At 41.5% G+C, this 68147-nt stretch overlaps 11 protein-coding genes across 31 annotated transcripts in view; 6 read left to right on the top strand and 5 right to left on the bottom strand.

Annotated features, from left to right (window-relative positions):
- Positions 1 to 3704, top strand: part of axo (axotactin) — a 17546-nt gene extending 13842 nt beyond the window's left edge. For 2 of the 8 annotated variants that reach the window (XM_019845183.2, XM_019845188.2), the window contains exons 26-27: positions 2515 to 2572; positions 2925 to 3704. In XM_019845183.2, the coding sequence (XP_019700742.2) occupies positions 2515 to 2572; positions 2925 to 3073 (207 nt within the window). In that variant the 3' untranslated portion in view covers positions 3074 to 3704. Of the gene's footprint in view, positions 1 to 979; positions 1485 to 2514; positions 2573 to 2924 lie in introns of those variants that run through there. The other 6 variants (XM_019845190.2, XM_025298498.1, XR_003112858.1 and 3 more) reach the window with 5 other exon arrangements.
- The window catches only part of RhoGEF64C (Rho guanine nucleotide exchange factor at 64C), a 106130-nt gene extending 101759 nt beyond the window's left edge, over positions 1 to 4371 (bottom strand). The window contains exon 1 of the mRNA XM_025298502.1: positions 4290 to 4371. The gene's annotated coding sequence lies outside the window, so the exon portion shown is untranslated. The remainder of the gene's footprint in view (positions 1 to 4289) is intronic.
- A 574-nt stretch (positions 4372 to 4945) lies between these two features.
- On the top strand, positions 4946 to 8393 carry Rnf146 (Ring finger protein 146). The gene is made up of 5 exons (XM_011155044.3): positions 4946 to 5068; positions 5152 to 5417; positions 5631 to 5882; positions 6864 to 7151; positions 7309 to 8393. Exons 2-5 carry the CDS (start codon positions 5336 to 5338, stop codon positions 7548 to 7550), a joined length of 864 nt encoding a protein of 287 aa, XP_011153346.1. The 5' UTR covers positions 4946 to 5068; positions 5152 to 5335; the 3' UTR covers positions 7551 to 8393.
- A 278-nt stretch (positions 8394 to 8671) lies between these two features.
- On the top strand, positions 8672 to 21221 carry LOC105191529 (maternal protein tudor). 7 transcript variants are annotated; one of them, XM_025298492.1, is made up of 15 exons: positions 8672 to 8925; positions 8998 to 9196; positions 9427 to 10140; positions 10251 to 11261; positions 11389 to 11808; positions 11928 to 12020; positions 12779 to 13335; positions 13420 to 13490; positions 13569 to 14474; positions 14556 to 14991; positions 15112 to 15308; positions 16325 to 16489; positions 16688 to 16845; positions 16927 to 19397; positions 19482 to 21221. In XM_025298492.1, exons 3-15 carry the CDS (start codon positions 9521 to 9523, stop codon positions 20741 to 20743), a joined length of 8367 nt encoding a protein of 2788 aa, XP_025154277.1. In that variant the 5' UTR covers positions 8672 to 8925; positions 8998 to 9196; positions 9427 to 9520; the 3' UTR covers positions 20744 to 21221. The 7 variants fall into 7 exon arrangements, with proteins under 7 accessions (XP_025154277.1, XP_025154276.1, XP_025154275.1 ...); XM_025298491.1 differs by lacking the exon at positions 8998 to 9196 and having other exon boundaries at positions 8672 to 8899; XM_025298490.1 differs by lacking the exon at positions 8998 to 9196.
- Positions 21222 to 22160: 939 nt separating this feature from the next.
- Positions 22161 to 22991, bottom strand: LOC105191636 (uncharacterized). Of its 2 annotated transcripts, none has more exons than XM_025298496.1 (2): positions 22583 to 22991; positions 22161 to 22306 (listed from the first exon to the last, which is right to left on the bottom strand). In XM_025298496.1, exons 1-2 carry the CDS (start codon positions 22989 to 22991, stop codon positions 22209 to 22211), a joined length of 507 nt encoding a protein of 168 aa, XP_025154281.1. In that variant the 3' UTR covers positions 22161 to 22208. The 2 variants fall into 2 exon arrangements, with proteins under 2 accessions (XP_025154281.1, XP_011153474.3); XM_011155172.3 differs by having other exon boundaries at positions 22167 to 22333.
- Positions 22992 to 24862: 1871 nt separating this feature from the next.
- On the top strand, positions 24863 to 30207 carry armi (probable RNA helicase armitage). 2 transcript variants are annotated; one of them, XM_025298489.1, is made up of 7 exons: positions 24863 to 25082; positions 25343 to 26179; positions 26269 to 27175; positions 27498 to 28213; positions 28355 to 28978; positions 29060 to 29305; positions 29432 to 30207. In XM_025298489.1, exons 2-7 carry the CDS (start codon positions 25373 to 25375, stop codon positions 29783 to 29785), a joined length of 3654 nt encoding a protein of 1217 aa, XP_025154274.1. In that variant the 5' UTR covers positions 24863 to 25082; positions 25343 to 25372; the 3' UTR covers positions 29786 to 30207. The 2 variants fall into 2 exon arrangements, with proteins under 2 accessions (XP_025154274.1, XP_011153288.1); XM_011154986.3 differs by having other exon boundaries at positions 27342 to 28213.
- eIF3e (eukaryotic translation initiation factor 3 subunit E) lies at positions 30130 to 32890 on the bottom strand. Of its 2 annotated transcripts, none has more exons than XM_011154973.3 (9): positions 32686 to 32890; positions 32503 to 32619; positions 32179 to 32340; positions 31843 to 31965; positions 31525 to 31757; positions 31316 to 31433; positions 30982 to 31193; positions 30645 to 30908; positions 30130 to 30291 (listed from the first exon to the last, which is right to left on the bottom strand). In XM_011154973.3, the coding sequence occupies exons 1-8, from the start codon at positions 32773 to 32775 to the stop codon at positions 30650 to 30652; spliced, it is 1314 nt and encodes a 437-aa protein (XP_011153275.1). In that variant the 5' UTR covers positions 32776 to 32890; the 3' UTR covers positions 30130 to 30291; positions 30645 to 30649. The 2 variants fall into 2 exon arrangements, with proteins under 2 accessions (XP_011153275.1, XP_011153266.1); XM_011154964.3 differs by having other exon boundaries at positions 30671 to 30908.
- Positions 32891 to 35585: 2695 nt separating this feature from the next.
- On the top strand, positions 35586 to 36604 carry SmF (small ribonucleoprotein particle protein SmF). Its single transcript, XM_011154951.3, has 2 exons — positions 35586 to 35775; positions 36248 to 36604. The coding sequence occupies exon 2, from the start codon at positions 36264 to 36266 to the stop codon at positions 36528 to 36530; it is 267 nt and encodes an 88-aa protein (XP_011153253.1). The 5' UTR covers positions 35586 to 35775; positions 36248 to 36263; the 3' UTR covers positions 36531 to 36604.
- A 40-nt stretch (positions 36605 to 36644) lies between these two features.
- On the bottom strand, positions 36645 to 37651 carry LOC105191493 (chromosome transmission fidelity protein 8 homolog). Its single transcript, XM_011154939.3, has 2 exons — positions 37457 to 37651; positions 36645 to 37004 (listed from the first exon to the last, which is right to left on the bottom strand). The coding sequence occupies exons 1-2, from the start codon at positions 37474 to 37476 to the stop codon at positions 36668 to 36670; spliced, it is 357 nt and encodes a 118-aa protein (XP_011153241.1). The 5' UTR covers positions 37477 to 37651; the 3' UTR covers positions 36645 to 36667.
- A 281-nt stretch (positions 37652 to 37932) lies between these two features.
- Positions 37933 to 42993, bottom strand: LOC105191479 (uncharacterized). Of its 4 annotated transcripts, none has more exons than XM_025298495.1 (10): positions 42871 to 42993; positions 42588 to 42669; positions 41902 to 42037; positions 41510 to 41792; positions 40177 to 41368; positions 39571 to 39787; positions 38899 to 39331; positions 38675 to 38806; positions 38266 to 38561; positions 37933 to 38167 (listed from the first exon to the last, which is right to left on the bottom strand). In XM_025298495.1, the coding sequence occupies exons 1-10, from the start codon at positions 42872 to 42874 to the stop codon at positions 38030 to 38032; spliced, it is 2913 nt and encodes a 970-aa protein (XP_025154280.1). In that variant the 5' UTR covers positions 42875 to 42993; the 3' UTR covers positions 37933 to 38029. The 4 variants fall into 4 exon arrangements, with proteins under 4 accessions (XP_025154280.1, XP_011153220.1, XP_011153210.1 ...); XM_011154918.2 differs by lacking the exon at positions 42871 to 42993 and adding an exon at positions 42190 to 42284 and having other exon boundaries at positions 42588 to 42695; XM_011154908.3 differs by lacking the exon at positions 42871 to 42993 and having other exon boundaries at positions 42588 to 42862.
- A 4086-nt stretch (positions 42994 to 47079) lies between these two features.
- On the top strand, positions 47080 to 58209 carry LOC105191470 (hormone receptor 4). 2 transcript variants are annotated; one of them, XM_011154897.2, is made up of 4 exons: positions 47080 to 47864; positions 52462 to 52786; positions 55779 to 55856; positions 56647 to 58209. In XM_011154897.2, the coding sequence occupies exons 2-4, from the start codon at positions 52628 to 52630 to the stop codon at positions 57715 to 57717; spliced, it is 1308 nt and encodes a 435-aa protein (XP_011153199.2). In that variant the 5' UTR covers positions 47080 to 47864; positions 52462 to 52627; the 3' UTR covers positions 57718 to 58209. The 2 variants fall into 2 exon arrangements, with proteins under 2 accessions (XP_011153199.2, XP_025154289.1); XM_025298504.1 differs by having other exon boundaries at positions 47080 to 47874.
- Positions 58210 to 68147: the final 9938 nt, after the last annotated feature.

The raw sequence follows: 68147 nt of genomic DNA, 5'->3' as shown, positions 1-68147 counted from the left end.
GGAATTACGTAGAAAGATTTACGAACTACTAAATGCCACAAGTAACTGATGCAAAATTTCGAATATTTCACTTAGGCTTATAAAATTGCGAATTGGGCATCTGTTGTTCTTTAGTTGATCGTATAAAAATTACATTCTTCGTCTAAAATGATAGAAATTCGTCATTAAAAAAATCGAACGGCAAAATGGCACGTTCCGTACATCCGTAACGAATCGCGAAATTATAACAATATTAATTTCAACTGTCGCGTACGATATTTTATGTACTTATACGAGTCCTTATATAGCTCGTTCGTTTACCCCAAACTTTGGCTCGCAATAGCCTCTTGGGGTCAGAGAAATATATTAGAATAGTGTATTCTTAACTGAAATTAGCACGTAATCAAGCACTCGTATTTGCCTTATTACGTAGCATGTCGTCAGTATACGTCAGTATTGATTAGCTTTAGACAAGGCTACACGTACTTAGTTCAAGTTAAGTATTATTTAAAAACTCTAGAGTGCCTATATAATAATTGAATATCCATAATTACGGAAACGATAACGAGATAAAAGTAAACTTACAACGAGCGTCCCGAGATAAGATAGCACAAAGTCATCTTCGAGATATAAGCCACATATTCTCATCCGCAAGAAATATGTTGATTTATAGCAGCAATACTGTATGTTTTAACAACACCGTTGTATCTGATACCACGCAATCGACACATCGAAAACAAATTCACTGCATAGATTTATCATCAATCATCGCGGTGTACGCTACAGACGGACTATCCAATTACCTAATTACAAAGTTATCTCTGCCAAATATATCATAAATTTCATATATATTGAAACTTTATATTTTTAATACGTAAACGCACAACAATTGTGTGGCTCGTTCTGTGTACACCTGCGAGTTGATTTAGTTTGACTTCGCTGCTTCGTGCAATTGTACAAAGCGAGTGTGGCGTTTGTATGCTTTTTGGTGGCGATCAAGGTAATCATGCGGAGAAATTCACGAAGCATTTAGGAAAATCATATCACTCGGCGAATATTGGCGCTATCACGAAAATCCAGTCGTTAATACAAGGCGCCATACTTTCAGCACAGAAACTGGTCTAAGACGAGTGTCGACGAGAGTGTTATACCGTTAGACTCCATTTTAAAACCCGATGAAACGAAAACGTCGGATATCGAACTATAGAGGTACGGGTTGTCGAATGATAGATAATAATATAAACGAACATTAAGCTCGACAATCGCATCTTGACCTGCATCTCCACAGCCTTTCGTTTCCCTTACAATCTCTTATCGTGAGACGCAATTTATATCTACGGTATAACGCATCCGAATCTGCTTCCGATGCGTTGGATGCATTGGCAATTAACAAGAAACTGCTTACGGCGATGCTATTGTGAATCAAACGCGATCAGACGAATTGAAAATTAAATAAATACAAATATAAAAAAATCATTACCAAAATACAGGAAAGATTACATTATATATATATATATATATGTATATATTTATATATTTTGCATTTCGAAGGCAAGGCATTTTGACTTTATTGTGCAAAGGCATTTTGACTTTGATGTGCACGTTAGATTAGCACGCTCACAATAGCACAGCTAGTCAAAGAGATGCGTTATATATTCGAATATACTTTTTGCACGATATAAACGCGATGGTGCATCCCGCGGAACATTACGTTTTTCTGATATGACATAACCGCTAGACATTAAATCATGAGCCTCGAAACAAATTTTATAGCATGTTATATATATACGAAAAGTGTGACAGAGGAAATATAAAAATTTTTTCCATCGATTTATGTCTGTTGCATCGTCGTGACCGTCTCACGCCTTTCCCATACTGCCAAGCTTTTTCTCGCAAGCTCACCGTCTTTCTCTCACAATGAAACCCTTTTTATCTTAACCTGGGAATGGATAAACAATTTGAAAGATTGGATTTGCACTCACAAGACACAATTCACAAATCGTTAGTGAAAATAGTGTATTTTGTGCAATAAATTATTTCTTCTCTGTCAGGCAAGCATGTGCATGATCTGCTGATAATACTTTATTATGTATGTTTAATTAACAAAAAGAATTTTATCGAATTCCTAACGGGAGATTAAAATGTTTGATTGATTCTAGGTCTATAGAAGATAAATCAAGAATTAAAATACTATTGTACATTAGTATTTTCTTGAATAAATGTCTAATATAAGTTGTTGCGGTGCAACCATTCCCAGGTTAATCGTCGATTTAAAAACATTCAACGAAGACATTGTTGATGCCATGAGAACATCGCCTCATCATATGCACGCTTTGAGCAAGCAGGGAATCTGATTTTTATAAAATAAGCCTATTCAAAGTGCCTAAGCGTACTTGCTACATATACGTACTAACCAGGAATGTAAAATAAATCTTTAGTTTCGTCTTGAAAAATGATGCCTATGCCCATCGCGATACGTCGCATGAATTACGGCGAGAGATTGAGAATTTTTAAATAATCTTTCGCTCTATTTAGGCGCCTATCAACAAAGATACTGGACGACAATCAAAGATGCAAGGAAATTCCTCCGTAGGTCAGTAATAGATATCAGAAGAAACAAAGAGAAGTATTACGGTTGTTTAATGACAGAAATTCTAATGGTATACTTGAAACGATATAATGAATATTGAAGTTAAATAATTTGCATTAATAATAATCAGTGTATTAATAATGGTATTGTATGAAGCATATTAATTTCTGTATTGACAATTAACATTAATCATGCTAATGATCGATCATAAATGCCAAGAAATCTAAATTAAAATTTGAGAAAAATTATTTCTCGATATAATAAAAGATGTAATAAAAGTTTTCCTCGTTAACATCCAAATATACGCGATTTCAATTAAAGGCTTAATTACGAACACTATTTTGTTATCTTTTAGAACGAAACAAGCCGATGATCTTCAATCTGTTTCCTATCTTTCTACCGGATGGCCAACGAACATTCGGCAATCCACTGAGTTATCTCGGAGGTCCGAGGTTACCATCGAAGAATAGATCCTCTATCGAATCGGTGCTGTCGTTAGATTGATCGTGGATCGTCCGTACTTTGCCCTAAGTGACCACGCAAGAATCCTTAGGACAACGACGAATCGTATTTCCCGATCGAGAACGAAAAGTCTCGAACGTGTTGAGTGCCAAAACAATAAATTTTTCTCAGGATAATTTCACACATACTAGAGCAGATTCCAAATGCTTTATTTATTAAAAATATTTCTAAAAAGGAAAAATATATGTTTATTTAATATTTCCCTTTGCACTTAACACATTCGAAATTTTCCGGTTTCAATTCATCTCTCATTATTACAGAGTCATCCGTTTCTCGAAAGGCTCGTGTTAATAATATTTACAATTTCATCAAGATTCGTTTGGATCAAAATCGCAATCGGCGAATTTCATCCGCAATAATGCATTATTGCTAATAAAGATGATCTTAGACGTGATAATGAGCTTAGCAAGATAATTAGTAATTATGACAAATCCGATATTTTTTTTGCAACAATAGACCTAAGAATCTGTCGTGCTCAAATGTTTCTCTTCATAGAATGAGAGTTTTTTGTAAAAATAATTATTTCTGAGTATATAAGATAATTCTTAATATCTTTCTTCTCATATTATATTATAAAATTTTTAATTTCATATGTATTTTGCATCCTTGAAGAGTATATATAATTGAGGATATATATATATATATACACATATATATATATATATATATATATACATATCCTATATATATATAAATTCTGTTTCCTTATCCCTCAAGATTTTATCAATTCCAAACAAAATTAAAGTGACGATTGAAATAATACGTGGACACGACAGTAAGTTTCAAGCTAAGTCACGACGCCTATTCTTTATCCTAGTCAAGGTTTAATCAATCTTTTGTGTAGCGTCGTGATTTTTAAGTTACTACGTATGACTGCCTTGTACATGCAATACATTAATGCTGCCTGGTATGTTTACATTCAAATTTTATAATACTTAAGAAACATATCTTCTCAGTTACACAATTAGTATAGCTCAATTCCTTTGTTGTAAGAAAACAAGGGACAACTCTTTATAAATGTCAACATACCAAACAGCCTTAATGCATGATATATAAAGATAGAATAAAAGAAGTTAATTGCTACAACAGGGAAGAGATTGCCTTGTAAGGATATTTAATAATCAGTTGTACGAATAAAGATTTCTAATAAAATTCACATGTAAAATTGCTTCTCAGTTATAATTACTGCTGAACATACCTTGTTATGCATGCGTGTGGGTGTGTTTGACTCATGGAGACGATCAGATCATATCTTCCACATTACCAACGATTTGATCCAAGATCTCGTCCAAAGCAGTCTTTCTGAGAAGCCATCGACAGATAGAACATGTTATATTCAATATGTCGTGTATTATTTTGACGAAAGAAAACAAAATAGTTAAAATAATATGTAAGATAAATGGATCGAGAAATGTACTTCGAATTCTATTATAACGTTGAAATGATCGTTGGAGGCGTTGCATTCTCCTATATGAAATAACTAATTATTTTCATCTTCAAATAGTCATTCTATACTCACATCAGTCGTCGCATAATATCTTGTTTCTTTTGTATATCAATAATTTGAAGGAGACCGAAAAATATTGATAAAAATCGGAATTATTTCTGCGAGGATACTGAATACGTGCGAACGAAATTGTATCCCGCGAACTTAGCGCTTTAACGATTCGAGAATCGCAATATTTGGTCTGTTCTTTTCAGCTGTACTACTGAACTGGTGCAATAAGCTAAAGCGAGAAAAAATATAGTTGTCTCATTCTAACTTATTGCACTAGTTCCGCAGTGCAGCTAAAAAGAGCAGACCAATTGTGTCCGATCTCGAGAGACACTGTGATAACTTCACTCAAAAAGCAGTGCATGCGAGACCAATCGCTATCGCATTCTGCAGCACGATATCTATCGATATCTAAATTATTAAAAAAACGGCAAGCAAAATAAGGTTAAAAAAAGTTAGAGAGAATATAAAGAACGATAACGGTATTATACTTTTCAATTATTCGAGACTTATCAAATTATATCAACTTAATACTGTAACCTGTTGTAAATGTCTTACCAAACAGTTAAATTATCGACGAATGCCGCGCTGTTACATGGAAACTATCGCAAGTGAGAATCGCACACACGCCACAACAAGCAACATGGTCGACTATGGCGAGTGGCGTCTATGGACAAGACGTTTGTTGCTGTTTACTAGTTAAATTGAAAACGATTTATTAATAAAGCTGCAATCAGTTTAATCGCAAAATGGCACAAGCAAAACTTAATATACCGGAGAAATCCGGTGGTACGCTTAAGGAAAAAGACAAGGATGCTGAGGAAAAGGAAGGTAAGATTTTATAATGAATCATTTGATTATATGTATATATGTGTGAGTGTAAATTATTTGATTAAGTATATGTTTGAATATACTTAATATGTAAATACTTAATACTTAATATGTAATTAATATAATGTATTTGTTTCAAGCAACAAATTTTGCTACTATTTCAGTTCCGGTCATACATATAGAAATTTGTAATTCTGTTCATTATTTCTTTAGGTCGTACTACTGTGCCAGAATGTGCAGTATGTCTACAGCCTTGCATTCATCCAGCAAGATTACCCTGTAGTCATATATATTGCTACCTGTGTGTAAAGGGTGTTGCAAATCAAAGTAAACGCTGTCCAATGTGCCGTCAAGAGATTCCACCAGATTTCCTTGAAAGGCCTCAGTTGGTAGAGATTGAAGAAACACAAAAAGAATCAGAACATTCAGAAGAAGAGTACCAATGGTTCTATGAAGGTCGAAATGGTAAAGTATTGTATTAAACAATAATTACATTTTGTAATCAACATTTAAAATTTATGAGTATTTTGTTAGATATTCTTTTTTCCATATTTATATATATTAAAATTATTAAATATTCATAAGTATTTTCTCTATATGCATATTCATATGTTTTCTATTAGCAATAACTTGCAGTGTCTTTAAAAACATTTGTATATGGACGCATATTAGTTGATATCCTACCCCTTCTTAGGTTGGTGGAAATATGATCCAAGGACAAACAAAGATCTGGAGACTATTTACAAACTAGGGGATGCACAATGCGAACTTTTGATCTGTGGCATGCTTTATGTAATTGACTTTGAGAACAAGTGTCAATATAGAAAGTATAATCCACGTTACAAACGCAATATTAAACGCGATAGTAAAGATGCTCCATGCAAGGGTATCTCGGGTGTATCATAACATTTATATAAATATGACCAACTACTACCTGATAAAATGAAAATACTGTTAAAACCAAATTAATAATTAATGGCGTAACATATTGAATATGGATATATCTATTTACAGTGTGCAAAAATTATATATTGCATCTTACATTATCATAACAATTACAATTATAATAAAGCATCCCATAAGTAAGAATATTATATATGATTTATAGATTTGTAGATATTTGTATGACACGTGAGAGAAAGATGCTTATATATTAAAGGTACCTTATAAAAAGGCTAATTGAACGAAGTCATTATTGATGGATTAATTGCTATAATATGTACTGCATAAATGATGTTTATTCTACAGAATACAGAAAAAGATGCATATATCTTCACATAATAAAATAGTATTCTACATCCAAAAGAATTTTTTCTATATTTTCCCAACAATGATTTTACTATTTATTATGTTTTAAATTTATTCATATATGCAAATGAGAGATACTTGGTTTGCTATTTTTTCCACGAAATGGAACGTGATAGATTTTTAAACGAATTCTTGCAGGTTGGTGGCAATATGATGAGCGGACGAGTATCGAGTTAGAAACGGCATATAAGCAGGGCAGAAGAAATTGTGAGCTACTAATTGCAGGATTTCTTTATATTGCCGATTTCGGCTCTATGCTACAGTTGCGTAGAAACGATCCTTCTAGACGAAGAAGAATTAAAAGGGATCTGTACAATGTTCCAAGGAAAGGTGTTGCTGGGTTACGGCTCAATGTACAAGATGAGGAAATTGTGAGAGAGATAAGAGGCGCAGAACGTCCAGCTAGTCCTGCGAGTGATAGTATGGGTACGAAGTGATAATATAAACAATAAAATTATTCTGTTATATTCTGATTATAAAAACTGTTATATGTCATTATTATTATGAAAGTTCATTGTAACCACAAATATAAGAATCGTAATTATATGTTTTTCATCAAATACAAAGACTTTTGTGCTTACAGGTACAGGAGATGGAACAAATACCCCCATACCACCTAGCAATACACCGCAAACACCTGCAGGTGGGACGGCGAGTGGCGATGCTACACCTCTAAACGATAGGATAGATCAAAGATCAGAATCTTTGCATCAAGTTCTAGAGCAAATGCGTTCACTTGTTTTAAGAGAGCATTTATCTCTAAGCAGTGATAACGAGGAAGATACGGAGGATTTGGCAATTCCGGATCATGCTGCTCTCTCATAGCTACAAATGTTAAAAGCATATTCGTCAGAGACAGTGATAAAGTCAGAGACGTGTTTAAGAATCTCCATCTTGTTTCCAAGCTCTCCATCGTGATGTTTCAAGCATTCAGCTCAACAAGATAGTATAATATACGCATATTCACGATATTACGTTTGCTATGAGCGTAACAATGTACAAACTTTATTAATCTAGCGAACAGCATTGCTCAATTACAAGACGTACGAGAAATCGTTACAATTTAGTTACAATTAAGTCTTTCAATCTCTAAATCGTTATTTTTATTCAGTGTATTAAATCAAGTAATTTTTTTTTCTTGCTTTTAAAAAAGTCTTTAATTATACTTGATGTTTGATAAATCGAAATGAATATTATTGTCGTGATAATAGTGAATGAGAATTTCCTCTATGATTAGGAAAGAAGTAGATCTATGTATATTTATAATTTATCTTATAATTTATGATATATTTCATTACTCGCTGAAATGTAATTGATGTACTTAAGACCGTGACTCGTTTTGAGAATTATTATGTTATGTAACAGTAATATATATCTCGTACATTGGAAGAAAATAATATAAAATAAGATTGAAATATACTACAGTCGTTCAGACATATTAAAGTTTCTAATAAAAATGTGTTCATGCCACAAAGGCGTATAGAGAGCGTGAAATATAACGAGAAAACGAAAAAACATTTATTCTTATGATAAGATTGAGTGCAATACGCAATAATCAATAATTGCTGATTTCAAACGAACTCTCTGACTCTCAATGTTCAGAATTCTGAAGTTATCGTCGTCTTTCTTATATTGCACATAGAAATAAAAAAAAAATATCAACCGTCATGCAGTTTATTATTATTACCCTAAAACCAGAAATTCAAAACTTACAAAGGCTCAATAAATAATATATTTATATGTAATATAGAGCGAAGCACCAAGAGTAATTAATTAACATATTTATTGATACAAAAAATAAAGATTGCGACAAATGATCGTTCAGGTAGTCTTGGCTAACATTTGAAATAAGCGCGCTTTTAATACGCGGATGAACTGGGTGCGAACACCACTCGATAAAGCTTTCGGATTTGGTTAGTTTATGCTTTTAGATCCTGATGGAATATGAAAGTATGAACCAACTAAATTTAAGAACCTACCGAGCGCTAAGTAAACGGGTGTAATACCGAATGCGCGCATCGAATGTACTCAAAGGACCTTTCCGTTGGACAAAGGATTAGCAGATCAGCACCGAAAGTGACCGAAAGTAGTGTATTTTTTGAAGCGTGTATGGTGCGGCAAATCTTTGTCATTAACGGCGGTAAACTGCGGGAGAACTTGAAAGAAAGAATAAGGTAGTGGAAAATATACTTAGTTTCAGGTATGATGATGTAGCATGAAACCTAATAAGAAAATTTACGTCCCGTTCACTCTTATGTTTTTGCGACATCAGGAATGTTTTGTATGCGTCAATGGGTATGTGTATTGTACACATTTTCGGAATAGGGGGTCAGTGCGAAGGACAAGTATTATACAACCTCAATAACTGATTAACATGATTTTCGCTGAAAAGTCCGGAACGAAACGAACGATAAGTACATTCGCGAATTAAAATATGTAAGAGAGGTTCGAATCGCGATTATTTTACAATGGTAAGTGTTGGGAAGGAATATGTGTCGGACATGGAATCACGCAAAATTGTACGATATTCGCAGCTCGTCGATTCGATCAACGTGATGATACTTAATTGATACGTTATTTTCTGGCTACATAAGCTAGTGCTCGCATGGTCGTAGATGACTCTAGACTAATACTTTTAAAGCCAAAGAATACGAATAAGAAATAAAAATTTGAACAATAATTGAACACTTATATGTTACAGATTGATAAAAAAGATAGAAGGATAGAAGAAGTTACAGTTATCATACAAAGAACTAAAATTGTTTGATCTAAGGACATAACCAGGACAAATCAAAATGTCTCATCATAGAGACAACATACCATGCCCTACTGAGACCATCATCTTTGTCACTCATGTTGAAAGCGATCGGGAGTACTTGAAGATCTGGGGTCAACAGGATACGCACACTGCTACCTGTGTGGAACGGTTCATTTATCCCTTGGTTGAACAATTCTCTCAAGGTTATGGCCGTCCATCTAAATCCAATCCACCGATGATTGGTGCTTTGTGCTGTGGCAGATTTAAAAATGATGGCTATTATCGCGCAAAAATACTTGATATACGTCGTGATGGCATGATAGTTGTGCATTTTATTGATTATGGCAATATAGAAATCCTGCCACCAAATGATGTCCATTTGTTGGGCAATATACCTGGATCGGAACCTCTACAGACTTATCCAGCAATGGCAACTGAATTTATATTACTTAAAATATTACCTGTAAATGGTGTTTGGGAAAATAGAATAATAGAGACAATCAAGAATATCCTATGTTACAATGAATATAGAGCTCTTGTCAGTAATGTAGCCAATAACCGTTTCCTAGTAAAACTGTGGTATAATAATGAAGATTTCAGTGATTTATTGATCAGACGCCACTTAGGTTTACCAGCAAATGTGCAAGATATTTGCAGGTATATTTTATATTTAGTTTGAATATAAATATATTCTTTTTCTTTTTTTAATTTTATATATAGGTCTTGAAATTTATTTTGCACATGTTACATAATTTTTTATGATTTAGAATGAAGTCTTTCTCACAACCGGAAATGTTATCAACACCAATGTATCAACAACAGAATGAAGGCAATATGAATAATTTTACAACAATGCCAATGATGCAAAATGCAAATATAAATCAGAATACCAACATGCAAGGGATGTATTGTAAAGCTCCTTCTCCTAACATTACTCAACATAAATATATTGCACCTCAACTGTCGCCCCCTGTTCAAGAAGCACTCGTATTCAAGTCTCGAGTCTTGGATGTAGGTACCATGCATGACGTATTGGTATCATGCGTGGAAGATGGTCCACAAAAATTTTCTGTGCAAGTTCAAAGTACGACAGAAATACTGAGCCGACTTATGAAAGAGATAAATAACCGTCCGAAAGAACCGTTGCAAGAACCACCATTACCAGGATCAGTTTGCCTGGGATACACAGAGGGTAGAGTACTGTGCAGAGCAGTTGTGATGTCCGTGATGGAACACAAGTGCAAGCTATATTACGTCGATTTCGGTCATACAGAGGTTTTACCATATACAGACATCTTTCAATTACCACCTGAGTTTATCAATCCCAAAGTTCTTTCCATTAGATTTACATTGAGCGGCCTAAAGGAACTGAACATTACACAAGAGATGAAAGACTACTTTAAAGAACTAGTGTCAAGGAAGCTGCTCTGTTTACAAGTCCGTCCACCAGAAGGACCGCCCTTGATTCAATACGGCGATCTTTATGATAATGGCATTAATATAAAAGACATGCTGAAAAAGGCATTTCCAGTACCAGCTACAGTACCGATGATGTACTCTTATCCGCAATTACGCCGACTGTCAAAAGACGTTCAGGAAATCATACATGTGTCGTTCGTGGAATCGTGTAAGAAATTTTTCGTACAACTTGATAGTGGAACAAAATCCCTCGAATCAATAATGGCTGGTCTGTCACAGTATGCTAAAACTTCGTCTGCTTTTAATATGGCACAACTGAAAGTAGGATTACCATGTGCTGCATTATACGATTCAGAATGGTAAAGCTTGAAACAATATTTTCGGTTATTGTTATTTTAAATAAGATAATATATATAATATAATAATAATATATATAATAAGATAATATATATAATAATAATTATCTTGTGCATTTTACTTATTCAGGTATCGAGCACAAATTGTTAACATTAGTGGAGATAAAGTCAAAGTTGTATATGTTGACTATGGAAACGAGGAGACACTGTCCATAATGTCGCTACGCACGATTCACGATGATTTAGTGACGAAACTACCGGCACAAGCTATAAAATGTGCATTGAATGGCTATGAAGTACTCGCACCGGATCAGGAAATTACCAGTCATTTTGAACGATTAACGCTCGAGAAACGTTTCTACATGAAAGTTGTTGCTTCACAGCCCAATAGCCTATTAGTCGACTTATTTGAGTTTGAAACAATGAGGAGTGTTCATCCCCAGCTATTGAACAATCTATTTTGCGATAAGACTGCAGAAAATTCCACTAGTTCGCAAAATGGAGAAATTCAACATTCTGCAAAAACATCGAATTTATATGACGTACAGAGGTAACAAATTTTATGATATTAGTCTAATATAATTATTTGCAAAAATATACTACTATTTGCAAAAATAATTAAGACGCGTCAACAATCCATTGTAACATTTGTATGATGGCTCAATGTAGGTGCAATTTATTGCATCATAGGTCTGGTACGAATATTCAAGCAAATTTGGCTCACCGACAGAGATTAAAACTGAAAAATATTAACACCGCACGGTAAATTAATAAACGGATAGAGGAATGCTTCCCTAGTTTTTTTTTTTAGTATAACTGAAAAGAAATTAAATGTATTAATTTGTAATCTATATTTAAATCATGTAATTATATGTATTTTATTATTGTCTGTTTATATAGTATATTCAATGAATGTTGGTTTAGATAAAAATATATTATTTTCTATAATAATTGATGTAATTATGACATCTTATTGCCATGAAATATTACGTACAAAATATATATTTTTAGATTACATAGGAATTATTTTTATGTTGAATATAGAATAAATATTATACTGATTTTTTAATATACCCAGACGGCACACGGATGTCCATTGGACGTCCGTTATATGTCCATTTTTTTTACAAAAGATGTCCATTGGATGTCCGTTATATGTCCATTTTTTTACAAAAGACGTCCATAGGACGTACGTTTGTCACTTCGGATATAGGACGTCCGATGGACGTACATCGAACGTCCTACAAGAACGATGCCCAATAAGGACATCCTTGTTACGTCCAATTTATGTCCACGGACGTAAATCGGACATACGGACATAAATTGGACGTGAAACGTACATCCATTGGATGTCCGGTGCTGTCTGGGTATGTTGTCAATATTTATTCTCTCTTTGCATGTATATGCATTTTGTAAATGAATACTTGTTTAGTTGAACAATTGTTCCTGATATCGCATCACTACTATAATATTATTCCAAATAATGTTACTTTAATACAGTTTTATTTTTTTTTTTATAGCGGAGATAAAGACAAGTATAACAAAAAAAGTAATGCAGATTCTTGGAATCGCAATCAGAACGCCAAGTTTTCCCAAGAGAACAGACCAAAAACTTGGAGAGAAAAACAGATTGTAAACGGTGAATGGTCTCCAGAGAAACAATATGAAAACAGACGTGAGCGAACTGCTACTCATTTCCAACGTGATAATTCACAAAACGATCGTTTTGCCAAAGAGGTCAACACAATCAATAGATCTGGGAGATTGTATAACAAATATGATAAGGGCGAAATAGATACACCTAACAAAAGCAATAGAGAAGCCTTCCGAAGTGACAGAAATAGATATCCCACGAATGAACCGAAATTATACCGTAATAATCCTTCTGATAAAGTATTTAATGACAAGGATTCTGATACTTCGTCCAAAGGTAACGATAGCCGCGGGAAAGGCAGCTTTAATCGTAATAGTCGAGGAGAAAGATGTGACAACGGAATACCCAGCAGACTGCAAACGACAAAGTGGAACGACCGAAACAACGATAGGACTAGCTATAATAAAAATGGGAGATTTAACGGTAACTTAAACGTTATTCAATATATATGTGAAATATATTTGCTCAAAATATATTCTATAATTTCATGAATTTCGTTAAATATAGGTGACTACAATACGGGCGGTAATAATTTCAAAAACAAAGAAAATTATACAAACAATATCTCATATAATCAGGTAATGAAAAATTAATAATTATTAATATTATAATCACATATATTCCTGTATTATATATGCGTTTATTATCGTTTGCAGGAAGATACTTGCGAATTTTGGGATACAAAAGATGTTAATACAGAATCACAGAGCACAGTTATAGCTAATAAAGAATCACAACTTGTGCCGATGAATATTACTTTAGGCACTGTAAAGAATTGTGAAGTAGTATTTGTTAATAGTCCATCAGACTTTTTTGTTCAATTAAATCCTGAATGTTTGGAATTAGAGCCAATTATGAATAGTATTGCCGAAACTTACGAGAAAAATGAAGAAATGATGCAAGCATTTGAAATAAAATGTGACACATCCTGTATTGCTCAATATCAAGAAGATCTTAAATGGTACAGAGCGATGATTAAGTCTGTAGAGGGGAATAATGCGACTGTGAAGTTTATCGATTATGGTAATACTGAGTCGGTCGATTTTACAAGAATCAAAACCATTCGAGAAGAATTTTTGAAGCTACCAATACAGGCGGTGCAATGTAAATTGCTTGGATTAACAAATGCGGGCGACCAGGAAGCAATGTATGCAACTTTCATGCAAAAAATTGAAGAGAAATCATTGGCCGTAGAATTTATCAGTGAAGGAAACGGAATATACGAAGTACTGTTGCACGAAGTCATCGATGGTATATCGAGTAATAATTATATAAATGAAGAATTTTGTACAAGCGCAGATTTAACAAAGGCAAAAGAAACTGCGTTGAACAAAGTAATACCTAAAAAAGGACATATAGTTCCCGATTATACTCCTTTCAGTTCAAAGTGGCAGACTGCTTTATATGAGCCCGAGTCTAAACATAATGTAATTATTACGTGGTTCATAAATCCCAATAAGTTTTATTGCCAAACGTTGCGTCAAGAAGCAGAATTCAAAACGATGATGAATGAGATCCAAAAAACGTACGCTGGCAGAGAATCTATAAAACATAAGTTAGAGGTAATTATTACTTTCACTAGAAGTCTTTTTATTTTTTAACAATTCACATAGTGAAAAAATAAATATAATTATTATATGTAGATTGGTTCACCGGTCATCGCAATATTTTCCGAGGATGGTGCTCTTTATCGAGCGGAAGTTGTAAACAACAATGTGCAAAATGGACATGTAGTCCAGTACATAGATTTTGGAAATTGTGCAACCGTAAAACAGCATAATATTTATCCTGTAGAAAAGAAGTTCATGCAATTACCTAGATTAGCAGCTCAGTGTACGTTGAAAGACATTGTACCTAAGAACTTAAACTGGTCCGAAGTTAACAACGATGCACTTGATAACTGTTTCAATGGTGACAAATACGACTGCACCTTCCATAATTTGAACGCTGATCGATACACGATTTCATTGAACCTCAATGGACAAGACGTAGGTAATGCGTTGGTACAGAAAAATCTTGCGGCTTTTGCCGAAAAACTTCAGCCAGCAAAAACAATAACTTTAGCTGAAGCAGTTAATGGTAAGAATCATTTGATAGTTATATACTTATAATATACTGTTTTGCGTTATAATCAAAATTATATATTTTAGATATCTACATAATGAAAAAATATGATACTATAAAAATGATATTTTTTAGTTGTTCCAGAAACACCTAATATAGAAATAACGGCGCTCAATGAGGTAGAAAGGGTAGACATAAGTCTCTTGAGTGGCCAAACACTCAAAATGAAAGTTTCCAATGTAGAAAGCATAACTCGTTTTCATGTCCAACTTCCGTCAGCCTCGAAATGTGAACACCTCATCGACGAATACATGGCAGATAAGAACGCAGAGGTATTATCTAGCATAAGTGCATTATAGCTAGCTACAAGTCATACGCTGTCATATAAGATATGTTGTTAATAAGCATTACGGAGAGAATGGATAGAATTTTCTATTGTCTAATAGAGATGGACTAACAGCTCGTCTTTACAAGCTGTTAACTGTTCTAGCTAGTATTTATCGTCATTTAATAATTATAACAAATCTCAGACGTCCATAATCGTTTAATTAATCTTCTGATCCGTGCGAACAGATTTAGAATTATTTCTGTATAAAATTTTTTGGAAAATTTATTATTTGAAGTTGATACACTACGGTGGTGGAAAAATAACGACTTTATTTAAATTTTTATATAGAAACTTGATGAATTTGGATAGCATATAAATACTAACATATAAATCTGACTTGGACCATATAACAAAATTTATGATAATATGACTTCAAAAATAAATTGTGAATCGTATGCTTCCAAAAGTCTAACAATATTTAATTTTTATCCTATAAAATATCTTAAATCTCATTGCACGATATGTATGGTATTAACCGCTAAATAATTATAACATTGCCCTCATACATGTTCCATTGCTATTGTAATAATCAAATTTCCTGAAATAACTGTAACATAACATTTAAATATTTTATGCCTTGCCATTCTCATTCAACATCTGTACGATCTAAAAATCTAATTTGTTATATTTATTTTAAATATTTTTTTATTATAATTTGTAACAGTATTACACTTATTTATATTACACTTTTTTAGAATTTAAAGATGACTGTTTTGCGTTACATAGTTTTTATGTTATATAATATAGATTGACTTAGCTTATATATAAAAATATAAGTAGAAATAATATTTTAGAAGCATAATATTGAAATTAATAGTGAAATTGTATAAAATATTGCTAGAATAAAATGTAGAATGGCAAAGAGCGAAACGATATAAAACATCGCTAAATCAGCTTAGTGTACAGTTGATCGCATGAATTTAAACGAATTATACGGAGAAGTATATGATGTAATATCAGGTGATGCCGCGACTGTCAAGCCGCGAGATGTGTCTTGGCACGGGTTGTCTAGTCAATGCAAATGGAACATGGAGGCGAGCAGTAGTGATTAACTGTTCGCTCCTCGTCGGATCATTTGACATAAAGTTCATTGATACCGGGGCATACGATGAAATACTGGATAACGTGAGTTTAGTTAGATATTACGAAAACTTGTACAAGCTCAATTGACGAAGGCGCGTGTTGATACCATACATCGTGCGGTAACATGAGATTATAACACGTTAATCACAGACTTCTAATTTTTACATTTATTGATATTATTGATATTTCATTGATTATGATTGATATCGTTAAATTTAATATAAAAATACAATGATCCAGGCTCTGGCTCTACCTGGAGCACTTGCGATTATGCAGAAGCAAGCGCTAGAGTGCTCTCTGCAAGATGTGCAAGCATCTCCCGATGCAGATAGACAGTTGAAGGAATTGATTGAAGGAAAGGATGTGCTCGTTCACGTAACAGAAGTCAACGATAGCAGGTTCGTACATTCAACTCTATATCACCAAGTACTAGTGAGGCTTTTTTTTAGTTTGAGTATTAATTCCTCTTGTTCTTACAGACTCATGGTAAAGCTGTACGACCTGCATGGCAACGGAATAATGAATGCAAGTGATAAAGTTATCTCAACTGTGTGTCCAATGCCTATACTGAGTTCCACTCACAAAGTGTCCATGTCATGCGCTATGATACAGAACGATCATTCTGTCAATGTTTGGCTGCAACGATACTCCGACTATGAGATCGAGGCTAAATTGTTGGCAGATCTGCAACAATACTACTTCAATTCCGGACAAAGACTGAAGCCAGAAGTAAATCTGCTGTGCGCAGTCAAAAGTACAGACGGCCGTTGGTACAGAGGAAAGATCATCAGCCACACCGAAACTACGGCCTATGTCCATTACATCGACTATGGCAATACGGAGGAGATAGCGTTGGAATTTATCATGGTCTTGGAACCGCAGTTTTACGAACCCTACCAATTAGCGATAAACGCAACGTTATCCGTGGCTCTTGCGGGCATTGAAACTGAGCAAATAAACATAGTGCAGACTCACTTAATGAACAAGGAATTCACAGCTGTCTTCTACAACGTGCACAACAAGTGGATCGTCGATCTGATCGAAAACGGTGAAAAACTCAGCGATAAATTACGTTCGTTGAATCTGGTAAGGGAGCAAGACATAGCTCCGCAGTCATTTTCCCAGACGCAAGAATCGTCGACAACCCTCATGTTCGATACGTACGTGTCTCATACCGATTCCCCGAGTCAATTCTGGTTACAACAAGTAAACGAGAACGCAGTCTTGGGCGAACTTCAAGACAAACTTCAACTAGAGGTTCTCAATTTCCCGGCGGTGGACGATATACCAGAAGAAGGCACCTTATGCGTTGCTATTTATTCATTCGATGATCGCTGGTATCGCGCCGAGGTGTTAGATGCGGATGAGGACATCACAACGGTCCGATTCATAGACTATGGCAATACCGATGTCATCGACAAAGCCGGCCACATTAGACAGATGCCGGATACTTGGAAAAATATAAAGAGATACGCAGTCAAGTGTAAACTCGATGTCATTCCCATAGGTACGGAAGATTGGGACCAAACGACCTGCAACAGATTCGGGGAACTGGTAATGTCAGTTGATGTTCTTCAAGCTAAGATAGTAGCGGACACCGTGCCGAACCGTGTAGAGCTTTTTATAAACAACAAGAGCGTCAGCGAGACATTGGTCGAAGAGGGACTCGCTGTCATAGTTAGTTCTGAGCAAGCCGAACTTGTGGACGAGGAAATTGTTGACATCGAACTGGACCCACATTCCGCCTTCGTGTGCCACATCAATTCTCCAAGTGAATTCTGGGTACAAGAGGAAAAATCAGTTGCTGATCTAGAAGTGATGACTGATAGATTCATGGTGGCGGATATGTTCCCAAGAATTGACATCGTGAAGGAGGATTTACTGTGTGTTGCCAAGTATCCCGAGGATTCACAATGGTATAGAGCGCGTGTACTATCTCACGTCGACAAAGGCACGACTCAAGTCATATATATAGATTATGGAAATTCCTCCAAGTCTACGGAAATTCGCGCTCTTCCAGAAGATCTAGCAGATGTGCCGCCTTTGTCACGAAAATGCTGCCTAGAACTACCATCACACGTAAAGGAGTGGTCGGAGGAAGCTTGCAACAAATTCATAGGATTAGCAGCGGATGGTGCGACAATTTTCATCCTGGACGTGTTGAAAGAGCAAGAGACATCAATGGTGAAACTGACGCTGGACAACCAAAACGTGACCGATATTCTGGCGAGTTTGTGCGAGCAACATCTGCCAGTCATTGAGGAGAGACTGCCGCCGCTCGGCGAAGAGAACTCGCCGAACGTGGTGGTCAGTCATATTAACAGCCCAGACGAATTCTGGATCCAAGCAGAGAGCAGCATAAGCGAACTGGAGGTGATGTCGGATCGTTTACGAGACGCACAAAGTTTCGTTACGCTGAATACCTTTGACGTCGGTACGGTTTGCGCTGCTTTATATCCTGAAGATGAATATTGGTACAGAGCAAAAATACTCGCGCATCACGAAGAGGGCATGGAAGTTCTTTACATGGACTACGGTAATTCTGCAGTTACGAAGGAGCTAAGAGTACTGCCACAGGATATTGTTAATATTCCCACTCTGTCGAAACGATGTGCTCTGGAGAAACCGCACCACATAGCAGTATGGAGCAAGCAAGCTTGCGACAAGTTTAAAGAACTTGCCGCTGAAGGGGCTACAATGTTCCAGTTTGAAACTCTCGACGAGAATGACCCGATGCATGTACGATTGAATTTGAATGGGACGAATGTCGTCGAGTTTTTACAAATCGAATGCGAGGACATTACGCAAGTTGAAAAAGTAATTGATGAAGACGTCGAAGTGATTGAAGAAACTAAAGATACTACTTCCACTACAGAGAAACAACTTAAGGTTGTCGCTGATGAAACAGTTGTCCAGCAGGATCATCCGAATGAAGAGATTTCAGATTTTGGTAAGACAATTGAACAAAAACTAACTGAACTAACACTTGATTATATTATTCCTGATACTAACCTATCTTGTTTTAATCAAACAGAGCAGAAGTTAGAGAAATTGATTGACGAAGAAGTAATTAATAAATCATTTGGTGACTCCAATACAGGTAATGAATTTATCGAAGACCAACAAGGATACATAATGTATTCTAACGAAATTGGAAAACTCGACGAAGAATCTGAAGTTGTGGCACCTAAGCATATTACAGAAGTGAGCGAAGTATCAGAAGACCTCGGTACTACAAACGCAACATGTCTTATGCCCGTTGTAACGGAACTTAGCGTCGATGATATCATTGGGAATATGGTAAGGGATATTACTGAGGAATCGGATTCGCAAGAAATTAATGATATAAGCTTGCAAATCATCAACGAACCACAGTCTGATGTTCAAGATGAGGTTCATCGGGTTCAAGGTGAAGTTCATCAAATTCGAGATGAGGTTCATCAGATTCAAGATGATGAAATTCATGAACAACAAAAGCATGTTATTCAAATACAAGATATAAATATAAGTGAACCGTCAGATTTATCAAATGCCAATAAAAAACAGTTGCAGAATGCCACTGAAGATGATGCTAACGAAGAAGAAAAATTACATTCTCAAGTACAATCTGATACATTATTTGTAGAGCAGACAACTATAAATGAAAGGATATCGATTGATACAACGGGAGATGTCACCGAGGATGCAGATTCGAAAGAAATTTTATCGATAACGAACGGATCACAGGATATCGTGCAACTTGACGCTAATCAAATCAAGGAAGAAAAAGAACAGTCTGAGACAAAGCCTAATATAAACGAGCCTTTAGAACAGCAAAACTTGAATACAATATTTGACGATGTTCGTAACAACGTCCGGTGTTTATCGAAGGAACATATAAATCTCACTAAGGAACTTCAAGAACAAAGTTCGACTGAGAATGAGACTGTATACAAAAACACAACCAAGGATGACAATTTACAAATTATATTAAAGAGCGCAAGTACAGATCTGGATGCTTCCTCAAAATCCACAGGCATGGCAGCAATGATGCCACTGCCGTCCGTAACCAAGACTGATCTGATCGAGCAACGTAGGTCTTTAGGTTCGAGGAGACGATCCGAAGATAAGATAGTACCTGGCTGCATCTCCAGAGGCGAATCACCGGATGCGGAAGCGGCAACGTATTCTCTCACACCAAAGACGTCAGAAAAGCTAACAACTAGTGTTGCAAACATCTTGCAACCGGTGGCCGACTCCGTACAGGAGGAGGACAGTGAAATACTTACCGTTCCCGTAGAAAATAACATTCCTTAATACGCGGTATAACTTCATTATATAAATATATATATATATAGTATACATATTGCAAATTTACGTAAATATAACGTAAATCTGCGATATACGAAAGTGTGTTTCTCCGATAAGTAATAAATAAATAAATAAGTAAATAAATAAATAAGTAAACATTACACATTCTTCAACAAGTTATCTTCATTTCATATTTCTTTATGTTTGCATAGAGATGTATTTATACGCGAGAGTATAATGATAATACTGTTATTTTGTTTTTCTTTCATATTCCTTTTCTTTTACAAGTCGCGTTTCTTATGTTGCTACACCAATGCACTCTGATGCCATCAGATATTGAACCAAAGATTAACTCACTTGGCTGATAAATCGTTGTTTACGTTGTTCTTACGTTACAACATAATACTCGTTAATGATATCATGGGACCGTATTCCTATAACTCTTAATCTTAAGTTGCTATTTAACAATAAATATTTAAATTAATTTTGCATTGCTATTTTCTAAGTTAAACTTTCAAGTAAACATCATATTTGAAAAACTTTGCAATTACACGTCGGTGATAATACAACAGATTATTCGTTATCTTTCATTTTGACTGAATAAACTTTAAACATAGAAAAACAAAATTTTATTTACATGACATATTAATAATGATTAACGTAATGGCGACAGTTTTTAATATTAATTCTTAACGAATAAGATAGTACAGTTACTAATTTCTTTCTAATCATACGCGACTATTAAAGTAAATAGCTAAAAAACTGTTACAGTTGTATGTAATGTTCATCGTGGAATTTCAGTAAAAACTTGATAAAAAAATTACGTTAAAACACAGATGATTATAGACAATTCAATTCGGTCACGCATTGTAAAAAAATAATTGACATCGACAGTGATATAAATTTTAACCAAAAGTAGTGTTTTTACATAATTTTGTCATAATTATCATAATTATTACACTTTTGCATAATTAATTATCATTATTGCATAATTTCCACATGTACATTTGAATTATCTATCAGATACATACAACAGTGAATCCATTTTTATATTCTAAGCCATATAATATGATATTCATTTAATTCTTCCTGCAATATATCAATTATATATTAACAGCATTATGATTATAATGAATAACAGGAACTGTATAAATATTTGTATGCCGCTAAAATATATTTTCTAATAAACATTTCCAAAAATCTATTGTCTATCGGATTATATATGACTACAGTCGTATATAATCATATTTTCTGATCACAATCGTATTTATAATTATATAAATGCATAAATATTTTTTCAACAATTTTACCTTTACTTGTGTGATTCACAATCGTGATTTTAAGATTATTTATATTAATGTATTTGTAATTTTAATTTTTAGCTTTCATTACTATTAGTGTATATTTAATTATAATAATCTTTTTATATTATTTAATATAAGTACAATGGATTTTTTCTGATCAACTTTCATTATTTTGTCAACTCTTGATCGTCCTGTGCAACTTTTAACTCCGAAGTAGTATTCTTTTGAAATTTGGTACCTTTAATGTGATGTTTGTGTCCTCTTCCTATGTTAACAATGTAAGGTAAGAAATCTGCAGTTATAATATTAACGAGTGTATATCTTAAATAAATATATATCATATAATGTATAAAATATATATCAAATAAAAACGCCGATATCATATTTTCACTTGAAATGTGATATCAGTGTTAAAACAAATTTTCTAAGTAATTGTGAATTTAAATTTAGGTTTTGACGTTATTGGCACAAATACTTTTACAAAAATAATCTTTTAGCGAATTTTACATATTCTTTTGGTATTTTGAACGTAAGATCTTACTTTTTTGTCTTGCGATCTTTAAATTTCTCTTTATGCTCTCATTGTAATCATTTTGTCTTTCCTTAGCCATGGTTTCGCGTGCTAGTGCAATTTCGTCCTCCAGGTGCCATCGCAAAGGACCTCGACATCTCTTGCAACGTCCTAGATAAGCTATACCTTTCACTTCTAAAATTCTACGAAGTTGAACAGAATATGGTGGCCGACCGATGTCGGCAATTCGAAATTTTACACCGGGACCGCTGCCATCCAGAACTACATTTGTTAGAGACGACACAAAGGGAGGGTTTCTCATATCATAATATTTATCGGGATCCTGATCTTTTTCTTCACAACAGAATCCGTACGGTTTTTGTACGAGTTGTAAACGCGACAGTTTTACAAGGGATCGCTTTGTTATAACTTTTTTCATGTCGTCAAGTTTTTTTAATATTGTATCGCAAATTTAACGAATATCTTGTCGAGGAATCATTTCTATCGATTGATCGTTAGGATGAGAAATAAATAGTATTTCAAGAAATATTTTACATGATACTTCATAATAATACAAAGTATTAAAATTTATTTTTTCATTGTAAATTTTATATACGTAAATGAAATGTCATATGATAGTCGATTGAAAATATAATATGATAATCGATTATTTAATGAAACAGATTGAACATCGATTCGTTAATCAATTTTTTAGTCCGTCTTGAAAGATAGGCGTAGTTGTAAAGGGTGTCTCAAAATGATCTGACATTTTAAATTACGCGCCATTTTTTGTGGCGAACATAGGGTGCGTTCCGTTTCACGCATATGCGCACATTTATCCATAGCTTATATCACGTAACTATAAAAAATGCGCGCATATATGTGAAACGGAACGCACCCAAGGTTATGTTGTTACCAGATGTCCAAACTTATGATACTACGTTTTACATCTGACAATTTCAACATAACCTTCTGGTGGGGCCATCTTTTGTCAAACGGCGGAAACTTATTTGTACTTTAATATTTTTATAATTAGAAGGTAACATAATAGGTTTCCTCGTCATCCATGAAATATTATTGCCAACGCGTCTTTTTATTTAATTAGTCCGGATTAAATCACGCAGGGGAAATCCTCATGGATACCCCCGACCCAATCCGGATTAACCTTGCCGTGTAAACGTAGTCACTAAAGCCAGCAGCACACGGTGCTTGTTTTCGTGCTGATTGCTTGCTGGATGAAAATATTACGTTCTGATTGGTGCATTTCCATCCATCTTCGGAAATGCACCAATCAGAACGCAGTATTTTCATCCAGCAAGCAATCCAGCACGAAAACAAGCACCGTGTGCCGCTGGCTTTATATAGAAGTCTGTGGTTACAAGCATGTTCTGAATACGGGCCAATGAGTATGTAAACAGATAAAGCTGAATTTATATGCAAATATAAGAAAAAGAAATGAAATACATCAAATAAGAGCAAGATATATATTAATTATATATGCCATTTTATAATTTAGCACTGGACTCGTTTCTTTTATATCGCATACTATGAATGATATATAACATTTTGTCATAGACTATCCAGCGCAGTTTCAATCATTGGCTGCGTTCAGAAAACACAACGGTTGAGTACTTCGTCCACGTTATTGGTCTGAATGCAAGGGTCTAACAGCAAAGACCAATAGCCACTAATCGCTCAGTGAACGCTTTTGTTCTCTGAACGCAGCCATTATGCGCATGCGTAGAAGTTTAGAAATAGATAGTTGCCCCCCTGAACTGCATCCTTTCTTTCAGAAAACAAAGTGCTGAGTGAGAGGTTAGTGATTGCTGGTCTTTACAGTCAGATCCTTATATTTAAACCAGTAATATTGACAAATTACTCTCTACCATTGTACAACCATTGTGTTTTCCGAGTACAGCCGTTGTGTCTTTTCTCAAGATTTATTATTGGTTACATTAAGTAGAAAAAGCCATTTACTAGGCGCTTAGTGATTATTATCTATGATTGGAGTATTCTTTCAGATCTTTAACGGATCCAGGAGAATAAACCAATCAGGAACAATAACTAAACAGCTTTTTCTGCTGAACGCGGCTATTACTTGTGCCTATTGTTTCGTCGTTAAATTTTACGAGCTATTCTCAAGCATATCGTAAATATATTTACGTAAATTGAGTATTAGTTTGACAAAACTTGGTTTATTAGACTAATAAAACTTAAGTCTTTAGTAAAATATATGCACATGTGACCAGTGTTGAAGTAATTCACTCGAACAAATTATGAATTCATCCACTTTATCGTCGAGCACTCTAGGACACTCAACAGGACAGAGGACACCGGAATCGCAAGACTCAGAATTAACCTCAAGTGCAAATCAAACTTCTAAGATTTTGAATCATATGAAATGCGAATGGCAGGATCAAAAGCAACGTAAAAGATTGGTCAAGGAGTTACATGCCAAACGTGTACAATCATTACGGAAGGAACTGGAATATCTTAAGGCAACAGAGTGGAAGTATCAGCCTATAGACCGGTATGCCATTGTCTTTATTCCATTTGTTTAAATTTATTTTCCTTTGCTTAATATTTTTTTCTTATAACTTTCTCATTTAGTATAAACCATTATATTTAGGGCTGGTTATTCCAACTTCTTGGTAAGTTAACTGATAGTTAAATTATATGTTTGTCTTCATGTTTTCTTCATCTTAGACAAAAACAGATATGATTTAACTATCAGTTAACTTACCACGAAGTTGGAACAATTGGCCCTTATATCTTGTCCTCTATTCATAGATACTTAGATAGGAGCCAAAGAAACTAAATATGTTGACTTTAATGTTCAGTCTGGTTCAATATACCAGAAAATATATGAAAAAATATTTGAATGAAGTAGAAGATATAGACACAGTTATATCTCATATAGAACACATAAGGAAAGAAGAAGAAAGAGACATTGTAAAAAAAACATTAAACAAAGAGGGATGTTATTACAAAAATGGAATTATTACCTGTGTTACTGCAGACTATGTCTTAATAGATAATAAACATATATATGAGAAAAATGATGAACTAAGCAGTAATCTGGAAATAGGTGATAATGTTTACTACTCAGCATTACTACGTGACCCAAAGGAAAAGGTAAAAGTAATAAAAATTATTCATAAAAATGAAATAAAAGATAAAGAACCCTTAGAAAGAAAGGAGATCCGCAACTCTATCTTACAAAAAAGCATGATTGCTAAAGTGAAAGAACGTGAAGGCCGTTTTGTTATGGTTGAACCAGATATTAGAATCAACTTGAATAAAGTACAATCTGAATTCATTCCCCTCATTGGTGATTGGATAATACTAGAATCTCTGACTGAAGTAAGCGATTCTCAAGATGAATCTGATAATATTTTGGAAGTGGATAAAATTAAACCGCTACGATCCAAGTTGAATGTAGGTGTGATAACCAAGTATGATTCGCTGAATCAAGTAGGAGTAATCGATAAGAGTATAATATTTCATAAGAGCGCATGTGAACCAGGTTATATTCCTTGTGTTAATGACAAAGTAGTGAGTGATAGCATAGAAAGTGATCAAGGAATTCACAAATGGAGATCATTGACTGTAGTGCCATTAAACCTGGTAAGAATTTTCTTGATAATGATTATGATCAAATTTTTCTTAATTTTGCAATAATAAAAATTTATCTCATACTTTACATTTGTTTTTAGGAAATGAACAAAATTTCTCATTGCTCAGTTATGAGCAATTTTTATTCTGAACTATCGAGCATAAATGATTTATTAAAGAATAAAAATGATATTATTATAGATGATGAATTGAAATTCAATTTAAACATAGAAGAGGAGGATAATTTAACGGTTACAATATGTAATACTGGTAATTGTGCTCAAGTGTTGCAAAATGGTACTTTTATGTCACAAGAAACTTCATCTCAGTTATCAGTAATATCACCAACAAATACAGATGTTAATATGGTAATAAATCCTTCTAAAAGCATTTCGTATACATTCAAGTGTAAAGCGAGATTCATCGGTAAATCCGAGGAGCTGTTTATCTTTAACTTCAAAGACTTTAAGATTGGTAGATTATTTCATATAACTACCAATGCAATAAATGTTTCACAAAATGGACCTTCTACGTCCGTTCCACGAAAGAACAATCAGAAAATCAATCTTGACAATTTGAATAAAGAGGACGATTTGACATACATTCCCGGAGTAAAACCATATAAAACTACTTTCTTTAGAATGCGTAATGGAGTGTTCAATGTACCGCAATATATTTGGAATGTGATATTGAACAATATGGTGATATCACAAGCAGAATGCAAAGCCAATTTAGAGCGTGCAGTTCCATCTCTCTTGAAACAACTAACTTTTAATATTTATAAAGAACGTTTCCATGCTTTATTGTATCTGGAAGAAGTAGCTCAGATACTTAATATACAACAATATAACATGCAAAACGTAAAGTTGCAAAGATACCGAGATTATTTTACACTACATGTTCCGGGGTTAGTAGAAAAACGCCCTTCCCTGCTAGTCGGTGATAGAGCTGTAGCAACTGTTATACCTCACAGACTAACTAAACAAGGTTATGAATTAGATGTAAAAAGTTAAGTATATTTTAATATTAATTTACCTATTCATCACATCTGTGAACAGTAACTAATGGATTGCTAGCAATTGAAAGCGATTCGAAGCAGTTTTTACATATTTTTAACTTGAGAGAAGTTGGTTATCTTAAAATACTAATAATCCTTATTTTTATTTTGTAATAGATGCGTTAAAATACGAGGGCTATATTCATAAAATGAAGAGCAGCGAGATCTTCCTCAAATTTAATAAAAGTTTATCCGATGATGTGATTTTCGCTAATATTACGTTCAAATGCTCTAATAGCACCCTTCAACGTTGTCATAATGCTGTTAATCTAGCTCTCAATCGTCTCGGGCCTGAGATTCTGTTTCCTACTAAAGTAATAGAAAAAGAACCTCTGTTTCACTTGGAAGAGTACGACATCGAAGAGAAACCTATTAATACTAAGCAGATCTGTAACGAAGCAAATGAATCCATGTCATCTACTGATTCCTCTAACAGCATCGCTTCTGGTAGTGATACATCCTTAGAAAGTACAACCAGAACATCTCCAAGAATATCGGTAGTAGAAAGACTTTTCAAAGTTAAACCTGTCGAATCGCCACCTAAAAAGACGGAGACTTCAAGTACGAAAATAGAATCAAATTTACATCTCCAAACAAATACAGCAAAATGTGATAACAATAATAAAATTGATGGCGTCAGTAACACAGCTTCAGAGAAAGCAAATGAACAAATTAATCAGACCAATGACGAATTAAAGCCTTATATCGATCAAATAAAGAAGCGCAAATTAAATTGGTTTAATAAAGGTTTGAACTATTATCAAAAAGAAGCTGTGTGGAACATAATGAAGGGAGTAGCACGTCCGTTACCCTATGTGATATTTGGTCCACCTGGGACGGGAAAGACAGTAACACTTTGCGAGACGATTCTACAAATTTTCACCGCGATACCCGACAGCAGGCTTTTAGTGGCAACGCCATCGAATAGCTCGGCAAATTTAATAACGGAACGTTTGTTGGACAGTAATATATTAAATCCTGGTGATCTGGTACGTTTTCTTCTTTTGTAAACGTTAATCCTTCATAAACCAAGTCTTTCCATCAATATCGATTTAAATTTTAACCAGAAAAATACAGATTATGATCAATTAAGTTAGCCCGCATTTACTTATAATATATGCATGTTATAGGTCCGATTAATAGCTCATCATTGCCTGTACGATGATTCTATACCCGAGAAATTGATGCCTTTCTGTGCCGCAGCGGAGTTGGGAGACGAAAAAATATATCAAATGCTTCGAACACATAAAATAGACCTCGTACAATCTTCTGACGATGAAGAAAGTTTTGATGATGAAAGAAAAAAGAGGTTTAAATGTAATTTTCCCATGTCCACACTTGGCCGTCATCGAATCACCATCGGTACTTGCAGCACGTTGGGAATATTGCACAACATGGGTTTCCCCCACGGTCATTTCTCTCATGTTCTGGTGGACGAGGCGGGACAAGCAACTGAGCCGGAGATTATGATACCGTTGAGCTTTATTCATGCCGATGAGGGCCAAGTAATTCTCGTGGGCGACCCGATGCAACTTGGACCCGTTGTACAGAGCAATTTAGCTACATATTACGGATTAAGCGAGTCGTTTCTGTCAAGATTGTTACATCAGTTCCCATATCAGAGAGACGAGCAAGGATTCGAGAATTATTACGACCCGAGACTCATCACAAAGCTTATTATAAATTACCGCAGTTTACCGGAAATATTGGAGTTATCAAATTGGCTGTTTTACGACTCGGAATTGCTGCCACAAGTACATACAATCATTATTAATATCATCCTGAATTCAGTCTTTCATAAATTAACTACAATTTACCTCTTATGTCGCACTTAGATATCACCTAAGAAGAGCAAGGAAGCTAAGGTCTTGAAAAGGCTAAAAGAAATATTACCCAGCAGAAATGGATTACCGCCAGCTGTTATTTTCCACGGAATTAGTGGCGAAAATCGCAGAGATATCGAGAGCCCGAGTTGGTACAATCCCGAAGAAGCGACACAAGTGTACATTTATTTAATGAAATTGTACAAATGTGGACTTGAACCAGATGACATAGGAGTTATAACTCCTTATCTAAAGCAGGTATAGGCATTTAACTAATATCCTGTTATTCATTATCTTACATGCATTATGTATTGTATGTTTGTCATATATTTAGTATTGCGTATTCTTCCCGTTCTTTATAACAATCATTTATCTTGAATTCAGGTAATGCAAATCAGAGACCTACTTAATGAAATAAACATGGAATTACCGAAAATTAGTAGTGTGGAAGGGTTTCAAGGGCAAGAGAGAAAAGTGATTATTCTCTCAACTGTCAGATCGTGTAACAAATTAATCGATCTAGATGTCAAGCATGCTCTAGGATTTGTTGCTTCGCCGAAAAGACTTAATGTTGCGATCACTCGCGCACGTGCTCTACTAATCATTGTCGGGAATCCCAAATTACTCTACATGGATCCACATTGGAGGAGTGTTTTGATGTACTGCGTAAAGCATGGCGGATATACAGGATGTAATTTTCAGCCTAATTTTTACGCCGATCTTCTTAGCTATAAGTAGAATAAGAAATTTATAATTCCAATTTGAAACGGCAAATTATAATTTGTTAAATGGAATAGTTAAAATTCCTTAAAATTTTTAGGTATATATACATGTGCTATATTATTTCTTTCACAATAATTTCGTATGTCAAGACAAAATATCTTGAAAAACCTTTATGATTCTTAATCTCGAAGTAAAAGTATGATTATGATAAATAAATGCAATCTTGTCTTTTATAAAATATTACGATTTGCTTAGTATAATGTCGATTATTAGTTACAAGATGATGAATTTTAATCTTATTTTTATACGTGTACATATATTTCGATATTAGGTTTAACCAGTAAATAAAAATACATATGTTTTTCACGATGACGCTGATCTTCATTATTTTTTGTATTTGGAAGGTACATTGTATCAAGTCTGTTCACTGCAAATACTCATTGGTGGAATATTTTTTTTTGCGCATTATTCTTCCACATCGTATCAAGATGTCATAAGTCCAAATTCCACGAATGTTGATACTGAAACGAAAATTAATCATTACGTTTACATATAAAAGACAAATTTCAGAATATCTCGCTGTTCTAATCACTTTTCACAATGGCAAAGTGAGAAAAGCAAAAAGTTAAAATACTTTAGAACAATTGATAAAATCAACGAGATGATCTTTCAGTACCTTGCATTTACGAAGATGATAAACGAATATGCCTTGAAATGATATATTCAAAACTATACATTATAAAAAATTATTGTTAATATCTGTATAAGTAATTCTTCAGTTCCATTTTTATTGTCTCATGTTTCTCGCAACATGTTATATATCAAATAAATCATGTGACACCGTGCGCACAATATGATCGTGAATGATACTGACCTCTGTTAGTTCCACACTATACTTACTGAATCTTGATTCTTCGCCTTTAACTTTCTCTCGATTAGATTCTCTAGTGCCTCGCTTCGAACGCTCAAAGTCTCAATTTTCTCCACCAATTGCTGATACGGCGACGCCGGCTGTCCTCCCATTACCACATGTCCTAACTTGCTGTCAATCTTGGCGTCCAAGCGTGCATTACGAATCAAATTCACAATCCAACATTCCGCTACGTCCGCCTTCATATTCAATTTCTCCGCGAGCATCCTACAATATAAAAGTAATATGTAACCAACTGATAAATAATTAGTATGTTGCATTTCTATAAGAGATTACATACCCAATACTAATACACTGATGAATTCTACAGAATGTCTCGAAAATCATTAATCGAGCATTCTCTACAAACTCATTCAAAAGAGCAATCAGGAAAAAGTCATTGAAGACAACAGTTTGACATTCTTGTAGTTTTTGTCGAGCACCATCAAAGTCAAAATTAACATACAAGTGTTCAAGAAATTCTGTGATAGGATCCCGGTAAGTGTAAGATTCCTATATGTAAACACAAAAATCTTGTAAAAAATTTGTTTTTAGTTTAGGATTATTATTTATCATTAAAAGGGATTTTAGTTAACCTAGATTATATATATATAAATTTCAATATCTAACCTAACCTGTTGTATTACTTTCACAAGATCCTTCAAAATTGACCGTCTAGAACGATTGACAATGACAGCAGCAGCCAAGTAGCGAAGTATATGTGGACACATTGTCTGAATAGCGTTTAAATAACTGTAACATGTTATTTGCATTATAACTCTTTTATAAGCTACAAATTTTGTAATATTGAGATAAGTTATTGTTCGTAGAACATTATACATACTGTGGTCGATAGAGGAACATCTCAATAATGAGATCTCTCCCTTTCACATGATTGAAAAATACAAATAAGCTCCAATGAATGAGCCACGTACGTTGCTGCAATACTTGAAGTGAATTGCCAATAACATTACTGTCTATATACTCTCGTAGCTTGTTTACATCCTCCAGAGCTGTTTCCCAATTTTGCACAAGAATTTCTGATGCTAATTTTCCCCACAAGACATTTAAATAGTTCTAGAAATCATATTTGTCACATACATAAAATATATTATATAATTCCAGAACTTAAATAATTTGAATTAAAAAATTGATTGAATACCTTATCAGTAGGTGGCATAATCAGCATATAGAAGTACAAGTATGACGTTGAAACTGAATAATTACCACATTCATAGCGATATTTTGCTAATTTTACAAAGCTATCCATCATCTCTACCCTAAACTGTAACATACAATAAACAAAAGTTATTAGTTTTTATCAGATAGTTCATTGTAGTATCATATTATTAATTATTGTTTAAGATATTATGTATATATATATATATATATAGTGGTTTACAGAAAAATCTCAATAATGAGATCTTTTTTCTTCAAATATTTTATTACAATATACTATATTATAATACTTTATTACAATATACTATATTCTACTTACCTCTGATTCCTGAGTGAGATAATTGTTAAGCGTTTTAGAGTCACGCATATTCTCCATCTTTTTCATAACTTCCTCATTATTCATAAGAGCTACAACGATTGAAACATTGTTCTGGAGAGAACTAAGCTCTTGAAGTACATCAGCACGTCTGGCCTTTAATTCCTAAAATAAACATATTATTTATCATTACCTTACTGATTATATTCATTTACTCAGTACATAACATATGTATATGAAATATATATAAAGAATAAGAGACTAATGATAGTTCTTATATGAACAAATGTCAGTACATACACATAACTTATGGAATCATTAACAAACCTCGGGTACTTCCAAATTGGGGTAAAGTTGCTTCCTAATGTCAATCGTATAGTCAATCATGTTGGTCTTACTAAGAATATCGAGTTTAGCTTGCAACAACTCATCCTCGTCATAAATCTGTAACATATCACATGTAACATAACCAATAAAATATACCGATCGCACTTCACTTTTACAACATACTTGTTTAGCTGATAAAAATTCCAGCAAAGGAAACACAAGGTGACGATCAAGATATTGTCCTATGCGGGACGTTAAATCAAATTTCGCCATCACGTTTTCGTTTTATCGTTTAGTCGTCTCGTAGTCAGCGATTTAACCACGTTTACGGACGCAAATGAAAAGATTTTTTTTAAGGCGGATTCATATCTTTGCAGAAAATCAGAAAGCAGAAATGCTGAATTCATGCTGGATTCACACTGCATCCGACGTACGTCGTACGACGCTCCGCAACCAATCAAAAAGCAGGGTTTTACTTCGTATCATCGGATCGCTTGGCCGTCCGTCATCGTCCGATGTCGGACGGGATGTTGGTCATGATTCAACATTTGTCGTACGATAACGCATGGTATGAAGGGTAATCTGGACAAAATTGGGAAAAGATGGTATACCTTACTTATCTTAATATATTATAAAGTTTATGTCATTAGAGTTGTCGATAGACAGAATAGAGTTTTGTTACTAAAGCCAGTGGCACACTGTGCTTGTTTTCGTGCTGGATTGCTTGCTGGATGAAAATACTGCGTTCTGATTGGTTCATTTCCATCCATCTTCGGAAATGTACCAATCACAACGCAATATTTTCATCCAGCAAGCAATCCAGCACGAAAACAAGCACCGTGTGCCGCTGGCTTTATACATATCTTGTTGCCCGTACATAACTACGCTTATGCGTATTTCTTGCTGTCATGAGTCTGTGCCATTGGCTGTCACTAGACGATTGCGCATTCGACCTGCGCAGACAAGGAAAGAAAACTTCCCCAATATCTTGCCTCTCTCACCGTTCTGCCAAACCCGCTATGCTCAGTCTATTATATATGTCTATGGAATAAATAAATATCAATTCTAACTTTTTAGGTTATGCGCATATTACTATTAGAGGAACTGTAGTCACCATTAACCACTTACGCCACCTACAGACTTTTAAATCGTATTAGTTAACGTATGCAGTATGAACAGCATTTCGCACGGCTTCGTACCGTTAGATAACGGACGACGCACGTCGGATGCAGTGTGAATCCAGCAAAAGGCAGTATCCAGTCAGAAGTCACGCTGATAATCTGTCTCTCTTTGGCGAGAGAGACAGACTAACAGCATCTGCAGAGGCAGGAGGACAGGGAAAAACTCTCGCCAAAATGTCAATCCGCCCTGAATGTTGGCTGCGTTGTTCTGTATACACATGTGTCCCCGTGGTAAGATGAGAACTGTGCCAAAATTGACAAACCAAAGATTGACGCGTTTCATGAATATAAAGGCTATGTTCCAATATTCGCTAACAGCACTGAAAATCTATAATATACTTGATACAAACTATGACTACGTTTATGTACACCTCCATCCCTGGGGGATTCTATTGATAGTTTCAAGAGGAACATTCACGATAAGGCACTGGGATTTTTTGAAAATGAATTTTTGCATAAAGGCGTTAAGTACAGAACCGAAGTCTCTCAACTAGCTACCAAACCATGGTTCTCTACCTTGAATCATGTTAAAAGAAGAACCATCATCTTGATGGCAAGACTAAGATCCATATAAGTACTACGGAGCATTTAGCTAAGAAACTCAATATGGAGGATACTGCCTATTTATGTGGATGGTATAATCGAGATGTGGATCACATTCTCTTTAGATGCCCTTTATTTGCGGCAAAATCGGACCAACTGTTACTAAAACTTTATCATAAGTGTAGGGACTCGGATAGTTGGATTCATAAAACGGGGGGATTTCTAAAAAACACTGGACACGTTCATAAACTAAAGAACAGTATATTTATTCCAAGAACACCACTTGCCGTCCTCCGGGAGACTGACTCGCCCGCGCGCGCTCTCTGCGCATCCCGAACAAAAGACGAACGACTCGCGCGTCTGTCGTCAGCCACGCCGCCGTCTGGCCCGAGACGTCCTGCAACGGCGGAAACTCCGAGAATCGGAAAATCCTTATATAAGGGAGAGATTATGAACAGCAATGAAATTGGCTGCATTCAGCAGAAATTGGCAGCACTCAACAGTTGGACAACATTACTAGATTTTCCACTGAATCTCGCTCCTGATTGGTAAATACTTCTAGGTCTATAAAGAATCTAAAAGAATGCTCCAATCACAGACAATAATCACTAAGCGCTCTCTGATCACTTTGTTCTACTGAACGCGGCCATTGTAAACTCAGCTTTCAACAACAAATTTATCTCCAGCTTGCGGAAATCGCAAAATTCCTAAAGGAAACCAACCAATCATTGTGATCAACCTATACAATATTTTGTCTATGACTACGTTTACACGGCTTCTAACTTCGGCTTAGTAACTACCGTAGTTAGTGCAATCTTGAATCCGATTAGAGTTTTTTTAGATCTAAAAGAATATTTTTAGATCTAAAAGAATATACCAATCGAGTCAAAGAATTCACTAATTACGGTTGTTACTAATCCGAATTAACCTTGCCCTGTAAACGTAGTCATTGATATATACCTTTAGATTTAAAAATATACACCAATCAGATGCAAGAGCTCACTTAGCGCTCAATGAGCGGTTGTAGTACTGAATGCACCCAATGGCGTTGAAGCAGTACCCAATTTGCCCAGAGCCATCTATTGAATTGAATTGAATTGAATTGTATACACATGTGACTGTATCACTGTTTTATATAGTCAAAGATTTTATCGAATTAGATTGTTCACTGACTACGTTTACACCGTATAGTTAGGCTGCAGCCTATACCCCAAATTTGACCTTAAAGGCCAAAGCACAGACTTCTGCATAACGCATAATATACAATACATAAGAGAATCAACCAATCAGAGTTCTTCATTTCCCTCCTCAGGACAGAAATGAAGAACTTTGATTGGTTGATTTTCTTATGCGTTGTGTATTATGCGTTATGTAGAAGTTTGTGCTCTAGCCCTTAAGTCGAATTAGGGTATAGGCCGCGGTCTAAGTATACGGTGTGAACGTAGTCACTGTTGTTCACAACATTTTATCCACGTTAAGAACTTGTGGTTGTATTTGAGGTTAAAATTTGTGAACTTTTTTATTTATATCTTTTATCTCATCTTGACAGGTAAGTAAATAAATGCTTTAAATTTATAAAATATTACACATTTTTATATTAAAATATAAGCTATATTTTAATATAAAAATGTCTCTGATATTTCATAAATTTAAGACATTAAGATATAAGTTATATTTTAATTTTGTTTTATTATTATATTGCTTATCAATATGTATTTATATATCGTTACTTGAACTTCTCATCAGCATATCAAAAAAATATGTTACTGTTTGCATATAATTATATATACATATTATGACTTTTGCATTATAAACTTAAATATTTTTATCAAGCAAATTTCCAAAAATTTATTATATTAAGAGGTTTTTACTAAGTAATATCTAATATATTTTAATATATCGTCTGTATCTCTAATATATTTTTCATCTTATGAATTGTTATTATTCTTTATTTTATTCTAACATTTTACTACCTGTATCTCTAATATATTATAACTTAAAAATATATTTTTTCTTTATAGATAACCAACATCCATCATGGCTGCAACAATGCCTATAAATCCCAAACCATTTTTAAATGGTTTGACTGGTAAACCAGTTATAGTAAAGTTAAAGTGGGGTCATGAATACAAGGGTTATCTAGTTTCAGTAGATGGATATATGAATTTGCAACTTGCAAATACTGAAGAGCATATAGAAGGTACTTGTACTGGAAATGTTGGTGAAGTACTAATCAGATGTAACAATGTTATGTACATAAGAGGAGTGGAAGAAGAAGATGAAGAAGGCGAAATGAAAGACTAGATTTAATCAAGATTATTAATTTTATACTAATAAATAATTTAATTGAATAAATATGATATAATACATTAATAAATAAGATATTTCTCAATATGACTTTATTCTCAAATATGACTTTATTTATGTTTAATTCTTTAAGATTAGCATGGTTTTGGAACATTAGTCACTATAGATTTTGGTCGTGTTCTAAATAAAAGTTTCTTCTTTACAATTGCCTTTACTACATATTCAGTCTTTGTTTCAATTTCCTGTCCCATTATCTCATCTGTGTTTTTTTTATGTTTCTCTAATACAACTAGAGGTTTCTCAAGCATCACCTGTTTTCCATGTAGTACATGAATTCCAATAATTAAAATAGGTATTCCAGTTTTTGTAAAATGTAGGTCTCCGATCAATTGATTGTTAGGATTTTCAACTTTCTCGAAATTTAAATCACCTTGAAGGTCTATAATTGCCCAATCTTCAATAACTCCATCTCTGAAAAAATTTAAAGAAATGATTTTATTTATATGAAAGATGCTAATTTTTCTCTGGTTTAAGCACAAAAAAGGATATATATATATAAAAGGGAGATATATATATATATGTATGTATGTGTATGTATGTATATATAAATGCAATAGAACACGGGATGCATATAGTTCATCTAAAGACAATGGGTCTGTTTTTTATCGCTGAACTAGTGTATACTCAGGGAACATAAAAAGAAATAAATATACATCTAAGAGTTAGTGAAAAAGAGAGAAGAAGAGAATAAGTGCAAGTTAGTGCAGCCAGTTCAGCAATAGAAAACAAACCTTATATCCTATATAACCTACATTTCCTAAATAATACAATCTATATATATGTCAATTATTTTCGGTAAAAAATTATTATGGTCTATTTTTACGGCAATTATTTTATTACTTAATATATAAAAATCTATTTACCTCTTAATCGGAACGATCATTTTTGTTGTTAAGTGTCAAAAGTCGTTAGCTATTAATGTATGGGAAGACACTCAGATAACCTTTAACTGCCTCTAAGAAGCCATTAATGTATATATAGCCTTACGTATAGAAACATAAATATTGTCAATATATAAATATTATTTGCGACTCAATCTAATGTAATTTAGAGACCGATGAAATTATGCTCTGGTTGCTTTTCAGTCATTTTATTCGATTTTTATCTTATATTCAGAGAACATAATCTTTCTTACTTGTCTTCGTATTAAATAGCCTAATTAAAAATTCATATTTTCCTGCAAGCAAATCAGGTTTTCCATTAAAATGCATCTTCTAAAAATAATTATAATACTGCAAGTCGTAAAATATAAAAGTGTAAAATATGCAAAGATCACAGGGGCGAAACACAAATGAATAATACACCAACAGACATCCTTTTTCATTTATTTATTAAAATTTTATTATATTATTACATTATATTATTACATCTTCAAGGAAAGACTTACAGTTGTATTTGTAACTTCTGTACTCTTATATTTTCAATTCTAAGTATCATTAGATTTGTTCGGTGTTCTCCATGCTTTCCGTTTTTGTGATCAGTCCACCATAGTAACAGGTCACTGCAATTGGTCTATTCTTTTCGAAATATTGTTCCGTTTCGACGCTATCTCCCTTTTTGGCTAGCATTCTCACCTGTAATTATATTTACAATTACATTTAATGACATCTAGAAATTATTTATATCTACATGAAAATTTAAATATAAATATAAAAACAGATCTATTTCTTACCTGTCTAATATTTACATTTCTAGGTAAAAAGTAGGCCACAGATGTTGATATTCGCCGTGCTGCTTTGTACACATGTTTTCCACCGACAGGAAAGATCCACTCGATATCAAATATTAACGATTCCAAATAACCCGGGCCACCCCAAGGTGGGCTTAAAAATACGACGTCGGCTTCCAACTTCGGCGCCAATTCGAGAAAATTGCCTACTATAAACTCGATTTTGTTGTCAACGCCATAAATTTTTGCGTTATGCTTGGCAAGTTCAATTTTTATAGGGTCAATATCAATCGCTATAACTGTAAAAGAAAATCGGAAAAATATATTTCTTTTCAAACATATTTATACAATAATTTTTGAAACGAAGAATGCAATGCAGAAATGAGCAAAAAACGAATATACTTAGTAGTACCTTTGTTACACGTCAACGCAAATTGTATGGTGTTGCCTCCTGCACCACAAAATGCATCAATGATGATATTGCATTTACATCGCCTTGCTATTTGTTTGGCGATTCTTTCCGGTGTTACGGAATACCAGCTCTCTGTAAGAAATACATTATCATTATAGATCTATTCGTTATATTGGCAGAAATATTTATCTTTCTCTGTTCAGGAATATTACAGAGACACATACCTTTGTCTAATTGAATGCCTTCATCGTATTTATGAAATAGTTCATATCGATTCAACCAATATCTTACGAGAGTAGGATCGTCTTCTACCTCTTGTGGAGGCTCTGCAGTATCATCTTCTGTCCTTAATCTTTTGCATCTTCTACGTTCCCAAAGTTCTTCTTCGTTGCTTTCGTTATCCTCAGAAACGTCCAGTTCCGTGAGTTCATGAACGATAATTTCTTCATTATCGTCCCATTCGGAATGGTTGTCCAACGCTTCTGACGAAGAGGAAAATGCACACGTACGTTTATTACTTTTCTTCTTATTAGGGCTCGGATCGCCGTCAGTGTCTGTTTCTAGGCAAGTACTTGTACCAGAACGTTCATCGGCACGTACTTTATCGTAGATCGCAGTCTCTGATGCATGCTGATGTTGCAATAACTGCCTAAGATCCTTTAATTAAAAACGGCATGTATAAGACACATGAATTTTTTTTTAGTCTTCTATTACTGAAAAAAAGAAAAAACTAACTTGTAACTGTAACAACGAATAGAGTGATGATCGATTGACAACACTCGCAGATCGAACGCAGATTTTCGTCATCCAGAATTTAATCTTATATTGATGTCACTCGTATAATATATTTTCGATGTGTCTTTACGATTAAAACAACGATTAAAACTTTTATTTACCTTATTTTGCAAGATTGCATCAGTGTCGCTAGAACACGGCTCGGGCAATTGCTCGTTTTTCGGCTTCACAGATTTTATGGCCTTCCATATGATATTACGTTTACGGAAAGTAATATCATCGTGCCATTTTATAGACTTTTCGGATCGGAAGACAAGACCAATCAATGAGACATTATTCGATTTTTGGGAACCGATCGAAATCCTCTTTTGCCGATGGCTAAACAAAAAAAAGATAAGTATTGTTATATATTTTCTATATACATAACACTGAATGGAAAACATGCTCGCGTACGAGGATTACTCGTATTTTCGAATTTCGAAGAAGTAATTTTCGAAGAAGTGATACCACAATATTTCCAAATATTATCATTTCCAAATATTATATTAGAAAAGCAACGATGGTGTCTGTGGTAGCGTCGTATGTTACATGTCGTCTACTTTTATATTGCACGAATAATCATCAAACACGTTGCATTAAACACTCTTAATGATATTTATGCGAAATTTCTATTCATTTTGGGTGATTCTGAATGGTTGCAACTATCACTATTAGATAGAATACTTGAAATGGCCAAACCCAACATTTCATTTGAACAATGTACTTACATTCGCCTTCGGGAAGTCACGTTGAGCCAATTAGTACGTTCATCTGAAGTTTTGTGCTGATCCTCCTCAGCAAAAGAACTTGGTATAGCGGTCGCATCTGGATCCATTGCCAGATTCTTCAGGAGAACACCCACGGAACTTGAGATCAGGTTTTCTGTTTTAAGTTTGTGCGATGTCGAAGATCGCGTATTCCTGGAAGTTTTGCTATTTTTCGTCGAACGAACTTTGTTCGGTGAAGACTTGTTGATTTGTATTGCATCGTCACTTAGATCAGCCTCTGTATCGTATTCGATATCTTCGTCGGTTAGGGCATGATCTACACTATGCGCTTTCGTATAACTCAATACGAAAAGTTCATACTGCTTTCGATATTGCAATTCGAAGTGTTCCCACCATAATTGCTGCCAGTATTTATCGTGTTCTCCCCGAAAATTGTCTTCGGGGTCTGAGGTACTAGTCACATCGCTTTCTTGTGTGGAATTCTCGAAAAAAATGTCAAGGTTCAATGAAAGAGATGACGAGGAAGAGCAAGAAGAAGAAAGAGATAAGGATGAATCATAACTGGAACTAGTTAGCGTCATTTTCGTAACGTTTGTCATGGAATCGGAAGTAACGTTTGTTTTCGCTATTGAACCATTAATGGAATCACACCTCGTTAATAATCTCTCGTCTTCCGCATTAGAATACTGATTATAGTTCTCTTCTATACTTGGTTGACTCAGAGGGTTCCAGCCTTCTCCGATAGTCTCATCTTGCGGCAATTCCTCGAGTATACGATTGTCGCTCGAATCGTCTTGGTGAAAAATTCCGTTCGAGGTCGAAGGTACAAGTTCACAGTTCCTGCACGTTTCGTTCTGGCTGCACATGTCATGCTCGTGACAATTTTTTGCGGTTGGTTCATTAATTTCTGCATTTTCCGGTTGCTCATCTTCTCTCGCCGTGTTACTCTGAAAATAATCAGGATTGATGTAATCCGCATATTTCTTAATCCACGATGTCCAGATTATTCGTTCTCCGTTTTCCGTCCAAAAATGCAACCACGCCCTGTGCATTTCGGTTTCATCATTTCCATGATACGCGGAATAGGAATTAATGTAAGGAGCATAATTATATTCCGTAAAAGAGTTATCTTCGTTGTGCGCTTTGCTTGCGGTATTGGTTGCTAAACTTTGTGCTATTAATTCCTTGTCACCTAATATAAGCAACGTAAAATCATTAAGATTCTGTTCTCTCACTTCTTTTTTACAGGATGGATTATAACCATATTCAAATTGCGTATAATAAGACGATACTTTGGCATTCTTGACAATGTAACGACCTCACAGATACTTACACTCAATATACTCAGTCAACATATCCATGTTTTTGCAGTCACTCTCGATTACTGTGTCTGTAGCTTTAAAAACTTTTGCACGAGATGTTGAGAGATTTCTTGCTTCATGTTGGTCACGATATTCAGACAAGTCTGCACCAGAGTCCGATTGGTGCAGACCCAGTTTCTGAGTTGAAGCATGTATGGTGGACCGGTGAGCAGAATCGCGTACTGAGTCATGTTCGTCTGTAGAATAATTGTTATCTGTGTGAGATGCACTGCCATAACAGCTTACCGGTTCCTCCTACATAAAAAGAATGATTGATTTAAAAATGATAAAACCAGAATATAACAATACTGAATCATTATACATGTATCTCAGTATTTAATATTAATGGATAAAATAATTATACATCATGCTTCTCTATAGACTGAGTCTCTATTCTAGATCCCTTGTCAGGATCCAATGTCCATTCCATAAGATCTTTCTCAATAGCTTCTTCTTCACTGTCATTTTCTGAACTTAAAACTGTGCAATTTTTAGTATCCCTACAAAACACATTAGCGTTAATACAATTTTAACTTACTGTCTTATAGATTAAAAAACTAAATTTGAGAAAGCTCTTTCTTTTGAAAATTCTTCATTTTTATAGCATAAATTTTACTGAAGCTATTATTAAGTTTTCTTTTATTATACTAACTCTCTCTCTCTTTCTTTCTCCTTCTCTCTCTCTCTCTCCATGGAAACATACATTATATTTTCTTCTTTATACATCTTTTATATCAATCACACTGGCTAAACAAGGAACACAATAAACAAATAACAATTATAGAATTCTAAGTGTTCTCTTGAGTCAAGTGTATAAAAACAATTTAAACATGAATATTTACTAAAGGTTAAATATGTTCCAAGGGAGAAGTATGTGAAATCTCAGATATCTACTAGATCTCATTATTATGCGAGGACATTGTATGTGCATATATATATATATATATAATGTATATATACATATATATATGCCCGTATATGTATATACATGTTTTTAAGTCAGCAAACTGACATAAAATGGAATGCGACTCTGATCTTACATATATTTACCCTAAAACCACTCTGCTAACGACACAACTGTAATAATCATCGATATTATCGGTCTTCTCCCGTTCAACGAGGTAGATTTCGGCTACAGGTTCCCAAAACGAGTCACACATTACGATACGATCAATTGTGCTCAATTTATTATCATTTGTCAAAAGTAAAACATGCCTAAAGTTCGAACATTAACCACACATATACATCAACATTGTATAAAAACAATCCACCACTTCTTCAGCTGCTCATGCGGAATGAGATCGGTGTGTGCGGCACAGTGAATTTATCATACCCATAGACACAAAGAGGAGATCGGCCACGTGATGTGAGAAGTGTAAGAACGAGCTCTCGATTCGTCTGTTAAGAGGTCTGTTCTTTTTCGAAGAACTTCTGTACTAGTGCAATAAGTGAGAGTGAAACAGATATATTTTCTTTCACACTCTAACTTATTGAATCAGTTTAGAAGTTCTTCGAAAAAAACAAATGCCAGGAAATTAAAATGGGTTGTACTTCTCTCTCTCTCTCTCTCTCTCTCTCTCTCTCTCTCTCTCTCTCTCTCTCTCTCTCTCCCTCTCTCTCTCTCTCTCTCTCTCTCTCTCTCTCTCTCTCTCTCCCCTCTCTCTCTATGTATGTGTGTATATGTGTGTGTATGTGTGTGTGTGTGTGTGTGAAAAAGAGAACAAATTAATTTCCTATTAAATTGTATATTCTAAAATAATTATGAGATTGAGAAACATAAAATATGATAGAACGAAATTTTTAATGAGATAAAAAAATACTTCCACCTCCCCTCTTTTTTATAATTGCTATTCGATTAGGATAAAATTTTTTAATAATCTTCTCATCAGTCATTGCATCGTGCTTAAAAATAAACAGAATGGCTGGTTTATCATTGAGTTGCATTACGATTTCGATTCTTTTCAAAATAAGCAAGGACATTTTACACAAAGCTCCATATCATCTTAGGCCCATATTTTAAACGATATGCAGCCAATAAAATGCTTTGTGTAATATGAAGTCTATTCCAAAATCGATTTTGGAGCAGGCCTAAAGTTTGCTTGTCGGGAAACGGCCAAAGGTTTCTTTCTATTTGCTAACTGTGAGTGACGTCATTTTTAGTTCCAAAATCTCCGCTACGAGCCGCCATTGTAGAGAAATCGATGTCGTGGTACAACCCAAGACAAGTCAGACGTCTATTCTAGTTCTTAAGTAGTATGACTTAACAGATTGTCAGCGTCACGATTATTTTATGAAACAAATGGCAAATTCAATTGATATATATACTCTCTTTACACCAATGCCTCGTAATGGTTTTGATACAAAACTCGAAAAAACACCGAGCATGCACTGGCATCAACAAGGTAATACTAAAGACTGTCAGCCGTAGGTAATTTTCGTACTGCCTGCCGTGGGTAAAGGGACTTCGAGAAGTTAGGAAATAATTCAAGAGTGATAACAATGTCCTGTTTTAACTACATCGAAGATAACACGAACATTTGTATCCTTGCCTTGCTTTCTATGTTTTTTAAAATATTTTTCAACTAAAGGACAGAGAGGGGCGGGGGGAGAACGGGAAGGAAAGAAAAAGAGGAAGAAGTAGCACCGAGTTTCACCCAAGTTTTCTGTAACACCGTTAGATGGCACCAGGTATTCCGTTATCTAACTTTTATCAGATTGTCATTTTAAAATGTAGTTCAAAAGTCTCAGTTACAAGTCGCCACTGTTCATAACGAGAAATCGAGCACGAAATACAACCACGACCGATCAAACGCTCTTTTTATTTCTAAATTTTACGACTTGAAATTCAACAGGCTGTAACTTTGATATATAATGATGACTGTAATGATGACAGTGAGATGATCCGAGAAGTATTTTACGATATAAAGAATTCCTAGACTTTTTGGATATATTCAGGATATCAAGTTGCTATCATTTTTCGCTAAAATAAATTGAGTTAAATGAGAAATGTCGCTACTTCTTTTTCGCGAGTTTTCCATTTCTGATTTATTTTTTAATTAAACTTTTATCACGATACAATTTATTTACATAAAAATTGTATTTTAAAGAATTGTGTTTTAAAGAATTACAGTATTAAACTTTCTATTTATTTGTTAATAAATATCGAACACAAATTCATTCGCTCGTTCGCTATAAGCGATCAAAGTCAAGAGGACGCTTTTTGCTCCAACAATAAAAAAAAAGAAATTCTATTGTAAAACCTGCGGATATACACTAATGATCCAATTCAACGTGTCGAAGTAGATTAATTTGACAACGCGCGAGATGAACATTTCCAGAAATACCCGACAGATAACGCTATCTCGCGGGATGCTGCGGTATCTCCGTAGTGCGAACGGAGCAATGGCGTAGGCGGCGATCCGTGTGATAAATTAATTTTTATTACTTCGTGGGTGGCGGCTCTTTCTATTGGTTGCCGATCGAGCGCCTCCCACCTCGTACAACGTAGCCTTCTCCGGCTTTATTCCGTTGCACCGGTGATAGAACGGCACACCATTTGTCTCATCTCAAGACGAGCTAGAAGCAAAACAAACGGGAGAACTGATTGCGATATCGCTGCGGAGATTGGGAGATTGCGCGCGGCCGCGGCTGGCGATAATGCGCGATGGATATTCATGCGAGGATGCACACTTCACGGATACACGCGCGAGATGTTGTATCTTCGCCGCGCGCGAATCGTTAAATCACGCGTCATTGGATTTATTTACGCACTCGTTCGATACGCATTTTACGATCGATCACGATGTCAGCGAAATCGAACGCCGATATTCAGCCACACACGGCGAACATAGTTGAAAAAAGTTGTCGCTGTAGAAAAAAAGTTCATAGTCCGAGAACGAGAATCATTATTATCGTTAATAGTTATAAATAACTATCAGACAATTGCCAAACCGGATATCTGTGGATCGATCGATCGATCAAGACACTGTATTATTTTTAATTTATATATTGGCCGATGCCAAATTTTATTCGTGAGGGAAAAACGTTTTCTAAATTAAATAGAAAAATCCACTCCCGAGAAAAAAACAGCGAGATACCATTTGCGTAAGCGAGAGAGAAGTTGCATTCTTGAGCACTTGTCTCATCACGCGTTGAAATCACCAACGCGTGACCGCGTTGAAGTCACCGGATGATGCGCGTTCGTTTGCAAAAATCGCCTGTCAAAAGTCGCTCTCGCATACGCATAATCGTTAAATCGGCGAGGAAGATCACGCGCAATCGCCTCAACACCTTTTTTAAGTTCTCTTATCATTTTTCAACAATACTCACTGTCATTCCTATTCGTGCGTCTAGATCTGCATTTGCGTGTTCTGGGGGGAGTTTGCACGTGGATTGCCTTTATCATTAAAATAGATGAACTTACGGCGCGGTATCGCAGCGCGAGATCTCACGACTGCTGCGGCCGCGTTTACTTTGGAGCGGCCGCGTCTGCGGTGGAGCTAGGGCGCGCGAAAGGAAGAAAAAAGAAACAGTACCCCGGCAATAAAGTACGCCATTATACGACGCGGTAGCGTTTTCTTCGATTACGTTTACGAGGTGGCTGACTGCTATACTTACGCGAGTAACCGTTAAACGTTACCTCGCGTCGTGTTTTATAGCACGAACAGTTCCCGCGTCTATCTATCTCCTCGGCCTCGACTGCGAGATCGCGATGCGTCCATCTTAGCCTTCCGGAAGTTCGCGAGTTCCGGTCGTCCGTCGTCGGTTCTCACCTCTGGCTCCTCACTGACCCAAAAACTGCTCCGCGAGAATCGAACGTGCGCGGCCGCGTATCCGCGCGCGATAGGTCCCGCGACTCTCCGAGAGGGAGGGACGAAATTCCCAACCGCGAATCTGCACAAGATACCTCTGAACTCAGCAAAAAAGGACAGGGGAGGGGCAGGAGGAGGAAGAGGACTAGAAGCGCGCATAGGTACGTGTGTCGTCGTCGTCGTCGTCGTCGTCGTCGTCTCCTCGGTCACGGGAGAATCGAGCCGCGCTGCTCCTCGCGTGGAGCAGGTTGTAAGAGCCTACGGAGAAGGCGGGGGAGAGAGACGGACGTAAGGCGGATAGACGGCGAGGGACAAAGTGCGATACGAACAGCTGGTACGACGGAGAGGAGCGAGGCGCGAGCGAGCGAGCGAGCGAGAGGAACAGCTGGACCGAGGTGCCTCCACCGCGCGCGCGGAGACGGATGCTACACCGAGAGCCGCGCGCGGTGGCTCTCGAGAGGGAGAAAGAGAGGGAGACGGGTATACAGAGGTATACGGATGGACGGACGGACGGACACGCGGACGGGGAGAGAAAGAGGCAACGAAGGCGGCTCGAAGGAGGGAGAGCGAGAGAGGGCAGTGAGAAAGACGAGAGCGGTGGCGGACAGAGAGAACGCGAAAGAGATCACCTTGCCAGGAGCGAGCGAGAGCGCGAGAGAAGGCCGCGGTAGTCTTTCTCGGCCAGGTAGGCGAGATAAGGACGAGGCGGACAAACGGACTGACGAAGGTGCCCGAGGTAGGGGATACTCAGTCTCGCGGCCACGTGCTACACGAGCGCACGCCCCGAGCCGGCCGGCGGTCCAGCCAGCCACGACGCCGTCTTCTTCCTCTTCTTCGTCCCCGTATCAGCCCGCGCACGTTCCGCCCGATGTCCGCTGGCTCGGTTGGTCCGTTCCTTTTTGGAAGCGTGACCGCTCGTCGTGTGACGCGCCCGCGATAGACGGAGGGAACAGTCGCGAAGTCGCGCGACGTCGATTCGAGCGAGCGTGAGCGAGCGTGCGATCGGTGCTGCTGCTGCTGCTGCTGCTGCTACTGTTGCTCCGGAAGGTGACCACCCGGAAGAACGAAACCAGCCGAGAGGAGGAACCCTGAAAAGGGGTTGACCTGACGACAACATTCGCGTGCTGTGATTCCACCCGACGGATGATCGCGCTTGCCTGCGTCGCGTCGCCTGCGAGGATATCGTCGAGCTCGAGGTGCGACGCGAGTGTGCATCGGAGTACACGATTGGATAAGATGAATGTCGGTTTGGTGCGATGATGACGTTATTAACGCGACGAGGACTGCTTGACGGCACATGCGGGGTGCGTGGATGAACGTGCGCGTCGTCGTCGACGGTGTGTGCTTTTTCTGTGCTTGCGAGCGAACGGCCGAAGAGCTGCGGCGGCGATGCGTCGCTGTTGTTGTTGCCGTTGACGTCGCGCGTCGGACTGACGGTTTGTCCGGAAGTGCATCAAGAGGAAGAGGGATACAGTGACACGAGAGCGGGAGCATCGTTGGACAGAATTTCGCACAGGTGCGTACTGGTATGTGCCTCTTATTTTTTTTTCCTTTTTTTCTTGTACGACTGCTCAAACTTTGCCGGTTCTCCTGTCGGTCCTGACAGATCTAATCTCCTTTTCGATTTTCCTATACCTTCTCTTATGAAAAAAAAAAATATAACGAATTTTTAGCGTTTGAGTTAAGCTCGGAAGAAATTCTCGAAAGAACACTTAGAAAAGCTCGAACCGAATTCGAGAAACGTAAATTAACACACCGCCGAGCGGTGTCGCCTCCCTGCGGTTTTTGTTAGAAGCAAACGTGACAACTCGTTAGGACTTGACACTTGAGTCTCTCGCTTTCTCTCTCTCTCTCTCTCTCTCTCTCTCTCTCTCTCTCTCTTTCTCCTTTTTTTTCGCAGCAGTACATTCACTATTCGAGCGCGTCGGTTAGGCTAGTTCGGAGACGATGAAATTTTCGCGGCGACATTCAACGCGACAGCGTGAGATTTCCGGGCGCGTGTCGCGCGAAATTAATCGCGCGCGAGCGCCGGTCCCCGCTATTTATTTATAACATAATTTCCCGACGCCGTTGTTCGCATCGCTTCTTGATCAAGCGGCGTTTGAGAGAATCGTGACAACACGCTCTTGTACAAGCAAGCTGCAAACAATGTCGTGGAGTCGCGCGATCTCTCGCGAGAGCGTTTCGGTGAATCAACGCGACGATACTTCTTTCGCAACTCGATGAAACGTTCCGCGGTTTCATTTATCCGGGACCTGCCGCATCTCGCTGCCCGATTAATCTCCCGCATCGAGCCCGATTCACACCTGCGTCGCGGCAGCTTCTTTGATCCAGCCGCAGAAGTCGAAGGTGTCTCAACTCGCTACCGCCGCGACACGTCGACACCCGACACCCGACACTCTCGAGACCCTCCGAAGACGCCCAATGCGGATGTTGCGGTGGCTTTTGGCACCGCGCGCTCTCGAGCGGCAGTTGCACGACTCGGCCTGCAACATCGGTCGCAAGTTCGCGTATGAAAATCGATCGGTTCGATCGGCCGCGCTCGCTATTAATAACAGCGGTCGCGCACGGCTCGTGTTCGGCACCGGGCGGTGCCGTTACACGTGAAAAATGCATTCGGCTCGTTCTCGCAGCGATTACGATTAATTTGTCACGACATCGGCCGCGGGCCGATGGATGGGAAGGGCGCAACAATTTCAACCGTCTATAGCCTACGGCACGGTGATATCCGCGTGACGCGCCGCGGCTCTCACAACCGGTTCATTAAAAGTGCAGTCCGCTCGTCACTCATTGGCTGCCACGAGGCTTGCCAGCGATCGGGATGTCCGCTTGGCGGAGAAAAAGAGAGAGAGAGAGAGAGAGAGAGAGAGAAAAATTAAGGAGGAGCGACACGTGTGCGTACACATACAAGCGACGTTTCGGACACGAACGCGTCTTACCTTTCAATCATTATTGTTATCGCGAAGATGAGCGGTGGTAGCCGAGCGATCGCGATGCCGCCTGTCAGTTGGAAAAAGAAATATCGCCGGAGACGATCACGAATTATTAATAGCGCGTTAGGAGCGGCGGTGACTTTCGCAAAGCGAGAGAGGGACCGCGATCATCCCGAGAGGGAGAAACGACGAATTAGCCGCGCGACGACGAAACGCGCGCACGGTGGATCGTTTGAAACCGGCCGAGCGAGCGTTATCCGTCCGGATAAATTTGCATGGATCTCTCGACGGATGTCTCAATACGTCGCGAGCGTGCGAACTTTCACAGGTACTGATACATCGGGTCTCACCCCGGCTGATCGCCGCGGAGTATCTCGGTGCTCGGTGCTCGTGATGTACAGCGCGGCTCCCGTGCGTTTCGCAAAAGAAATTCCCCCGGCGACGTAATTCATTCATCCGGGCCGCGCTCGCACGGATCGCTCGCATGGATCAAAGCTCGTTGAGATCACGCTGGCCTGACGTTCGCTCCTCGCCGAGGCGACGCGATCGAAGCATCGCGTTCGAGGCGCGCGTCGAAATGTCAGAGCGAACGTTGCACGGCGATCGTGGCAATCGCGCGATTTAATGCCTGCGCCATTAGCTCTCGCGCCGCCTCGCGAGCTAATTACGCCGCTAACACTCCGATTATTTCTCTAATTAAAGCCGCAATCGGTATCACGACGCCCGTGGCGTCGCAATCAAAGCAGCCCGCGCGCTGCGCGCGGACTGCTTCGATTTATCAGCGGAGCGGAGCGCAGCTTGCGCGAGGAGGAGACGCGCGAGCGAGTCTCAACTTCGCGACCGCTCGTTCTTTAGAGTCCGAGGACGCGCGACAATCTGCATTAATACCGAAAGGACGTGCGGCGCGACTTCGCGCCGTTCGATGACAGCTGAGACATATCGGCGACGACGTCGCGTCGCGTCGCGTCGGCGCGATAATAGTTTCGCACGCGCGAACGAGAATGGTCGTCCTTCGCGGCGCATCGGCTAATGAAATACGCTCTCGTCTCGACTCGAAAATGCAAATAGGAAAAATCCTGATGTCGCCAATGGTCTGTTACCGTCGTCGTCGTCGTCATAACTCGAGGACACGTGTTCATCGCCGCGTTACAATTGCGCTACCGCTTCGGCGGACGGACGCGCGTTAATCCGTGAAAACAAGGATTTATCGGAGCCCCGTGCGCGCGCGCGGCGAGGCGACGATGTATTCAGCGGAACCGGTCTTCCGCCGCGGCCATACGGGCTCTTAATTAATTTGTCATTAGTCTGCGAAGACGGCGCGCAATAAAATTTATCGGCGGCGTGGCCGATTACGTTCGACTTGGGCGCGCGACGACTCCTTTGCCGACCTGAAGACAGATAGACGCTCATCGTCGTCGTTTCGGCGCTGCCTCGCGCGAGTCGCGATTCTCCCCCCGGAGGGCTGAAACCGTAATGACGAGTCTCAACAAAGGACTTATTTCTTCGTCGCGGCCCTGGCGTCGCTGCTGGACGCGGCTCCTCGCGAGGATGAGGCCCGGCCCCAGCGGTCACGACGGCTACCCGGAAAGCACATTCTTATACGATAAAGCGCCGTTGGGTGCGGAGTTGAGAAACGAGGAACGGTTCTTCCGATACTCAGACAAGTGCACCACGCGAGCGCGAGCGCGCGATGACGAGGTTCACGCCTTGATGGCTTTGAATTATCAGCGACCGCGACGGCTGAAAGCCGTTTCGGCCGAGAGGGGCGCGGGGGTGCAAATTGCGCGCGTTAATTGTGGATTTTACGCTTGTTTGCTCGGCAGCCATTAGCGCTCCGGATCAGACTGGTCGGCTCACCTCGCGATTTTTACGCGCCGCCGCGGACTCCGATATGTGTTGCCAACAGCTCTCGGCCGGCTCGCATAATCTGCAAATTCGTGCCATTTAAGCGCAATCACGCGCTTCAATTATAATCCACTCGGGATATCCATCCCGCACGCGTAATCTCCGCGCCGCTATGGATTCTCGCGCATAAACGCGATCGTGTTGCAAGCTGCGCGCCGCCACCGCCGCCGCCAATTACCGCGTTCTTAATCGTGGCTTTGTGATTGACTGATCAAGCTTCCCGCGCAGATGTCCGCCGGCCCTTCCCCTCCCCCCTCCACCACCCCCCCCCGCCCGTCCGGCAATTAACGCTCACTTTCGAATCGCGTCGCGAAAACTGGACCGATTTTCCGCGAATCCAGAGAGCACGGCTCTCGTTCTCTTCGCACATTGTGTTCCACGACGGACGAATCGATTATTGGCCCCCCTCGAGCTCGAGCTCGCGCGCGCGCGCGCGCGGCGGATTTACGACATCTCCCGTTGCATCTCGCGTTGCAACGGCCGGCCGTCGCGGAGTTCTTCTTCGGCAAATTGAAATTAAATCTCGGCGATCACAGAGCGCGGCACGGAGTTTACGCGCGTCGGCCGGGTTCCCACGTGGCGCGCGGACGAAAATTAATACGTGGCAGCGTCTGTAATTAGCTCTCGTATTTATGCGCGCCTCGCAGGGCGGGCTGCGTTAACATGGTAATGGCGTTACACCGTTGTAAACACGACATGTTATCTCGAGCGATACGCGAGCGGGTGCGGGGGCTCGGCTCGGCGACCTCGCGATTTCGGACGACTCTCGTTCTCCCTCCTCTCGTCCTCCTCTCCCTCTCCCGTTCTGCTCCTCCTCTGTCTCTCCCGCGTGCGCGCGTCCGCGACCCTCCGGCGCGCCGCTCGTATTCTGAAATAATTATTATACGCCGCGCCGCCGATACGCCGCCGTTCGCGTTCGCGCGTTCGTCCGCCGTAAAAACGCCGCGTTAATGGCCCGGGAGATATCCGTTACTGTACATTCGGCCGGCGGTTCCAGCAGCAGGCGACATTCAACGGCAGCTCGGTTCTGTGCGCGCTTGTATATACCTGCTCGATGCGCTCGCGAACGAATCGCCGAGTGTGGGGTTCTGGTCTCTGGATCGCCGAAGAGGCTCGGTCCACCCTCGGTGAAACGTCATGCGCGGTCTAACATTACAGAATCGGCGATACGCCGAGTGTAACTGGTTATTTTATGCTCATTGCTATGAGCAACGTCGCGCTGAAGAGCGACCGAGAGTCCCTCGAGAGTCATTCGGTCTGTTCCGCTTGTTTCAGGCGGGGAACGAGTGAGGATCGCGCGTCGCACAAACACCTCGGTGACGTGAGCACGTGAGCAACGCGGGAAAAGCGTGCAAAATGTTGGCTCGCTACCTCAAGCGGAAAGAGGGCAGGTCGGCTTACAGGCCAGGACGGCTGACACCGAGGGATTAAAGAGCGTCGAATGGACGTGGGCGATTTGTCGAGCCCGGCAGGATTGTCAGGGAGCGGAACCATCTCGGGTGCGACGGGTGTTGGTATCATCGCCAACACGACATCCGCCACCTCAGGGTGGTGGACGCCTACGTCGACGATCACCTCGGCAGCGGCCAACACCGACGTGGTGAGTCTCCTGTGTTCTCTCATTTTTTTCTTTCTCTCTCTGCTTCTTCGATTCGAGCTGTCGCGGAAGTTGCCCCCGATCACCGCTGGAACGTTTTGCCGACGAACGTCAAGTGTGAAAAAAGTGCATAAATTTTTTAACGTGCGCTGAGAAGAGAGCTGCGCACGCATGTTTTTCATCGTTTTATTCTGTTTACGATTTATCGCGCGTAGGGCGAAAGTACATCGGCTGCATCAGCCGATTCTTCGCAAACAAGGACGACACGATGATACTAATAATATCTTTTACGTCAAACGATGCGTGCAGTTACATGGTCAACGGTGGAAATGAAAAAAGATGATCATTTGTAGTAAAAACCTGTATTAATGTCGAGGGTTAATTGCCGGGTGAGAGAGGGGGAAGAAAAGACAGAGAGAAAGAGAAAGAGATTCGCTTGTCATGTAGCCTCTACGAGAATTACGACTTTTCTTTATATCATTCAAATACGGTATTTCTGTGGCATTTAATGCGTTTAATCATGGGTTTCGCGATTCAATTAAATTACAGTGTCTCTCTCGCAAACTGATCGGGTTGGAAGTACGTAGCAGTCGCGCGAATTTGCGCTAGTCGTCGCTCGCACGCTTCATTGGTATTTACACACTGACTGAATTATTCCCGCCGAGACTCGCAATCGCGGAATAACGGGGATCCGAGCTCGGGGAACGGCCGAGATCGCCGAAAGGGAAAAGGCGCGTACGCTCGTTTGCGCGATATGAAAAAATATGAGAGAGGAGAAGAAGAAACGACGAAGAGAGACGCACGTCGCCACCGTCGTGTTCTTCATGGTCGCGCGCTTGCGCGGTGACAGGCTGCGTCTGTAAATGAGATTCTCGCGCGGGTGGGCGACCTAACGACCAAAAGGATTCAGACCGACGTGCTTGGCCGTCGGTCGGCGGATCGGCCGTGCGCTGCGCGATGCAGATTATCCGCAAACGCGAGAAGAAGCGCGGCTCGCTGGCTGGCGAGCGCGTTATTTAGTCCCCCGTGTCGATGCGTAGCGGTCTGCGGCCGCGGGGATTAGAACCGAGGTGACATAGCCGCGTCATCTGTTGGACGTTTAACCTTTTTTGCCCGCTTCCTCGTCCTGCGGACGAGGCTCCTTGCCGCGATTTCCGCGAGAAGTCATCAGCCCGCGGCCGCGGCGCATACGCTCGCGGGTTAATGAGATCGAGAGTCGTTTTCGAGTACCTGCACGCCGTTTGACGTTCACGGTGGTCGACGGCAGACGGAAAAGCGCCGATATATTTCTGAGAGAGAGAGAGAGAGAGAGAGAGAGATCGACCGACGCTTTCTTCCGTCCGATGCGCCGTGAAGAAGACACGTTCGCGGCACGACTGCGCGTTCGACGGCAGCCGATATTCATGCGCGATCAATAAATAACGCGTCGACTTTCGGTTCGCTGTCGAAATATCCCGGCGATTCAGATCGCCGCGTCGTGCAAGCTCCGTCGTCCATCGCGAGAGCGCTCGCTCGCGCAATCATTTTGTAATCAGACCCGATTCCGTAACCACGCGGCGGTGCCTAAATCCGTAGACGCTCGGAGCGAGCATCGAGACTATTAGCCGCGGATATTCATCATCATCAACGAACCGAAATGTTAATCGCGTGTAAAAGCGCCCGCCTGTAAAAACCGCCGCTCGTCAAATAATCGCGCGCGAGCGAGCGAGCGAGCGAGCGAGCGAGCGAGCGACGCGTCCCTCTCGGCGGCCGGCCGGCCGGCCGGGCGAATTCGAGCGACGCTCCCGGATCATCGACGAGCGCGAGCGCGGCGAGCTCTCGTCGATCACCTGCGATCATTCCGCGCGCGATCAATTTCTCGTCGCGTCGTTACGAAAGAACGGCGGCCGACCGTTACCTCGGTTCACCCTTTTCGTGTGGGAATCGGGCCCGTGCGAGTCACATCCTCGCTCTTTGCCCGCCACACACAATCCGCACGCTCACGCCACACACATACACACATGCCGCCGCCGCCGCCGCCGCCGCCACCGCCGTCTCTCCTCTCTTCTTCGCCTTTCTCGCAGCTCGGCGGCCGGTCGCCGAGCATCCAGAGCCGCGGAGGAGCTTGCCGGCCCGGTAATGACTGGCTAACTAGGTTTTAATAGGAACGCGGTCTCTCTCGCAACGAAATCCCCGCAGCCGCCGTCGCGTCGATCCTCGCGGCAAGAAAGGGTTCTGCTTTTTCTTTCTTTCTTTCTTTCTCTCTCTCTCTCTCTCTCTCTCTCTCTCTCTCTCTCTCTCTCTCTCTCCCCTTTTCTTTTTCTTCCTCTTCCTCCGCCGCAGCGCGTCGTCACCGCCGTCGCGATCGTCGGATGGCAGCTTCGCGCTGGTGCCGTTCGCTCTCGGAGAGGATCTTCTCCACGGAGCAGATGCGAGTGCGCTGATTGGCGAGCGCAATACCCGCGCGGATCGACGTGCGAGATTTCGCACAAAGACTGCGTCCCACGACAGGTTGTAGTCGGACATTTCCCGACGCGAGCTCGAATCCAGGAATTCTCGAGATTCTCCCGAGCGACGTTAGATCGCGGGATTCGGCGAAAGTCAGGCAGGAGGAACGATTTTATTCTCGACGGATGGATTGTTCACCGTTTGAGGATATTGATCAAGCGGAACGAAGCTCAAATCGCTTTATCTAAATTGACGAAGTAGACGAGTGAATCGCGGGATGTCAATTTCGCGATGCGATATCCTAGAAAAAAGTATAATTGGATGATATTGAGAGTCAGATAAAGAGAGGGGCGGGAGGGGGAGAGGATCCAACGCGTACATGTCTCATGATTGTAACGCATCATAGTGCTTCTCGTTGTTCCGGCCTCGGGTTTCGAGAGCGCGTCGGACTCGAGGAACCCTTCCGTGATTGGCAGACATTGTACGTGGATCAGGCGCGATCATCGGGCACATTCTGCGCGTCCTCGGGACCCCGTGCGTAACCACATGTCGCATCTTTTTGTTGCAGATGAATCAGCTCTGCAGGGTTTGCGGAGAGCCGGCCGCGGGTTTTCACTTCGGGGCCTTCACGTGCGAAGGCTGCAAGGTCAGTATATCTCTTCGCGTCGCCATTCTTCCGCGGCTATTCATCCGTATCGTTTATTCACCGACGACGAAATGGAAAAAGAGAGGAAAGGGACAGGAAGAGAGAGAGAGAGAGAGAGATAGAGAGAGAGAGAGAGAGAGAGAGAGAGAGAGAGAGAGAGAGAGAGAGAGAGAGAGAGAGAGAGAGAGAGAGAGAGGAGCGACGAGGAAGAAGACGAGAGATCATTACCCGTTTCTCGCGACGTGTGACACTCGCGCGCTTGAAATTACTTAAATCGCGCAGAGCCGCGCCGTGGACGAACAAAGAGCGATCGAGTCGCGTTGTCTTTTGTGAGAGAGCCCGGGCTCTCTTACATCGCCGACGACGTGATGCGCGAGCCGCGGCGCAGGGATAGTCCAGCGTGCTGCTCGAAATCCGTCTCGCCGTTAATTCACCGTTAAATCAAAAGAAGAGAACAATTACCGCGCGCGCGCGCGCGCGCGCGCACGCGCGCGTCGGGACGGCTCCGAGACGGCTCTGTTGTTTAGAGCTTTAATTGCGACTCGTGGAACGGTCTCATGTCTACTTCCGGTTCTACCTGTCGTAGCGGACAGGCATTCAGCGCTGATGACCGAATAGACGTAGGTTTCCGAGGAGGAGACTGATCGAGAGATTCTACCGCGATGAGTCTCACGCGCGTTCGATTTTGAGAGCTTCCTGACGGCGAATCGCCAAGGTGCCCGATCTCTCTCGGTCGACTCTCTCTCTTGCCACTGACCAATGCGCGGCTCTTTCGCTTTCTGTTACACAGTCTTTCTTCGGGCGCACCTACAACAATCTGGGCAGCATCTCCGAGTGCAAAAACGGCGGCGTCTGCGTGATCAACAAGAAGAACCGCACCGCCTGCAAGGCGTGTCGCTTGCGAAAGTGCCTGATGGTGGGCATGTCGAAGTCGGGCTCGCGTTACGGCCGCCGCTCCAACTGGTTCAAGATACACTGCCTGCTGCAGGAGCAGTCGCATCAGGCGCAGACACGCCTGATCAAGGACCCCAAGTCTGCCTACGAGAAGGCCTTCGGCTCGCTGGACGCGGCGAACAACAATAACAGCAACAGCAACGCCGAGAACGCGAGTAACACGAGCGCGAGCAGCATCGTCAGCGTCGTCACCACGGCGACCACCACGGCCAACAACAGTTACCATCATCATCTGCACCACCACCACCACCACCACCCGGACCGGTTGCCCAAGAGGGAGGACGGCGGCGCTCTCAGGCCGCAGGACATCCCGATGCAGCTGCGATCGCCGGAGATGCCGCCGCGAAGCGGCCAAGAGCCGATCCTGAGGCCCGGCGACCTCGCGCGGGCCCCGCACGAGCTCCTCAGGCCCGAGGTCTCGAGGTTCCCTATGTGGAGAGGCCCGCCGCTCTTCCACCCGGCGCTCACGCACATGCAGCTGCTGAACGCGCCGTTCTTCCCGTTCCAACAGCGCTTCATCGTACCTTACGTGAACCAGGTGAGTCCGCCGCAGATGGTGACCAGTCTGTCCAGCTCGTCCAGCGAGAGCGTGACCCCGCGCTCGACCCCGTCGCCCAAGAGGAGCGAAGAGAACCGCGAGTGTCGCGAGCCCGGCCGCGAAGCGGCCGAGCGAGGTTGCCCGAGGGGGGCATCGGTCGAGGTTACGTACGACAAGAGTTTGGCGTTCTTGCGATCCCTCGGACCGGAGCAAGAGGAGCCGATGGACCTCAGCATGAAGGACGTGCGAACGGACGGCCAAGAAGCGGACGCCGGCAGCACAGAGGAGGAGGACAAGTCGAGCGACAGCGAAGACAACGAGCTCCTGCAGGATACCGGGCCGCCGTTGGACCTGACTCGGAAGACATGACCACGGACACCCGACGAAGGTGCTCGATAGGAACTCGACCGGCTCGGACGTTCCAGGCCGTCCCGAGCAAATCGTCGCGTCGCGAAAGCTGCTGCACCGGGAAAGCTGCCGCGCCGCGGCGGGAGGAGCAGTGGACGCTCGAAGGAAGAAGCTGACTGAGATGGGGAAAGAGATGATGAAAGAACGAGGAAGGCGGGAGAAAGAAAATGCGAGGAGAGGGAGAGGAAAAAGCAGAGGGGCAGAAGAAGAGGAGGAGCGGAGGTACAGTTACATATCGCAATGACGCGGCGGGCGCGAGAATCACGGCAAAGTGTCAAAGATGTCAAAAGACGAGGCGCAAGGGAGAGGAGAAGAGTAGCCGAATACGTCTAGGTCGGAATGACACGAGGAAAAGTGAGAGGAGGAAGAGGCGGGGAACGCGACTCGCCCGACGCTGAGGACGAAGGAGAAGAAGAAGCAAAAGAAGAAGCAGCAGAGGAAGAAGAAGGAGATGAGGAAGGAGGAGCAGGAGGAGCAGGAGGAGGAGGAGGAGGGAGAGGAGGAGGAGGAGGAGGAGAAGAAGAAGAAGAAGAAGAAGAAGAAGAAGAAGAAGAAGTGCCGCGCATAGCCAGCCGGCATAAACGGCTTTACGATCGGCGACCGTGTCCCGATCGATGAAAATTGCTCAAGCCGCTCGGTATCAGCCGGACACACGGCCCTTTGGCCCGGTCGTACCTCGGCAGGCAGATGCACGTCGACGCGAGGCGAGGCGGGGTCATCGGTTCGCGCGATACGTGTGTTCTTCACCCTGTCGGGGCGACGTACGACGAACGATTGTGCCTTATTATAAGCGGCGCTTCCCAGAGCGCCGCGTCGCGCCGCGGTGTCAAAGCAGGCGTGACAGTTTAACGTTAAACGATATATGTAACCGCAACGTTCGATGGCCAGTGAGAGAGCAGCGCTCGGCGCGCACCATCGCGAACGCCCGTTCGCCGGAATGCGTTCGCGGTCTGCGCTCTTCGATTCCGCGCGCTCATCGCGCCGGTCCGCCGAGAACTCTCGCCGCGCCGCGCCGCGCCGCGCCGCAGCGAGACGCTCAGCAGGCCGGACGAGGGTGACGCGTCGTGGACGGGATAAATTGTGATTTCGCGAATTCCAAGTACCCGTAGCGTAACTTATATCTTTTCTCGAGGATCCTGTTTCTCGGGCATGCATGGCAAGCAAGCACGTGTGAGAAACGCTCCGAAACGCTCGCAGTTTCGTTCTTCGCGGCCGAGATCGCGATTGCGCTCAAGTACAAAACAAGAGGGGACACGGGGAGAGGGAGACGCGGTAGTCGATATGATCGAGCGATACGCGCGCAGAACGAGCGTCGTTGGAGTGTCTCGAATGTCCGAGAGCGAGAGCGAGGGAGAGAGAGAGAGAGAGAGAGAGAGAGAGGGAGAGCGCGAGGTGGAATAAAAAAATATTGTATACCTGAATGTGACACCTTGATCGTCGTTCATTAAATCCCTCCATCGATCTTCGATCTCCCGCACATCGTTGCGCGGGCACATGCACGTCTACGAACGCGAGACGGTATTCCATTACTTTCGTCTCTCGCGCGTCTCTCACATTCCTCAATTGCGATGAACGCGCGCGTCTACATGTATGTATGTGTGTGACCCCGCGTATTATAATATTATACATGCGCGCGCGCATGTACGGACGCGTATCATCGTACCACCGATGTTATTTATCTAGCAATAAATTTGTCCGGTTTGATATACTACGCGAAACACGTTTTCCCGATAGTTTCACGCCGAAGCGGCGCGACGTTCGATTCGCCCGCTCGCTCGCTCGCTCGCTCGGCAAGAATGATGCGATTCCCCCCTCGCCGGGGACGTCGAAAACGCTTGACAATAAATTTTCTTAAAAGTTCAGCAATATATAAACACGCGAGTATATCGATCGTAAGGTTTCTCTTCCTAAGGTCGCCTGACCGGGTCAGCCGCGCGCGCGCGCGCGCGCGCGTGAAAAAAGTTTCGCCAAGAAGAAGACGCGCGAAACGGGCCGCTTGACGAGGAGCGCGCGTACCAGGAAGTGCGTACTTGCGCGGAAGTTTTATTGCTAATTACGTTGCTCCACGAAATCAAGGTGGTTTCGCGCCGCGTCGTGTCGCGTCGCGGTTCCGATAATTTATGAATATCCGCGTCTCTCGCCGCGGGAGGATCCGCCGCGGCGAAGCTCGTTCGTGCCGCGATTCACGAAGAGAGAGAGAGAGAGAGAGAAAGAGAGAGAGAGAGAGAGGGGGGAGGGAGAGAGAGAAATCACGACCGTACTCACGTTTCGCGACACGATTCGTCCGCGGAGTTTCGTCGTATAGGAAAGTTTTCACCTGTCTTGAAAGGTTTCCGCCTCCGTAGCCTCTTTGATGAATATCTTAATGCATCTTTAACCGTTACGGTATTATTAGCGGGGTTTATCAACAAACGACGCCATGCCTTTGCGGTGTTACAGAAACCAATATAAATCGCCAAGAATTATGCAAAGGGAGAAAATTGCGCAAAGGAGTAATAAGGAGAGAAATATTTCCTTTTTTTCTTCAGTCGTCAAGCACGATCTCTTAAAATCCGCATTCACACTTGAGGTGGAGCGCGTTACTGCCAACCGTACACGTTCGGGGCGTTCGGAAGTCTCGAATTTCACAAAATTCCACACTGTGTAGGCGCGTGTGTATGAATACCTGCTTAATTTATGCGCAGCCGGCGCAGGCTCGCGAGTACTCGCAAAGGATATCTCCAAAGTTAGACTAGGACGTAATGAGTCTGGCGACACGACGCGAGTTGTGCAAGAGCGCAGAGCGCGCGCAGCTTCTCAAAATCGTGTAAAGTTTGCCGCGCGCGAGCCCCGAGACAAGAGTTCTCTGTCAATATCCTCGGGAACGAAATGGCCTTCCACGAGCTAGAGCTCTCAAATAACATCTCGGTACATATTGCGAGCATGTTTTCGCATATCTCCAGCAAAAAGCCGGACGGCTCGCGTTTCTCGTCAGCGCGCGACAATTAGTATAGAATTCGTGAATTACTTGACGCGGTCGTCTCCGATGCTACACGCGCGATCTCCGGGCTGGACCGTCGTCTACTATGTGCGCGCGTTTTCGCGCATTACCGAAGATACAATTTTAATCATGACTTGGTCCCCGTTACACTTCTGCGCGCAGTCCTCACGCACTTCACCGTTCCCAACGCGATATAATCGGCCGGCCGCTTGGCCGCGATAACAACTCGCACAATGCGAATGCGGCTACTTCTAATTGAACGAGCGCTTTTATTCCCACCCCGATTCCGGCATTCAGCCGAGCCTTTCATCGGTGCTGGTGATTACGGCACCGAATCACTGTTATACGCGATATTAAATAACGCAATGATTCGCGCGATCGTGTGTTGCGCGCGTGTGTTCGCAATTATTATCATTACGCATTTAATAACGTTCCGCAAGGCGGGTCGAGCTATCGTCGGAGATTTCCTCTGCGTGGCATACCACGAGCGAGTCTCGCCGACGGAGGTGGTCCAATGGTAGCTGCTACTCGAGCGTTTCCGCGTTTCGATCGCTCCGCGAGGCTTTCTCGACGCGGCCGAGAAAATTCGCGGGGAAACTCACGAAGAAACGTGCTCACGCGAGTGACGGTGTCCGCGGCGGCGGCGGCGGCGGCGGCGGCGGCGGCGGCGGTGGCGGCGGTGGTCTCGGCGAGAGGTGTTCACCTGCGTGTGCACCTGCATGCGCGTGTTCTACGCGCGGTTACACCCGTAACCCCGCGACGGTAAAATACCGTCGTGTCCGCTTGTTGACTTAGGTGGAACGAGAGAGGCCACTCGATGTCCACCATCGCGCCGCGCGGTTTCCTGTCGGGTCCCTGATTCAGGTTTCCGAGGGGGCAGGCAGGCATACGCCGAGAAAAAGTGTGACAAGACGTAATATCGCGCGCACGTAGCCATTTGAAATTCCCCCGGGACGAGGCGCGTCGCGTTATCGCGTTGTCGCGAGATACGTATGAACTCGGGTTGCTTAGAGCGACTTGCATTTTTGACCGCGGAAAAATGTTCGGAATGTTCCCCGCTTTCGTCAATTTACGTTCGACAAACTCGAGGTGGCAGGACCTCACCTCATAACCGATCCGACAGCCGAGACGAAGAAAAAGAAGGGGAGACGAAGAGTTATCACGCCGGCTTGGCACCGGACCGAGCAACGTGCGCGTCTCGTATCACGACATGTATAGCCGGAATTTGTCATGACGATAAGGCGCGTCGTACCGTCAAGTGTAAGTCGTGAAAAGTCACACAGGCGATTGGTATCGTCGATCAGTCGCATTCTTGTAACATCGAAAAGCGCGCTAAGTGTACGCGAGAAGCCATTAATCACGTCTATCAGGCGGACGCTGCCGAGGAATTCGATCGTTTAATCATTCTGACACCTTGTCGAACGTGACACACGCGAGGGGGTCACATCCGTTATTCCGTCGTCCTTAAAAGCAGGGTCAATTTCTGCGCTCGGACTTTTTTTTTTGCGCCGAGCTCCCTTCGCCGCGTCGGATCGCGCGCTGCTCATTCCGTTTGCACGCAATTCTTTTCCACGCGCTCCCCTTGCCGATATCGATGTTCCCGAAGACGTCACTCACAACTTCCGACTTTGACAAATGGAGGATCGCCGTGTGATCATCCTCGGTGGAGTGCGCACAGGTACCTTTCTCCACCTTGAAATTTGGACTCGTCTCGCGCGAGAGCACGACAGCTCCTTCTCCTCCTCCTCCTCTCTTTCTCTCACGTGCGCGCCACCTTGATATATCCTTTATCGCGCGACGAGCCGTCGTTTTATTGTCGGCAACGGCGGCGAACAACCGATATTCCAGCGGACGGACGGGGTCCTATTCGCATCCGCTCGAGTAACCGGGGTGTTACCGCACTGCGTTTCAAAATAGGCCTCGTCTCGAGGTCATGCCATGTCCCTGGACGTCTAAAAATTCTGACCACGTCATCGCGCGACCGTCTCATCGCGCGGGAGAAAGAGGGACGCCCGATTTTTGTGCTCGGCACTCCGCAGAACCGTTCGATCCCCGCGAGAGAGAGGGGGGAGGGGAGATTCCTCGAGACGTCTCTCTCTCCCACGTCGTGAGTGCTGTATGTATGTGTGTGTGTGTGTGTGTGTGTGTGTGTGTGTGTGTGTGTCAGTGTGTATGTATATTTGCCAATGTCCTTTTTTCTCTCCTTGGCGTCTCTCGCGCCTCCTAGATGAGTTACGTAAATCTCGACGAGGAAACCGTATAGCACGACCATCTTGTCATAAATTAATAAACTCTCTTAGTCTCTCTCTCTCTCTCTCTCTCTCTCTTCCTGTCTGTTACAAGAGCGATTGAAAGAGAGTGAGGGACGAAAAAATGCCGGTAACCGGAAGGGAGCGAGAAATAGACAGACAGACGGACGGACCGACAGACAGAGAGACAGACAGACAGACAGAGGGGGAAAGAAGGCGGGAAGGAGGGACGGAGCGACGAAGGAGAGAGCCCGGAAGAGGAGGACCGGTTGCTTGTTCATTGACGGGGCGAAGGCCCCCGCTCGTGAATGGTGGTGGACACTCGCGAGCCAAGAATAGGATCTTCTCTCGGCGATCTTGAATTTTTCTGCGCCGCGCGTGAACCTCGCGCCACGGCCGTGTCACGTCGCGTCCCCGTCCTTTCCTGCCGCCGCGCCGCGCCGCGCCGCGCCGCGCCGGCCACTCGCCGGGGACCGCAGTTGTAGTTCGCGACGCTGATTAATGCGCGGATGCTGAGGACAATCTTGATGGGGTCCGGCGGGCAATCAGCTTCGCCTTGATTTCCGGCAGAGTGCCATCGCGCGTCCGACAACTGCGCCTGTTTTTTGGCACGATTTCTTTGGAGCGGGAGTTGTCTGTCTCGTGCCGATTGCTTGCCTCCTGCATTTACCGAGACGACTTGCGCGGCAACGACGAAATGATGATTAATCCATTAGAGCTGAATCAAAGACTGAAGAAGAGAATCGCGGATTCTTTTAATTTCCGACGACCGATGGACACACACCGTCGAGTCCTCGCTCAGGACTTGTGGGAGGGGGGCAGGGTCATTTATAACGGGAGGAGAGTCACGGTGGAATATACGTATTTTCTCAACTGTGCGCGCGCGCGAACTATGCGGCAAATCTCGCCCGAGGTGTATCTTCATCGCTCGGTCGTCGCTCCGTCGTTGGGCGCGGCTGAGCATATCCGTAACATTCGTCTTGATGAAATTCCCTGCTGATTTCTACTCGCCCTCGCGTGCTCGGTCTAATGGCCGAGCGGTGTCACGGCCGTTGAAGGACACGGCGACGTCGCCGACTGATAGTCGGCCGTCGGCGCGCGAAAGTGTCAGCCTTGAGCACACTGTTCACCTCGGTTGACAACTGACGACCAACCAACGACTGCCGCTTATACCCGAAGGAGCGAACAGGGCGCGCTGTGTTGATGTATACATCCATCGAGAGGCCATATCGACCACCTCGACGACGTGGCGACGACGTTATAACGCGTCATCCTTCGCCGTCGCTGCGAACCGTGAGAGGGTCTCAATGAACGACGGGGAATTTTTAGCACGAGGACAATAGAGTGCGCCGCGCGCTCGTGAGAGTGTCCAGATCACATGTGCCAGGTAGATAGGTAGGTAGGTAGGTAGGAAGGTAGGTAGTCGGAGGACCCGTGAGAAGGAAGACTCGGAAGAAGAGGTCGGCAACGAAGAAGAAGAAGAAGGAGAAGAAGAAGAAGAAGAAGGAGAAGAAGAAGAAGAAGAAGAAGAAGAAGAAGAAGAGGAACAAGAAGAAGAAGTCAAAAGACGGTAAGAAGACAAAGACGACGACGACGACGACGAAGAAGAAGTAAACGCGGGTCGCGGCTGGCGAGGTAGCACGATACACACTATAAGGTCGGCAGATGCGCGGCACGAGTGTAAGAGGGACCATTACGCGCGAGTGCGTGAGGTAAAGAGGTTTACTACACCTGTGGCCTGTGGGCTTGGCCAAGCACGCGTGAGATAGAAAGAGAATGAGAGAAAAAGGAGGAGAGAAAGCCGGTCGCGAGAGGAGACGCGGAGGACGACGAGGAGATAGAAGAGAGAGAGAGAGAGAGAGAGAGAGAGAGAGAGAGAGGGGGGGAGAAAGAGGAGGTGGTGATGCAGATAGATTGGCGAGAGAGGAAGGAAACGAAGACGAGAGGAGAGGGCGCATGAGGTTGACAATCCGGGGTCAGCGAGCGAGTGCGTCTGTGCTCCCTCCGATTGGCCGTCGGGAAATTCATAATACGTTTTTCATAGATGTGCTGGAACGGCGGTGCTCCTCCGGGGGTAGGGTCGACGTCGAGTCGAGTCGAGTCGAGTCGAGTCGAGTCGAGTCGAGTCGAGCCGACTCGATTCTCCGAGTCAAGACGAGTCGAGTCGAGCCGAGCGAGTCCGGTCGAGTCGAGAGTTTCGCCGGACGTTTACGAGCGTTTGACCCTAAGTGTACGGTGGGAGCGCGGGAAGTAGAGGAGGCGGAAGAAACGAAGACGAGGAAGAAAGGGAGAAGTCGCTCCTCTTGCGGCCCCGCTAATTGGGTACGTTGCGCACGCATCGTCGTAAGAGGATCCTTGAGTGGACGTAAACCCAATATCGCCGGTGTATGAGAAAGGGATGCGTCCCGAGACACTCTCCTCTAATGGGCGATTCGGCGTCACGCGTTCCTGCGTTAGGTGGTTTGTCGTTGGACGCCGATCGCGGTCGCCGTCGTCGCCCGAGACAGAATGTCGCCATGAATCTCTCTCTCTCTCTCTCTCTCTCTCTCTCTCCCTCTTTCCCTCTCTCTCTCTCTCTCTCTCTCCCTCTTTCCCTCTCTCTCTCTCTCTCTCTCTTTCTTTTTCTTTCGTCTCGTGTCGCCACGGTGCTGGTAAAGAAACAATGTTCTCGCGAATGTGTTGGCTAAATTCAGGGGGATGATTGCGAGACCATCAGAGAGATGTTCGAGCAAGCCGTTAAGGTTCTTTAGTTGCATTACGCAACATTGTTTTTTCTGTGTCTCGTAAAATCGAGAATCTTCGGAAAAATTCAGAGACCTGGTCTTTACGATTAGTCGTAAACATCCAGAGTATTACACCCGGATGAGAATCGCGTCAGGCTGAATTTATTTCTACAAAATGCGGGTCTTTTTACAAGTCACATGTCGCAAAAACTATGCTACTCCACTGCTAAGGTTGGTTCCATAAATTCTTTACTGGATTTAAATAACAATGCAGATGTGCATACACATATGGTAAATATTGTTTGTAAAACGCGATATTTATTGTGTCATTAATCAAATCCGAGACTATAAATTGATTTCACTTGCCGATTTCAAAGCCGATTTCACTTGCAAAATTTGTGAAAAAAAAAAAAATGCCACAAAACGCGACGGTACGGTATCTCGAGAGAAATTATCGCGTAATCTAAATATTTTTTTACACGATAATAAATCGAAGTGCCTTGAGGCAAGAAATTCAATTTTCTCCCTTCCCCCCCTCCCCGTCTCCGTCCCCCTTCCCTCTCGTCCTCTTTGCGAGGATTTCTAATATTGGCGAAATATATGATGGGACGTTTCGATTCCAATTGGGGCGGAACCGTGGAAGTGGCTCATCAAGATTTCGCCCGAAAGTAGCCGTTGTTCTACGCCAAGGGAGCTTGCAACACACGTGTAGGCGTTTAAAAATGGGATGGGTGCCGTGCGCTATCGCGCCTCGCATAAAATTATCATCGGTCTTTGCCGATCGGCGGTCGGCCATGTCGAAGCGTCGCGGATAAGAAACACATCGAGCCGGCAATAATTATAATACGCTCGAAGAGCCCGTGATCGTTCGTAACGCAAGCGCAGTTAATAAAGGCTGGTCAACTGGTTTCGCCGAAAACATTCGTATAAACCTATTACTCACCGTCCAAAACGTGACTCCGTAGCCCGCGATTCGGACAGAAAAATTAACGGCCGTTATGGTGGCGATATTCGCGCTTAGTCAAATTTTATTGGCGACATTTGCATGCTCTAGCATAAAATAGGCCCCGAGGCGCCCGTGTATCGCGCGCACGAAAAATCATTTGGCTTTCGTGCGTGCGTGCGTGCGTGCGTGCGTGTTCGATCTCTCTGAATATGCGATGTCTGGAATTTAGGAGACGACCGCTTCGTTTGTCGAATTTCGGTCGGATTACGTGAAACGCTTCTGATTATTCAACGCGGCCGAGTTGAGTTCCGCGTGTGAGCGAGAATCATAAAAATAATTGAGTGCAGTAGCAATAATTTACCAGAAGATCTCTCGTCGAAATTGCGCGACTCGACGGCGGCGACGACGACGACGACGACGAGGGCACAATTTTTAATTCACTCCTATTACTAAGCAATTTTGCCGGAACAATCAACTACACTCCATCAATGTCGAACAAGCATACCCAACCCGAATGTAATCAAAGAGGCTACGGGTATTACGTACGTGAACATACAGACGCACATTTCAGCGTAAATCTAACGATTTATTTGCGTTCGAGGGCTCCCAGTCTCGTGAATTCTGTGTTTCCAAATTATTTTTAGGGGATTTTACTTCGATGAATATTTATGAACATTCCATCCCGGCGGCGGTGACAACGGCAGCGACGGCGGCAGCGACGGCGGCGGCGGCGGCGGCGGCGGCGGCGGCGGCGGCGGCAGCTAACGAAACGCGTCCGTATAATTTCCCACTTGATCGTAACGTCGACTTAATGAGACAAAATACATCTCTTTGATTTACCAAATTAGTGTGTCCCGCGCTCAATCAGAGCTGATATCACTCGGTACTTTAGTCGATTGTCATTCGTCCAGAGACTCCAACGGGCTGACACCCGTTTCTGCCGCTAATACACGACGAAAACGAGGAACGGAAGAATGCGGAAATCTCGAAGGACCCGCGCAAGACTCGTGATCGATCACGATACATAAGATACTCATCGAAGCCACGATGGGCATATATCATCTTGCGTGATTTTTTAGTATTAGCAGTATGTTTAACGACGCGCACGGTCGCGTCATCGAAAGTTTCACGATCGAAAGTTACCGCGTAGGCGCGGATACTGCCGCTTTCGAGGAGACTCGCTCGCTCGCTCGCTCGCGCGCGCGCGCGCGCGCGGTCATTAATAAAGTGGTGCCGTATCTACGATAAGGAACGTCTATGACGAGCGAGAAATATTTTATCTGTCGAAATCCGCGCGTCCCGCTCGCGTGCGAGAGGCGTGAAAAAGGAGGACATCTCGGGAAGAGGAGATGCGGACGCGATTAGCGCGTGGGACACCGGGGAAATTAATGCGCGACACAGAACGCGTCGTCTTCCCTCACTGTCGCCGCGCTCCTCCATGCTTTTACAAATCCTTTTTTCACTCTCCCCTTCTTCTTGAACGCACCTCCTTA

The sequence above is a fragment of the Harpegnathos saltator genome, unplaced genomic scaffold (assembly GCF_003227715.2).
Source record: "Harpegnathos saltator strain DR-91 unplaced genomic scaffold, Hsal_v8.6 scaffold223, whole genome shotgun sequence".
Taxonomy (NCBI): Eukaryota; Metazoa; Arthropoda; class Insecta; order Hymenoptera; family Formicidae; genus Harpegnathos; species Harpegnathos saltator.
This window is presented reverse-complemented; position numbering and strand designations above follow the sequence as displayed.

Coding starts and splice junctions, on each gene's coding strand:
- Rnf146 (XM_011155044.3), top strand. CDS start 5,336: ATGGCACAAGCAAAACTTAATATACCGGAGAAATCCGGTGGTACGCTT. Junction 5,883..6,863: donor GTTCTATGAAGGTCGAAATG/GTAAAGTATTGT, acceptor GAATTCTTGCAG/GTTGGTGGCAATATGATGAG. Junction 7,152..7,308: donor TCCTGCGAGTGATAGTATGG/GTACGAAGTGAT, acceptor TTGTGCTTACAG/GTACAGGAGATGGAACAAAT.
- LOC105191529 (XM_025298491.1), top strand. CDS start 9,521: ATGTCTCATCATAGAGACAACATACCATGCCCTACTGAGACCATCATC. Junction 11,809..11,927: donor AATTTATATGACGTACAGAG/GTAACAAATTTT, acceptor GGCTCAATGTAG/GTGCAATTTATTGCATCATA. Junction 13,336..13,419: donor TAAAAATGGGAGATTTAACG/GTAACTTAAACG, acceptor CGTTAAATATAG/GTGACTACAATACGGGCGGT.
- LOC105191636 (XM_011155172.3), bottom strand. CDS start 22,991: ATGAAAAAAGTTATAACAAAGCGATCCCTTGTAAAACTGTCGCGTTTA. Junction 22,334..22,582: donor AAAGATCGCAAGACAAAAAA/GTAAGATCTTAC, acceptor TTATAACTGCAG/ATTTCTTACCTTACATTGTT.
- armi (XM_011154986.3), top strand. CDS start 25,373: ATGTTGACTTTAATGTTCAGTCTGGTTCAATATACCAGAAAATATATG. Junction 26,180..26,268: donor CTGTAGTGCCATTAAACCTG/GTAAGAATTTTC, acceptor ATTTGTTTTTAG/GAAATGAACAAAATTTCTCA. Junction 27,176..27,341: donor TTATGAATTAGATGTAAAAA/GTTAAGTATATT, acceptor ATTTTGTAATAG/ATGCGTTAAAATACGAGGGC.
- eIF3e (XM_011154964.3), bottom strand. CDS start 32,775: ATGGCGAAATTTGATTTAACGTCCCGCATAGGACAATATCTTGATCGT. Junction 31,758..31,842: donor TTATGCCACCTACTGATAAG/GTATTCAATCAA, acceptor TATGATTTCTAG/AACTATTTAAATGTCTTGTG. Junction 31,194..31,315: donor TTGTGAAAGTAATACAACAG/GTTAGGTTAGAT, acceptor GTTTACATATAG/GAATCTTACACTTACCGGGA.
- SmF (XM_011154951.3), top strand. CDS start 36,264: ATGGCTGCAACAATGCCTATAAATCCCAAACCATTTTTAAATGGTTTG.
- LOC105191493 (XM_011154939.3), bottom strand. CDS start 37,476: ATGATCGTTCCGATTAAGAG. Junction 37,005..37,456: donor ATGATCGTTCCGATTAAGAG/GTAAATAGATTT, acceptor AAATTTTTTCAG/AGATGGAGTTATTGAAGATT.
- LOC105191479 (XM_011154908.3), bottom strand. CDS start 42,697: ATGTGTGACTCGTTTTGGGAACCTGTAGCCGAAATCTACCTCGTTGAA. Junction 39,788..40,176: donor GTGACTTCCCGAAGGCGAAT/GTAAGTACATTG, acceptor TTTTTTGTTTAG/CCATCGGCAAAAGAGGATTT. Junction 38,807..38,898: donor AGGCATTCAATTAGACAAAG/GTATGTGTCTCT, acceptor TATTTCTTACAG/AGAGCTGGTATTCCGTAACA.
- LOC105191470 (XM_011154897.2), top strand. CDS start 52,628: ATGGACGTGGGCGATTTGTCGAGCCCGGCAGGATTGTCAGGGAGCGGA. Junction 52,787..55,778: donor CAGCGGCCAACACCGACGTG/GTGAGTCTCCTG, acceptor TTTTTGTTGCAG/ATGAATCAGCTCTGCAGGGT. Junction 55,857..56,646: donor TCACGTGCGAAGGCTGCAAG/GTCAGTATATCT, acceptor TCTGTTACACAG/TCTTTCTTCGGGCGCACCTA.